Below are 72,089 nucleotides of genomic sequence, written 5' to 3'. Positions count from 1 at the left end.
GGAGAATCCCACTGTCCAAGCACTTCTGGGAATTTCTAAAATATAGCATGTATGCTTACCACAAAGTTACATTGTTAAGTTTAATTTAAAAAGAAATTATTTCAGGACCACCCCCATGGGATAGTGCTTAAGTGCTGCATATAAGGAGACAGAGTCCGCATGGCTTATTGAAGTTTGAATCTCAGCCCAAGTAACTTGAAACATGCCAGGCACATGTGCATGCACATCCAAAGTCTTTTTTTTTTTTTTCCTTTTTTTTTTTATATTACATTGGATTACATATAACTTTACAGTGTATTACATTGTTTTTTCAAAAGGGAATGCCATGCATGTCAGTCAGTACAGAGACATTAATCTCCCCACTTCAACGATCCATATCTTTTCTGTTTTCCCCAATCATTATTTTTATTATTCTAATTATTTTTATAAAACAGTCAATTGCTATTTCTCGTTTTGCTTGTAAAAGTACTTTGCCCATCATGAAATACTTCTCAGACCAACCCAGTTGAGAATACTATACATGTCATCATCAACAGTTAATAACCCCTATCTGTTTCTCACTAACATCCTGTCTCTCTATTGTTCACTTGCTATCTTTCTCTATCCTCTTCTCTTCACTCACCCCATTCCACACTGTCCTATTCTCATTAAGTACCTTCACTGTGTTTATGTCCTCCGAATTTTTGCTCTCTATTATAGAGTGCGGATAGTCGGTATATATTGAGTGGATACATACAATATCTTTCTTTCATAGCCTGGCTTACTTCACTCAGCAATAGATCCTCCATATCTGACCATTTTCTATCAAATTCCAGGGTCTTGTTATTTTTTATGGCTGAGTAGTATTCCATAGAGTATATATACCACACTTTTCCAATCCATTCATCAGTTTGTGGACATTTAGGTTGGTTCCATGTCTTGGCAATTGTGAATAATGCTGCAATAAACATGGATGTGCAAGCACTTTTCTGACTGAGCGTTCTCCTGTCTTTTGGGTAAATACCCAGAAGTGGGATTGCTGGATCAAATGGTAGTTCTATTTGTAGATCTTTGAGGAACCTCCATATTGTTCTCCACAGTGGTTGAACTAGTTTACATTCCCACCAACAGTGTAGGAGGGTTCCCTTTTCACCACATCCCCGCCAACACTTATCACTTTTTATATTCTTAATCTTTGCCATTCTGACAGGGGTTAGGTGGTATCTCATTGTGGTTTTTATCTGCATTTCCCTTATGATGAGGGATGTCGAGCATTTCCTCATATGCTTTTTGGCTGTTCGTATGTCTTCCTTAGAGAGACTTTTGTTCAGCTCACTTTCCCATCTTTTAATCGGGTTAATCATTTTTTTTCGCATAAGGCACTTGAGTTCCCTATGTATTCTCGTTATCAGTCCCTTGTCTGAGGCATATTTAACAAAAATATTTTCCCATTCTGAGGGTTGTCGGTTCACACTTGTTACTGTGTCCTTTGCTGTGCAGAAACTTCTTAGTCTAATATAGTCCCACTTGTCTATTTTAGGGATTATTGCCTGTGCTTTGGGAGTCTTATTTAAGAAGTCTTTGCCTACTCCAATGTCTCCCAGAGTTTCCCCAGCATTTTCCACAAGTAGTTTTATTGTCTGAGGTCTTAGGTTCAGATCTTTGATCCATTTTGAGTTGACTGTTGTTAATGGTGAAAGATGGGGGTTCAGTTTCATCTTTCTGCAGGTGGATACCCAGTTTTTCCAGCACCATTTACTAAAGAGGTTTTCCTTTTCCCAATGGATTGACTGATATCCTTTGTCAAAGATCAGTTGGCTATAAGCTTTGGGAGTTATTTCTGGGGTCTCTATTCTCTTCCATTGGTCCACATGTCTGTTTTTATGCCAATACCATGCTGTTTTGATGACCACAGCTTTATAGTATATCTTGGGATCAGGGAGTGATATGCCTCCTACTCCATTCTTCTTACGCAGGATTGCTTTTGCAATACGAGGTCTTTTATGGTTCCAGACAAATTCTATAATTGTCTTTTCTAGATCTCTGAAGAATATCTCTGGTATTTTGATTGGAATTGCATTAAACATGTAGATTAATTTGGGTAGAATTGCCATTTTGATTATGTTAATTCTACCAATCCAGGAGCATGGGATGTCCTTCCACTTTTTTATGTCACTTTCAATGTCTTTTTTAAGATTCTCGTAGTTTTCTTTATAAAGGTCTTTGACTTTCTTAGTTAGGTTTATCCCTAGATATCTTATACATCTTGTGGCTACGGTGAAAGGGATTCCTTTCTTCAGCTCTGCTTCATTCAACTTGTTGTTCATAAATAGAAATGCTATAGATTTTTGGATATTGATTTTGTATCCTGCCACCTTACTGTATTCACTTATTACTTCAAGCAGTTTTTTCATGGATACCTTTGGGTCTTCTAAGTATACCATCATGTCATCTGCAAATAAAGATATTTTCAACTCTTCTTTGCCTATTCGAATGCCTTTAATACTGTTCTCTTCTCTGATTGCAATAGCTAAGACTTCCAGTACTATATTAAAGAGCAGTGGAGAAAGTGGGCAGCCTTGCCTAGTACCTGTTTTCAGAGGAAAAGCTTTCAGCTTTTCCCCATTCAGTATAATATTAGCTGTAGGTTTTTCATAGATTGCTTTTATTGTGTTCAGAAATGACCCTTCTATACCAATCTTACTGAGAGTCTTAATCATAAAAGGATGTTGTATTTTATCAAACGCTTTCTCCGCATCAATTGAGATGATCATATGGTTTTTATCTTTCTTTCTGTTAATGTGGTGTATTACATTTATGGTCTTGCGTATATTGAACCACCCTTGCATCCCTGGTATAAAGCCTACCTGGTCGTGATGAATGATCTTTGTTATATGTTGTTGGATACGATTTGCGAGTATCTTGTTGAGAATTTTCGCATCTATATTCATCAATGATATTGGTCTGTAGTTTTCCTTTTTTGTCATATCCTTATCTGTTTTGGGGATGAGGATGATGGAGGCTTCATAAAATGAATTTGGAAGGTTTCCTTCCTTTTGAATCTTTAGAAATAATTTTAGTAAGATAGGGGTTAATTCTTCCTTGAAAGTTTTGTAGAATTCACAAGTGAAGCCATCTGGGCCTGGGCTTTTCTTTGTTGGGAGATTATTAATTACTGATTCAATCTCCTGGCTTGTTATAGGTCTATTCAGATTCTCTATGTCTTCCTGATCCAATCTTGGTAGTTTATATGCATCCAGGAATTTGTCCATCTCCTCCAGGTTATCTTGTTTGTTGGCGTAAAGTCGCTCATAGTATCCTCTAATGATATTATGTATTTCTGCTATGTCCGTGGTAATATTGCCTGTTTCATCACATATTTGATTAATCTGGTTTCTTTCTTTCTTCTTCTTGATCAGTCTAGCCAATGGAGTATCAATCTTGTTGATCTTTTCAAAGAACCAGCTTTTGCTTTCATTTATTTTCTGTATGGTTCGTTTATTTTCTATTTCATTTATTTCTGCTCGAACCTTTATTATTTCTTTTCGCCTGGCATTTTGGGGGTTCGTTTGTTGTTGTTTTTCCAGTTCTCTGAGGCATGATGATAAGTTATCTACTTGCCATCTTTCCATCCTTTTCTTATGTGCACTAATTGCTATGAATTTCCCTCTTATGACTGCTTTTGCTGTGTCCCATAGGTTCTGGACACTTGTGTCCTCATTATCATTTGTTTCCATAAATTTGTTTATTTCAGCCTTAATTTCTTCAGTAGTGAAGAAGTCATTCAGAAGTAGGTTGTTCAGTTTCCATGTGTTCGTGTGTTTTCGGGGTTGTTTCTTGAAATTAATCTTGAGTTTAATTCCATCATGGTCAGAGAAGATGCTGGGTACAGTTTCTATGCCTTTGAATCTGTAAAGGCTTGATTTGTGTCCTAATATATGATCTATCTTTGAAAAGGTTCCATGTCGGGGTGAGAAAAATGTATATGTTGTGGATGTAGGGTGGAAAGTTCTATAGATATCTGTCAAGCCCATTCCATTTATAGTATCATTTAAGTCCTGTATCTCTCTATTTATTTTCTGTCTAGAAGATCTGTCTATAGGAGATAACGGGGTGTTGAGATCTCCAACAATTATAGTATTTTTCCCTATGTCTCCTTTTAGCTCCAGCAGTCTTTCCTTCACATATTTAGGCGCACCTGAGTTGGGTGCGTAGATATTTATAAGGGTTATATCTTCTTGCTGGATTACCCCATCTACTATTATATAATGCCCTTCTTTGTCTCTTCTTACAGTCTTTGTTTTAAAATCTATTTTGTCTGAGATCAATATCGCTACTCCAGCCTTTTTCTGATTTCCATTTGCATGGAATATCTTTTTCCAGCCCTTGACTTTTAGTCTATGTATATCTTTATCCATAAAGTGAGTTTCTTGTAGGCAACAGATAGAGGGTTTCTGTTTTCTTATCCATTCAGCTAGTCTATGTCTCTTAACTGGGGAATTTAATCCATTGACATTCAATGTAATTATCGATATTTCCATACCTGATCCTATCATTAAGTGAGCCATTTTCTTAGTTGTTTTTTGTTCTCGTATAACTGTCTCTGATTTTTTAGTTTTCCTGGTATAGTACTCCCTTCAAAACCTCTTGAAGAGCTGGTCTGGTGTTGGTAAATTCCTTCAAATTTTGTTTATTTGAGAATGTTTTTATCTTTTTTTCCCATATAAAAGATAATTTTGCCGGGTATAGTATTCTTGGTTGAAATTGTTTTTCACTCAACACTTTGACTATGCTTCCCCATTCTTTCCTTTCCTGCATTGTTTCTGCTGAGAGATCCGATGTTAGCCTGATGGGGTGACCTTTGTAAGTAACCTGGCGTTTCCCTCTTGCCAACTTTAGTATCTTGTCTTTATCTGTTGTTTTTGCCAGTCTGGCTATGATGTGCCTTGGAGATGATCTTCTTGGGTTGATTCTACTTGGGGTCCTCTGTATTTCTTGGGTCTGGATATTTGAATGCCTTTCTAGATTTGGAAAGTTTTCTTCCAGGATCTCATGGAATAAATTTTCCAGGCCCTTATTATTTTCTTCCTCCTCCGGAATACCAATTATCCGAATGTTGGGGCGCTTGATGGTGTCCAGTATTCCTCGTATATTATCCTCATTTTTCATGGTTGTTTTCTCAATCTTCTTGATACTTTTATCTAGGTCAGATGTTTTGTCTTCTACGTTAGAGATTCGGTCTTCTGCCTGGTCTAACCTACATTTAATGCTTTCAAGGGAGGTTTTGATTTCCTCTATCACATTCTTCAAACCTAGAAGTTCCATCTGGTTCTTGTTTAGGGTATCCATTTCTTCTTTCAAGTCATTAAAGGACTTCCTCATCTCCTGGAGCTCCTTGTCTCTTTTCTCTTCCATCTCAGTTAGTTTGGTCACTACAAATATTCTGAATTCCTTATCAGACATGTCCACGACGTCCGCCGCGCACTACTCAACTCACCAAAATTCAAACAGTCCAAAGGCTAGTGGAAAGGGATCAGACAATGAATGACAGTACCAGGTTGGTCCAAGGAGGAAGGACGGTGGGGATGCGTGGAGTTGCGGTAGGGTCGGGCCTGCAGCCTCAGTCCGCCTGGTGTCCGGAACTGTTGGCCGGCTCGATCCGGGATTCGGGTGGGGAGGGGTGTGGGTTCGCCTTAAAGTCCCAGGCAACCAACCTGGGGTCCAAGGAGGAAGAACGGTGGGGATGCGTGGAGTTGCGGTAGGGTCGGGCCTGCAGCCTCAGTCCGCCTGGTGTCCGGAACTGCTGGCCGGCTCGATCCGGGTTTCGGGTGGGGAGGGGTGTGGGTTCGCCTTAAAGTCCCAGGCAACCAACCTGGAGTCCAAGGAGGAAGGATGGTGGGGATACGTGGAGTTGCGGTAGGGTCGGGCCTGCAGCCTCAGTCCGCCTGGGGTCCGGAACTGCTGGCCGGCTCGATCCGGGTTTCGGGTGGGGAGGGGTGTGGGTTCGCCTTAAAGTCCCAGGCAACCAACCTGGAGTCCAAGGAGGAAGGATGGTGGGGCCGCCTGGTGTCCCCACATCCAAAGTCTTGACAGGAAGGAGAAATGGAGGAAGAATGATTGTGGCATGACCACAACCCACTGAGAGATATGTTTTTGTTTTGTTTTATTTGTTTTTTTTCCTCTCTCTCTCAGGACAGTGTATGTGTCCTCCATCAATTTAAAAAAAATCACATGTCATATGTCAAGACTGTGCCTAAATTATAGCTATTGTTACATCTTACAGCTTTAGGCTGAATGTGGGTCTCTCCTCTAGGCGGGCCTGCAAGTTCTGTGTACATTAAGTAGTCCATATTCCCTACATGTACTGGTTGCTGGAAATGGCTAGAGCTGCCTTGGTCAAATTGCCATGTGCAACCAGAGCAGATGTCTTATCAAGGCACATATATGACCAGGCCCTCACTATGAGACCGAAAGAAACTGAATTTTGTTGATAGTTGCTGTACATCTTCTCTCCTTGTTTCCTCTCTTTCTCTCTCTACCTTTTTTTTTTTTTTTTTGGGAGAGAGAGATATTTTTACTATAGGGCGCATGTACTTGTTGGAGAGCCAGAGAGACAGAAAGTGAGAAATAATCACCCCCAGGGGGATGGACATGCTGTAATCCCTTCTCCTACATTCTCCTCCTAGGATCTTGAGCACACTGGCACACGTGCCTAGCGTGAGTTTAAGCCACCGGGTCCGGGACTTGAACTGTGGTCGACTACATACGAGTCTAACAACATAGCCATTACGCCAACTGCTGGTCCCCTAGGGTGAGTTTTAAGCCACTGGGTTCAGGATTTGAACCATCAATTACGTGGGAGTCCAGCAATGTAACCATTACGCCACCTACTGGTCCCTCTTTTTTCTATTTTTGAAAGTAACTTTCTTGGGAGCCCCTATAGCTAGTAAACCACTCCGCACAGTAAATCCCTTTAGTACTGTCTGACAATGTAACATTGGCTTACTTAATTCTACTATTAGATGAGCCCATTGTGTTGGATCAAACTTAACTCCTTATTCATTTACTTATCTTAGAATATACTTGTTATGTTTAAAAAGAAAGATAAAAATAGGTTATCTAACTTCTAATTTGGAACAGAACAACAATTCTTCTGGATTGCTGTGTGAAATAAAACAAAACACCACCACAGAAACCTCTCTCTGTATGTTGTGGTTGATTCCAAAAAGACAAGGCAACCAATGCAATTTCTAGTCAATTAAAATTTAGTGCTTGAATGCGCCACAATTTGTTCTCTAAACTTGATGGATTAACTTGAGAAATGTCAAAAGTAGCTGCCAAGTTTAGGGAGGAAAAGGAGATAAGTTATCCATACCAATAGATCTCTCCACATGTCTGGTTTTTATCATATGCATTGCCAAACAATTGTATATTCTAGAATGATCTCAGAAAATAATGGACTGAAAAAGATACTCTCTGTCTCTTTTTGCCCGCACTGTTATATATTAGATTTTCTCAGTTTTTAAGATTTTTGACAGTACATGAATGACGACAGGCATAACTATAACATCAGAAACTGGGACTATACAGCCTGGGTGGGTTATCATAGACTATGAAATTTTAAAGAATTCAGATAATTTAGAGACAGTGTTAATTGTTCATTTTTCAACATTTTCCCCAACTTAATTTTAGTCCATGTAATCCACTGAAATGCATTTCCTGTGTAGACTTAATTAAAAGGAATGAAGAAGTAATTGTGGCATGGCCATGGCCCCTCGGAGGTGATTTCTCATTTTCTTTCTGTCTCTCTGGTGAGTGCACACACCCTAGGACAAGAAACTTAGAAATAAATAAATAACAAACTCCTCCAAATTGACTCTGCTCCCAGAACATTCTATATTTATATTATATTACACGACTTTTAGGAAACAAAGACCTTTTGTCACATAACATCAATTTCAAATTTGATAATAGTGCTAAATTTTCTAATTATGGCACATTTAAAAATATTTCTCAGCTTAGGTTTAAATGTGAGGTTTAAATATCAAATGCTTATTAACAAAATAAGCTGGACCTCAGCACAGCCTTCTACTCCTGACTGACAACAGAGTAAAAGATTATTCAGTTGCTTCTCTGGATTTTCTTTGACTCAGTAGATTTCTAATCCATGAATTCTATCATATTTTTATTTCTCTGTTCTCTTCTATAAAATCAATAAGTGTACATGTTGAAAGGGACTCTGTTAGGTGCTGAATAGACATTGAGCATAAGTAATTTGTGAGCACCAATTAATCATTTAGCCACTGCCCTTTCCACATAATTTGAATGAAAATTATTTTGTGGGTTGTCCCTAATCAACTTCAAATGCAACGTTTATCAAATCACACACTCTGCTTTACCAAAACGTTTTGCCTAATTAGATTAACAGTGATGAGGACACATCAGTGAAAGGTGTTATATGTATACCTATGTCTGCAAAAACTAGACCTTAACAAATTTCAACCTCAGCAGAACGAAACACATACCTTTTCAGTCACTGACACTTTTACTTTGAATAAGTAATAGAAATTTAATTCAAAGTGTTTACCAAATATGAAAAATATTTTATCTTTATAAAGCATTACCTTGATGCTGGGATGAGCAGATAGTATAATGGTTATATTGTTGGATTCCCACATAGTTGACTGCAGTTCAAATCCCAAATCCAGTGGCTTAAAACTCATGCTGGGTGCATGTGCATGCATGCTCAAAATACTGAGAAGAGAATAGAAGAGAAGGGACTGTGCATGGCATCTCCTCTGGGGGGGTGATTTCTTGTTTTCTGTCTCTCAGTTTGCCTTTCTAGTGAGTGCATGTGCCCTATATCAAAAATATCTCAAAAAAATAAAAAGAATATATTACATTGATGCTGTACACTTAAGAAATGGTTAAATATAAATCTCTATTATCTTCATAATCCTTTTTTCAAAGAATTATTTAATTCCATTTGTTATTATTATTTTTTAATTTGACCAGACAGAGACAGAGAGAGAAAGATAAGGAAAGTGAGAAAGCAGGCTGCCAGGTACAGGATTTGAACCTTTGTCAGCCATCTGAGAATCCAGTGCCCTTAACCACCACACCACCTCCTGGCCCCATCTTCATAATCAATTTTAGCAAGATATATTTTAGTTTTAAAATTGATAAATGACTGCCCACTTAAAAATTTAATGAATGAATAATCTTGCTGTTTTAGGAAATACTGTTTTATGAGACATAACATTTGAACATAAGCAGAACATATTATGCATCATTATAATTATTGACATTTGTGAATGATGACAATTGTAGTTCCATTGCCAGAAATCCTTGATTCTGTAACTCTTAAGGAGTCGAATTTGAGAAATCTCAAACTAAAGCAAAACAATAAATTTATAATCAACTTTTCTCAATAATTCTGTTTAAATTTAAAACTTAGTGATTTCTGGGGGTCAGCAGATGGCATAATGGCTATGTCACTGGACTCCCATGTAGTCGACCGTGGTTCGAGTCCCGGACCCTGTGGCTTAAACTCACGCCAGGCACATGTGTGCCCAAGATCCCGAGAGGAGAATGAAGGAGAAGGGATTACAGTATGGCCATCCCCCCTGGGGGGTGATTTCTAGCTTTCTGTCTTTCTGGCAAGCACACACGCCCTATAGCAAAAACTTCTCAAAAAAAAAAAAACAAACAATAATTTCTTCTTAAATGTAATAATATGAAATAGAGTTCTCTTTGTTCTGGAAAAATTTATTTTGAATAAGTACATTGTGAGCACATACTATGAGCATCATCTTTAGCCATTTCTACACTCTTTACCTCTTCCCTGAAAGGGCAGAAGAAAGGTTTTTTTTTATTTTTTTTGTAATTACAGTAATAAATAAATAAAGTGAGTCAAATGTGGCTTTTTTTTTACCTTAGGGCACATGCACTCACCAGAGAAAGACAGATAGTGAGAAAGAAAGCGAGAAATGGCCAGACCACAATCCCCTCTCTTTCATTCTTAAGATTTGAGGCACGTACACACATGCCTGGTGTGTTTTTCAGGCCTTAAGGTCCAGGACTTGAACCGTAGAGAATGTGTTTCCTTTTTAATTGATATGCATATTCTGAGTCAGAGTAGCTGAGTTTATTTTTATTTTATTATTCGATTATCTATAATGCTGTTACTAAACTCCCCCCATTACAACTTTCAGACCAGTCTAATAAGACTGACTCCCAGCTCTACTCACTTTTATTTCTCTCCTTATGTTTAAATCTGTATCTCCAGGGGATCAGCAGGTGGCACGATGGTTAAGGGCACTGGAATCCCACATGGCTGACTGCAGTTTGAGACCGAGATTTGGAGGCTTGCTTTCTCTCTTTCTCACTCACCCTATTTCTCTCTGGTCACCTCAAAAATAAATAAATATATTTAAAATAAAATAATTCTTAAAAAAAAAAAAGGAAAGAAAAAAAGGAAGAGATAAATCATGCTTATCTCTTCCCAGCCACGTTCCCTTCTTTGATGTTCACCTTCTCCTGGACTTCAAAAATGTCTCACTATACAGTAACCTATATAGTGACAGTGATTAAAGTCATCTTTTCTCGCAAGTATCTTGCTCTACATAAACCAATGGTTCAAGTAGTTATTTGGAAAAGGAGTTGTTACCAGGTTCCACATCAACCTAAACACAGATATTATAGTTTGTGTTAGCTAGATCCTTGCATACTCCATAAAAGTTCAAAACACCTTTAGGACCAGCAGGTGGCCTGGTGGGTAAGGCACTGAATACCCACTTGGCCAAGGATGGTTGAAGTCCTGGACCTGGTGACTTGAAAATCATGCTTGGTGCGTGTGTGTGCATGCCCAAAATCCCAAAAGGAGATTTACTGCTGTGTGGCCATCTCACCAGTGATCTTATTTTTGTAACATTCCTTCTCTGTTGCTCATGACTAAATTTTCTAGGCGAAAATCACTACCTAAATACATCAAACATTCACTATTATTTTCAGAGTTAGTGTTTGTATCATTTCTTCCATCTCCTCCATGAAATAATTTTTAGGTAAAAAATGTACTTGGCATGTGATTAGTATTTTTTCTCATATGCTCTTGGGGGAAAAGTCAAGGAAAATAAGTTCACACTGTTTTTGTTTTGTTGCAAATAGAGGTTTTAAGAGGTTCAAGTATGGTAGTCTTCTGCACATCGAACAAAAATTACAAAACGAAATAAAACTTTTCTGGATATAAAACCCTTCTTTGTCTTTGTCTCCTACTATATTTGTTTATGGGAAAAACAAAACTTTTGACAATCTGGACATATTTAAGTTTTTGCTTTTCTTTTAAGTTGAAAAACACATGATAAACATTTGTCATAAATTGTAAGCTTACCTTTGCTCCTTGGTATTGATCCAGCAAATGTTCTTCATCACAAACTCTTCATCTGGCATATTTAACTGATGACTCCCTGCAGATAAAGCTGAAAGGTAATGATTTAAGCTGAAAGACAATGATTTAATAATTCCCTTCATGTTCTAGTTACAGGCTAAGTTGTCCCTATCTTACATGATCACAAACCTTTCATTTTCTCCATAAGAGCCTTAAGTTCTCCTTCCTTTTCATGTGGAAGAAGTTCTTTTTACAAAGATTATTTCCATTTTATTTTTATTTTCCAGTGGATTCTCCCATTACTTTAAAACTTCTGATATCTTTGTTTTATTTTTTTAAAGGGGTCAAATTATGCCTATTTAAGAAATAAATTTTATTAAATCCTGAGTATGTGTTAAGCACTAGGCATGAAAAGATGACTAGGCCTGATCCTCCTATGATGGACTTATAACCTGGCAATAATTACATTGTACTGGAGAAAATCTTTAAGACAACCAACCAAACAAGAACAAGTTGGGACTCTCATAGGCTTGGTTTCAAATACAGGTCCTGTTGCTATCAAGGTGTGTGATGATTGGTCAAGTTCCTTATTCTCTGAATCCTTATCGCGTAATCCTGCAAACAGCTCCCGACAGGAAAACCAGAGTAAGAATCCTCAGCCACAGGTTTTGCCCTTTATTTATGATCTTGAGTACCTATTTATCGTCCTTTATCTATCATTCTTAAGTACCTATTAGAAGACACTTACACAGGAAAGAAAAAAGTTTAGCTATGTGCATATCTAAAAAATGTTATAAGAATATACACAATATTATGGACATAACAAAAAAGAATGATATGTATACTTCCAATTTCAGCCAATTCTTCCAAGGTTATCCCCACTTCAACTAAAAATCCCTGGACAGGGATCTGCAGATGACATAATGATCACCTCCTAGAACCAATGTAGTTGACCACAGTTCAAGTCCCAGACCCAGCAGTTTTAACTTGATGGATGTGTGTGCGTGAGTACCAAAAATATTAAGAAGAGAATGGAGGAGAAGGAGGAGAATGGAGGAGAAGGAATTGTGCCATGGTCATCCCCCCGAGGGGCTGATTGCTCACTTTTTTTCTCTTGGTTTCTCTCTGTCTCTCCAGCAAGTGCATGCAACCTATGGCAAAAATCTCTCACAAAATAAAATAATAAATCCCTGGACATAACACAACTAACAAGCACAAATAAACTGTAAGTACAACAGAAACAAGGATGCAGCTGCTTAGGTATCACGGGACTTGAGAAATGCAGAGAGTGCCTTGGGTTTCTTTAGTGCTGCTTTATATCCTGTACAAGCTGCTGAAGATCCCAAGATTCTTACTCAGAGTCTCCAACAGTCTCTCTCTCTCTCTCTCTCTCTCTCTCACACACACACACACACACATACACACCAACACACACACACACACACACACACAGAAACAGGGTGAGAGAACAGAGAGAGATACACCTGCTACAGCCAAATACCAATGGAAATGCTCTCAATCTCTTGGTTTTGGTGAGTACAAATGGGTAACTGATCTCCCATCTCACCCTTTCTCCACCAAAGTAGGTGGTAGTATTCAGATTTCCCAGGCCAGCAGTGTTTATTGGTTGGTACAAGCAAAGGACTAATCTAATCCTGCTTTGTTGAGGCAGGTCGGGTTCCAATTTTCCTGCCAGCTGGTATTGCAATTCCAGTAGAGATCTGGTCTTTTTTTTTTTTTTTCCCTCATCATTTAGTTTTAGTCCCTGTAAAACTAAAATAATAGGCCAGAGAATTACCACTTTTTTATACTGTCACCAATTGACGTAACCTTTTTTTTAAGTTGTTTCCATAGGGTGTGTATGCTCACCAGAGAGACAGTGAGAAAGAAAGTGAAAAACACCCCCCAGAGGAAAGACCACACCACAATCCCTTCTCTTCCATTCGCCTCCTAGGATTTTGGACACACACAAGCACCTGGCTTAATTTTCAAGCTGCTATGTCTGAGACTCTAAATGTGATCAGCTATGTAGGAGTCTAGGATTTTAACCACCATGCCACCTAATGGCCCCTAACCTTTTAAAAAGTCCATTTCTTGGTTTTATCACTCGAGACTAGAGTTTTTATGCTCTTTCCTGGCATTAGACACAATAGTATTATATAGTCTAAAGTGTTTATTTCCTTCTGCCTAACACTTTCTTGATTCTTTCTGGTCAAAAACAACCAATTGATCAACAAAACCTGTAATCAAAATAAAATATTGTAATAATGACTACTTTAATACTCCTCCAAAATACTAAAAATTTCTAATTATTTATACATTTACAATTTCACCTCATTTATCATGTAATAGGAATGAGTATGTATTGCTTTTATGTCTGCAAATGTCACTAATTCCATAATTAAGTTTAGAGGCATAAAAATATACTGGAGCCACATTGGGGAATTTACAAATAAGTGTTTGGTGCAATCAAGAACAAATAAATAGAATATAATTTTTAAAAATAACCTTAAATTATAATTTTAGAGCTATGGCTGTGCTATTTTACCTTAAATTCAGAAAAACTCACGAGAACTGTTGCTAATAGTGTTTATCTTTGTCTACTTTTTACCTCACTATTTCAGTTTTGAATGAGTAGATAGTCATAACTTAATTTTCTTTATAAAGATTTATTCATTGAAAAATATTATTATAGCATTTGAGTTTAATTTTTTAAATCACATGGTTCATGTATAAAGTGTTATATATGTATGTTCTGAAATTTTCATTTCATTTCATTCTTTGAAGATTGAAAAAGATTCTGCTCAGCTTATAACAATTTTTCCTATCAATATATTATGGTAGAAATCTAAACATGTAAATAATTAATAATATTATGCAAGCAGATGAGTTTTGCATGCATTCAGAAGTGAATTTTCTTGGCTTCCCTCCATTGACTTTTCTGAATCTTATAACAACGCATGGAGCTTTTTATCTCACCCCTATTTCACAGGGTCAGGAATTGATATTAACCCTTTTCCAAATGAACAACTACAACTAAAAAGTCACATAGCAAAAATATGTCCACAGGATATAAAGTTAGAAGGGTAATAAGGAAGAAAGGTAGCTTTTTGAGAAATAATCGAGAGAAAAAAATATTTTAAGACTACTTCGTATCTTTAAAGAGAAAAAAAAGGAAAAGTGAAAGAACAAGTGATAGACCCTTGCCTAGAACTTGTACCAAAAAGAAAATGCAAAGAAGAAAATGAAAAGCTGCTCAATGACCTTTCCTTTAATGCACTGAAGTTAAGGTTTGCTTGTTCTGTCTGATAATATGTCTGGTAAAATAAAAAAGAATTCTTATATTTTACACTCTTCAGTTTCCCCTTTTATACAGAGAATTTCATATTGCCCTTCAGAGTTTCAAAGGGGGAATATATTAAATTACTGTGGCACTCAGGGATTGATCTACTTAAATTCCATTCACTTATATATCTTATGACCTACAAATCATTTTCATAGGAAAGTCCTTTTACATACACAAATACACACCTAGGCCTACACATTTCACTTGGCAAAGTATAAACACAAACAACTATAACTCAAACAGATTTAAAGAGAACTTTGCTTAAAGTCAAAATTTTGAACAACTGTGCATTAGAAGTAGGAGGTCTTTCTGTAGTGAGCAGATAATGCCCTTCTGGGAAAAATACATGAATCAGTGTGGGAGGCTTCGGAGCATCAAAAACAGTACAGAATGTGTTGAAGGTTTGGGGGAAAATCTACAGAATCTTTAAGTACTTCTGTGAGAGATTTTACTAACAGTCCAGAGAAAAGAGAATGAATATAATGTAAGAATAACAATAAAAGTAATAACTGTCTTAGAGTTATTGCTACCGAACATTGAATAGTCATTTCCTGTAGGTACTGTGTCCTAAACATTTACTTATAGCATTTCATTTCATTCTTTAAATAGCCCTATTGTTAGGGTTTCAGATGTTGAAACTGGGGCATAGAAAAGTTGAGAAACAACCAGGACAGGCAATGCATTGGTGGAGTCAAAAGACTTCAATCTAAAACAATCTAGTCCTTTTTTCCTTTTTTTCTCAACAAAGATTTTCTTATGTAGGGCAACTGCCCTCATTAGAGAGTTAGAAAGCAAGAAATCATGCCTCCCATGGTGGGTGGGGAGGGGATGACCACGCTACGATCCCTTCTCCTCAATTCTCATGGGGTCTCGGGTAGACACGTACATGCACACATTGTGAGTTTTTAAGCTGCTGAGTCCAGAGACGTAACCATTACTCCATCTACTCATTCCAAGAGCCAGTCTTTTTATTTGTGTATTTTACAGCTATATACTACTATACCTTTTTATATTTAAATATCAAAATGTCTAATATGTTTCTACTCAGGAAATGTTACTTTACTTGTATTTGTTTAAAATATTTATATATGAATTACAAGTAAAATAATCTTTCAATTTATGCAGCAGAGATGTATCTAGAGCAGGATTCTAAAAGTCAAAGCAGTCAAAATAGTCTCGTCTCCACGTAGCTTACATGGTCCTCACAGAATTCCTGAATAAGAATTCCACTTGGATGCTGCTGCTGCATGTGATCACAGCACATAGCCTGTTATTGGCCATTTTAAGTCATCAGTGTAGTCCTGGTTTTACCCAGGACTCCATAGTTTTGCTCTCTGTGAATTTTGTAATTCGCTCAATGAAAACTGCTGAATTGTATAGTAAAGTTTTATGGAATGTATAATTTCTATAGAATCGATCCCCAACTCTTTGCAACGTAATTATTAGTAATAAGTTATGTAAACTTGTTAATATCTATCACTGTTTTCAGAGGAATGCATTTCTCAATGTTAATTGTTTAAAACATGAAATAAAAAATATATTGCTGGGAATATATGATATATATTCTCTGTAGCATAAAATATATGTAGACATTCCCTACATTTTAGAATATAGAGAGAGTGATAGTTATTTACTAAACATTTCATCAATGTTTCTCTCATTAATCATATGTGAAAGAGAAGTGACTATGTATTATGCAAAGTTCTTTGCCGTAGCCTATCATAATTCATGAAAGCTTACCCACGCTGTACAATTGAATTAAAAATACTCTTTATCAGAAATCCATTAAAACCACTGCTAATTATTTTTCTACAGAAAAAAAATGTAGATTTTATTTTCTTTATATTTATTTTTCCTCTCTTGAAATTTTCTTCTTTTAGAACTGTTTATTTAATTTAGTTTATTATTATTATTTTTTAATTTGCTACAGGGCAGACATGTTCACTAGAGAGACAGAAAGAGAAAGGGAAAGTGGGAAAGCAAGCTTTCAAGTCTAGGACTCAAACCATGCTTGGCCATGTGAGAGTCCAGTGCCCAACCTACCATGTCATCTGGCAGTCCCTGAAAAGAAATCTTTTTAAAAATAATTAAAGACTTACTCTCCAGGACCAGAATTATGTAGGCTCTCACATTTCATCTATATTATCATATTGATCTTTTCCAACATGCATTCATGTGACCTGCTTTTCACTAATACCCATTCATCCCAAATGAGTTAAAATTATCAATACTCCTACATTCTACATATTTTCTAGATTTAGAAAGCCTGATAACAGTGGTGTAATTTTTTTTATGACATTTTACATTCTCCACAGCATTTTTATAACCTATTCACAACACTTTTAGATAGATCAGGTATGTTTTTTCAGGCCTCCAAACAGCTTCCTCATTCACGTTTGCAATCTGGCTTTCACCTACATTTCTCTAGCTAAATTGGCTCACAGAGCATTCTTTTTATAGGACTACAAACTTGTCTTTGCATATGCCATTCTCTATAACTGCTTTCGTTACCTTCACATAATCAAATGCCTCCTGTTACTTAAGACCAAGTTCAAGTATTTCATCCCCTATAAGAATCTTTATATATCCTTCATCTGATCATGTAATATTTTCCTTTCAGGATCTCTAGAGCACATTTTCTCTTATGATGTTTTTCTTTCTCTTTCATAATTAATGAGATACATGTATTTTGTCTCAAATTGTATAGCAAATTCATTGAGTGTAACATTCTCTAATTTTTTTTCCTATTGTCATCTAACATAACACCATATGCATTATAAATATTTCCTATCTTTGGTATAAAAATAATGAATAAAATTTCTAAAGAGAACATGTGGACAACTAAAGTAACCTGTGTCAGAACTCAACCCACAAATTGCAACTCTTAAACAATTGCATTATCAAAGGAAGATAATATTAGATGACCCCTAAAAGTCACTTGATGATTACTATATTAAAGTTAGCATAATGGCTGTGTCGCGGGACTCCCATGTAGTCGACCTTGGTTCGAGTCTCAGACTCGGCAGTTTAAACTCACGCCAGGCGCATGTACGTGCGTGCCCAAGATCTTGAGAGGAGAATAGAGGAGGAGGTATTGTGGTGTGGCCATCCCACCCTGGGGGGTGATTTCTCACTTTTTGTCTCTCTGTCTCTCTCTGTCTGGCTAGCACACGCCCCCTATAGCAAAAAACCCCTCCAAAAAAAAAAAAAAAAAGGCCAAGCAACTGCAGACTCAAACAAAGGGCATTCATTTTACTTAAAATTTGTATATCCAAATTTATAATTGTGATTTTTCTTATATTATTTCTTGCTCATGTTTCTATCATTTGTCATATATTTTCTTATATTTCTGTGGGTAGAGATATTTTTCAATGTTTTTTTCATCTTAAATTCCACACGCTAATACAAAAGTCTCTTTGAGAGACTGAATTAAAAACAAGCAAACAAACCTGTAAAAAATGATATCTGCAAACTTAATTACTAGATACATTTTAATAGAAAATAGAGAAATTAATAGACATTTCACCCTTAATAATGGCTTTCGACTTATTACATGTGAATGTAACATATAGTCCTTTTAAAATTGTACAGAAGGTTGAAATAAAATCTTTAGACTGCAGCAAAACTATAAAGAAATAATGGTATTCTAATGACTACAATAACTATTTTGCACTGAGGCCTTTCTGCCTGAGTTGGCCGTCTGTATTTCCTATTTTATGTAATTATTAAAGGCATGCTTTTACTGTGCTATTTTCCTTGCCTGCCTTCTTTCTAGGTAGCACTGGCACTTTTAAATCACTCTTTTCAAAGATCTCTTCATGCTGTTGCCACACTTAGTAAGCAACAACTGTAATTTCAAAATGTGTCAAAATCTGTCACAGATCTGCTTCATTATTTAGTTAAGCTCAGAAAAGAAAAGATTTTTTTTTTTCTCTCTTTCTCCAAAGGCATTTTTGTAGAAGAAATTATATACAAACGCACAACACAAAAGAAACTCAATGAGAAAAGAAAATTGACATTTTGATTTGTGGACTCTCCAGTAGGTCTATCATTCATCCAGAAAAATATCACTATTGTCACTTCTCTCAGGCAGGGAGACTAATTGGTGCAGCTGTGGCAGAACAGTCTTTCTGTGGGGAAAGCCGCCTTGCAAAGAAATGGAACCCGCAAAAGGACTTGCAGGTGTTAGGAATTGAGTCTGAAAGATGAGGCTCATGTGTGATTAGAGAGGGCTAAAGATGTATAGATGTGTCTTTCTAAACACTGAGTTACTAATATGCTTTTTTGTGTGGATGACAGTTCATTCATTGAGCAAATATTTTTTGAATTGATACTCTGTACAAAGCAGCATGCTAGGCACTGCCCTTAGGTCCTTTAGCAAACAAAATTCGATTCAATGGAAAAGATGGCGAAGAATCAACATAGAAATGAACTCACTCTCTGAGGGAATCCTTGCCTTATTTTGGTTTTCTTTTTCAGTATGTGAGTCCCATCCAAGTCCTTCTAGAGACCATAAGGGTATTAATGATAGCTAACATTACCAAGGTGCAGAGAGGTGAAATCAATTGCCCAAGGTCATATCCAGGTTTTGTAATTCCCAGTTTGGTAAAATATTGACTTCATTATAATCTTCTGTGAAACAGTCAGCTCAGAGTTCATGACCATCACCTACTTACACTACCCTGGTGCTTTAATAAGAATTATTATGTCTGATCTAGGGATAATGAGATATTTCTCACTCACCTAGAGACCATGTAAAAGGAGTAAGATTAGTCCTTTGCCACAATGCTAGATGTTGGGAATTTTCTTTATCATTTTTTTTTTTTTTTTGGAGAGGTTTTCACTATAGGGCGCATACGCTCGCCAGACAGAGAGAGAGACATAGAGACAGAAAGCGAGAAATCACCCCCCAGGGGGGATGGCCACGCCGCAATCCCTTCTCCTCCATTCTCCTCTCAGGATCTTGGGCACACACGCACACGCGCCCGGCGTGAGTTTTAAGCCACTGGGTCCGGGACGCAAACCGCGGTCGACTATGTGGGAGTCCAGCGACATAGCCATTATGCTAACTGCTGGCTCCTGTTGGAAATTTTTTTAGAAGGAAGAGGAAGCCCGACTCTATGCCTCCCACCGTATAAGATGATTTTTTTTTTTCCCATTTCTCCTACTGTTTTGGAGGAAAACACTGGATGCAGAATGAAAAGGCTTATTTGGGTAATCTTGGATAGATTTTTTTCTAACCACTCTGAGTTTCAATTTTCTAGGCACATCCAAACATCCATTTTATTTCATTTTCTTTCACTTATCCTAGTGTGCTTGAGAAGAAAAATTGTTTTCTTTATTTCTATAAGCCTACACCTTAGACTAAAACATATGAGACATTAAATGATAAATAACTCCAAGAATAACTTAGGGATAAAATATTCTCCTACCTTGTAGACTTGTTATTAATATTAAATGAGAACATTATGAAAACAGTGTAAAACTTTAAAATGCGATGTCATGTACATGACTATAATTACGTGTACTTACCATTACTCCAAGTATTATTTATTTGTAGTAGTGCATTTTGTTCTTATAAAAAAACTTGATAAGTTATGTATTTTAATTATCCCCCTTTTTACAGATATGAAAACTGAGCCACAGAAAGGCGAACAAAAATGTCAACATGATTTAATCAGTACTCATTGGAGCCGGGATGAGTACTCATGCAACCTAATACCAGACTGTGCTCTTACCTAGTTCAATCATGGCAACCAGAGGGATTAACATATTGCCTATCAATTTCTTGACTGAAATAGCAAATGATCAAAAAAGAGAGTTCTTCTGGAGTTTAGTTAATAAATAAATGTTGACATTTACAAAGACCATTGACACATGATGTGATGTGACACAGATGTGGTTTAAATTCTCACTCTGTTATTCTCGTTCTGTGTGATCATACGCGTCTCGTTGAATGTGCCCGAGATTTAGTTTTCTCAGCTGTGGAATGGTGATATCTACAGACACTTACTAAGTGTTTTATTGAAATACCTAATGGGGCTTCAGGAGTATATAGCTAAAACTGCTACTATTATTATTGTCATTTTTCCTATTTCTTCTTTTTTTTCTTTCATTCCCGGTATGTTAATTCATTCAGCACTAACAGATCGAGCAACTCCTGCGCGTCATGTACTGCTCTAAGTGCTGAGCATCCCTAAGGGAGTCAAACAGCCAGATACAGCTGCACACATAAAGCTTACCTCCTAGCAGAAAGAAAAGTAATATGCAGATTAAATATAGTAAGTAGAATATATATTAAAAAATGTTAAAAATTGAGTAGGCAAGTTACATAGGGTGTCCCAGGGGAGAAGTAGAGTTTACAATTTCAATGATTTGGACAGAGAAGATTGCACTGAAAACTTAGTGATATTTAAAAGAATACTTCAAAGAAGTAAAAGAGGGAAGTCGTGTGAATATATTTTATTTATTTTTAATGAGTGGGGGACAGATTTTGACTGGCTCCTGCCATGTTATGATACACCTGCTCTTGGTTAGCTAGACCTACAGGCACACACCTCTACACCCCGCCTATTTAGGTTTGGCCAGAAATTGAATCAGTGCCTTTCAGGCAGCCTTAGTCTCTATATCGCAGGGTCTTAGCAGCACACCCTGTGGTGACTGAGTTCTGTGTGAAAAGTTTGAGAAACAGCATTTTAGGCAGAGGATATAGCTATTATAAGTCTTCAAATGGGATCATGCTAGACTTTTTTTGAGGAGCAGCAAGAAAGACACTATGGATAGATTGGCTTGAGAGCAGGAGACCAGCAGTTGGCATAATGGCTATGTCACTGGACTCCCATGTAGTCGACCACGTAGTCCTGGACCTGGCGACTCAAACTTACGCCGGACATGTATGCATGCATGCCCAAGATCCTGAGAGGAGAATGGAGGAGAAGAGATTGCAGTGTGGCCATCCCCTCTGGGGGGTGATTTCTTGTTTTCTGTATCTCTGTCTCTTTCTGTTTTTCTGGCAAGTGCACGCACCCTGCAGCAAAAACGCGCACACCCCCGCAACAAAAAACTCTAAAAAAAAAAAAAAAAAAAAAGGAGAGAGAGAGAGAGATCAGGAATTGAAATAAGACAAATTAGAGGGGAATGGAGTTGTCAGAGCAAGGGCAATTTCTAGAGCCCACTGTATGTATTTTGAGTTATTCTGAGTAAGGTAGAATACTACTGGAGTATTTAAAAGAGCAGAGCTCACAGCTCTGGCTGCTGTGTTTTTTAAGCAAAGATGGTGAAAGATGATGATAAGAAGTCAATCAGAAGTCATCTGCAATAATCCTGCTGCTAGATCATAAGGTTTTGGGCCAGAGTGGCCCATGGTTGGATCTGAGGACAACTATTTGTGATAGTTGACTCTATTGGCTAAAAGCACTGAGAAGAGGTGGAGGCAGATTTTGAGAAGGGCGAGATAATCTTGTGATGGGCCCTTGTATAGTCAACTGGCAAGAAGAGGTTGTTATCCTCTAGCTTACAGGAGTGGGTCTCTTGCTCTTCAGAGCAATTTGGAAACTCGAGATTCATCAAGTACACCAGATGTCTCCAAGCTGATCTTGTTGCCACAGTCCTTTCAGGGACCAGAATTTAACATAGGGTTCTTGCCAAAATTACACATTTGACCTTCTTTGAATTCTGGTATTCTCAAAACTCAGTCCTGGGTTTCATTTCAGCATTCTGCTCTGGGGCATCAGGAGATAAGAGTTCTCTAGTTACTACCCTCAAAGCCTCTGGTGCTCTCCATGTCCTGAGTTGGTGGTTGACTGATTTGTTCTATTACTCTTTTCTTGAGGCCATTTACACACAACTCATCCCTATAATTAGCGCCACTCCTATAAAATCATTTTATTTAAGGGCAATGGTAATCACAAGGATAGAGGAAAAAAAGGAGACTCCAGTCGGAAAGTGAGGAACTGAAGCAGAGACAGAGACATTACCAAACAAGCTATCACTGTGGGTAGCTAGAACCTAATCTCAAGGAAGAAATCTGGAAGCTAATGTAGAACTCATGCCTCACAGTTAATTTAGCAAGGAGTAACAAGCTAGGGAATTGATGTACACACTTACCACAGTCGTCGTTTCAGGGACACTCACTGAGAGCGTCAGTTCTCTGTCACTCAACTCCTGCTTTGTCTGTGGTAAAGTGAAATTCAGACACCAGAGAAAGGCCTCAAGCAATGAGATACAGTTGCTAGCAGCCAGAAACCAGTCTAGTGTGCACTACAATGAAAAGGCCCAAGGTACATGGTCAGGGTACTGACAGTCTGTAGCATATCATTCTGCTGTTGAGAGGTCGTTGTGTAGTTCCTAGGTTTGGACTTCTATAATAAGCAGTGCAAAGCACATTCCTTTTTTGTTTTTTTGCATAGAACGTTCTTACACATCTCTTGAAGTTTTGAAGAACCCATGTTGTAGGTATTTACGTTGTATATATACTTAAAACAGGTATTAACTGGATCATAGGGTATGCATGTGTCACCTTCTTAGGTACTAGTAAACACGTCTGTAAAATCTACACTAATTCACGCTCTCAGGAACAATTTAAAAGAATCACAGTTGATCCATGTCTGTGCTAATCATTGATACTGCCTATCTTTTCTCATTCCGTCTATTCTGTCGAGTATGTTATATATGTGGTAGCGGGATGGCAGCATGACTGCACCTGATTCGGGAGTGCTTTCTCTCTCTCCTGCCGTCTTTCTCTGTTTCTCTCTGGCATGGGCACACGCCCTCTGGCAAAATTTTAAAAAAAAAGATGTAATGTTATTGTGGCCTTGATATGAATAGTCATTTGGTAATCTAAGAGATCAAAACTTTCAAATGTGCCTTATAAAGTAAGAACATAAGCCAGTGTGAAACTTTTATCTAGAAATCTATTGCTAATCATTGACATGCCTTGATTGGGACTTGAGAAAAGCTGATAATGCAAAATATTCAAAAGAAAGGACATTTGAAATTTAGGTTTCCGAGGGTGATTTGTGATGCTTCTGTCATTTTAAGTAACCCAAACTTTCTTTTGAAGTTTGGTCTTTAGACATGAAGAACCAACACAGAACACTGGGAAATCTGTGCAAGTTGAATGATTATTTAAAGTATAATCAGAGTTGCTTGAATGGCCTATGATGGCTTTTGTTCGTTTTTATGAGAGAGAGAGAGAAATTTTTGACTCGGTCTGGCAGTGTTGAGATGCTCCTGTTCCATCCACCCAGGTAGCTAGAATTACAAGCACCCATGCCTGACTTGCTTAGGCTGATCTGAAAACCAAACCCAGGCTTTGCTTGTGGTCCCAGCCTCTCACAGCAGCACCTGATTGCTCCAGTATTGTGGCTGGGTCCACTGATGAGTTTCCACATAATGAAAAGTAATTCAAATGATGTCAGTGCTGAAGAACACAGTCTTGAACATCAACACAATCATATCATTGCATGATTACTCAGATGATAGTTTGCTTCATTCTGACAGTAGCTTTTCTCCAACACTTACTACATGCCAAGTGCCAGACAAGGAACAGTAGAGTAAACAATTATGGATAAAACATGTTCCATGAGTTCAACGGGGTCTAGGGTACGAGGCAGGTAAAGAAGCCAATGGCTATGACAAAGTATTTGTTTATTTATATGAATTTGATAAGAATCTATGAGACTACAGAGACAGAAACAACCACTTTGATCAAGATAAAGTGTAAGTGAATATATACTCTTTTAGAGAAGACAATGCTAGGATTGAATCTTGAGAGATAAGTAAAAGCAAAACAAATTGGAGAAGATTTGATTTAATTCATTTTGTTTTTAAAATTGCTTTTACCTCTTAAAGAAAAATAACATGCTTATAGTAGAAAACCTAAAAACTTTTAGGGGAAATATAAATAATAAATATGATGTCAACATTTGGCTATGTTTACTTCCACTCATACAGTTAAATATTTACTGTGCAGAGATGCAATTTGATATAACAACATCGATCAGGCTTTTCACTATTTACCAAATGTTGCTCTGCACAAGAAATATCAAGTGATCAGAATGTAATCTAGAGAATTTGAAAAATATTTTTGCCTCTACCTGATTGTAGAAAATCTTGCAGCCATAGGAAGAACAAAAAGGCCTTTCATGTGTTTTGTTTTAGATAAAGGTTTTCTCTCACTTCTGTGTCCCATTCAAAAATTGTACACTATTGATTATAGAGCGCTTATGTGATCCTTAGGATTGCTTTATTCCATTGAAAAACCATCTTTTAGTTTGTATAGTTATTATTGCACTGCAGGAGTCTTCATGGATGCAATTATCCATGCATTGTTACAGAGCAAATGCCGCAAGGGAGAAAATAACTAGGTAAAACAGCTGAACCAGATGGATATTTGAAAATAAAACACTTAAGATATATGTAGTTTTTTGTGGTTAACAACTGTTCACCAGAAAATAAAAAAAATATATAAATAAACCTTTGCAATTCTTATAGCCTAAGGTGGTTTTGTTGGTGGTGGTGTTGTTTTTAATTCTCATTTGCATTTCTTTAGTTACTTTCAAAGGAGGGAGCCAACAAATATTTTCCTGTTGCCTTAGTGGTTGGGGGAAAATAGTTTATCATTTCCTAGGGCAATGCCAGATGACAGGATAGAGTCAATCCCCAGGAGACTATGGGAAAATTACCAGTTATAGGAAAATAGTAAATGCCACATTTGAGACACTGTTACCTCCAAGATCTAAAATTAGAATTTAAATTAGGCATGACCTTACAGGATATCTACTTTCTGGAACAAATGAGAAGGGAAAGTAAAACTGACTCCAGGTGAAGAGGATAAGAACGAGGCTTCATTCCTGAAAGCCAGGAGACACAACCAAAGTGTTATTTGAGTAATGTCAACATTGCAACACCAAAGACGCTTTCCACTCCTACATCTTCCAGACCCAGTGCTCAGTCTCATCACATATGACCTCATTCACCCCAAATCTTAGATAGGTTGATATTAATTTCGTTAATGTTGACTTTATGAAGCCATTTCTAATAGTAGCATCATAATGCTTTTCTAATATTGTTTTACTAATATTTGAAAAGACCAATTTAAAGACTAGTCTAAGTAGAAATGTTGAGGCAAATGCTTGTACTCTGGAGTCCGTTTGCCATCATTCTGTTTTCAGTGACTTAGTAACAACACCTAATTTATCTGAATATCGCTTTCCTTCTGTGAAAAATGAAGATAGGGACCAGCAGTTGGCATAATGGCTATGTTGCTAGACTCCCATGTAGTCCACCACGGTTTGAGTTCCGGACCCGGTGGCTTAAACACACTCCAGGCGCACATGCATGCATGCTCAGGATCCTGAGAGGAGAATGGAGAAGGGATTGCGGCGTGACCATCCCTCCTGGGGGATGATTTCTCCTTTTCTATCTCTCGGTCTCTCTCTGTCTTTCTGGTGAGTGCACATACCGTATAGCAAAAAAGCCTATCCCCCCCCCCCAAAAAATGGAGGTAGAAATATCACCGTGCTCAGAATGAAATGAAAATGCGCATAAAGTGAAATGAAAATGCACATAAATGAAGATGCACATAAAATGAAGATGCCCGTAAAGCATGTAATAATAGCAATGCTTACAGTACTATTTGATCAACAAGTCAAAGAGCTCTGCCCAATTCTACATAGGTAAGAATATCAGAAAAAGGGACCAGCAGTTAGGGTAATGGCTATGTCGCTGGACTCCCACATAGTCGACCATGGTTCAAGTCTTGGACCCGGTGGCTTAAACTCACGCCGGGGCGCGTGTGCGTGCGTGCCCAAGATCCCGAGAGGAGAATGGAGGAGAAGGAATTGCAGCATGGCCATCCCCTCTAGGGGGTGATGTCTTGCTTTCTATCTCTCTGCCTCTCTCTGTCTGCCTGGCAAGCGCACGCATCCTATAGCTAAAACCTCTCCCAAAAAAAAGAATATCAGAAAAAAAAAATTCTAGCAAAACAAATTATCATTTGGGCTTCAAATATAATTCTTCACCTCTTTTTTGGTCGTCAAAGACAAGAAACTTGATATTTTACGTTATGCGATGTGCTTAATAGCTGCTTTGAAAAGTAAGCTTTCAGAATTTATTAGTTTTAACGGAGTCCATTTTAGTCTCTTTGGGTATGCTTAGAGTTTCTGACTGATTTTTGGCAACTAGTTCTTACACTGAGAGAGACCAATACAGCAAGAGCAACTCTAAGTCAAATATTAACTCCAAGACTTCCTAACACAGTGCCTGGTACAGATCACTTGATGAAAAGCTGCTTCTTTTGAATGGATGAATGGAAACTCATGAATTATGGCACATACAGTATAAGAAGCAGGATACTTTTCCATTCCTATATTTTAAGTTTTATACATTCGTAATTTTATCCACTTATTTTTTGAGCCGCTTATTTTTTCTGTATAGAGGAAACATCTTACTATGTTGTAATCTAACTAAATATTCAAACTTGAACAAATGTCACGATGCTGCCGATGTTCTTAACCACATGACTCAGTGAAATTTACCTAATTCACCAAACAGGATATTTCTTTCAGAATGTAGTGTTTTAAAAAAAGAACTGTCTACCCAGAATTCATTTATTTTCTTTCAGTGGGAAGCTCAGTAAAAAATTTTATACTGAATCATAATAGCTCTTGATTAATTACACTTTTATTGCTTCCCTCAATCCTTCATTTTCTTCTAATCTTTTTCCAGTGCTTTCAAACTGGTTTTATAACATTGGGTTGTCAGAAAGGGAAAGAAGTTTTTTTTTTCTATGTTTTTTACCAAAAAATGCATCACGACTTTTCCAGCAACCCAAGAGATCATTGCCTATTAGGTAGATAATTTATAATTACATAGATGTAGGTACATAGATCAACACATAGATAACTAGAGAGATAGTTCATTTAGGAGACACTGATTAGACTAAGTTCAAAATATTGTTTGGCTACCGAGCATTTCCCAGACTGTGATATGTGAACATATATTTTGAATATCTAAAAGAAAGAATTTAGATTAATTTTGAAACTTATTTATTAATTGAAGAACTCCTTTCCAAGAATTTGTAGAACAAGTTTTAGGACTTGATATTTGAGGATATCTACAGAAGAAAATAGATAATATATTCTTTAAATTAACTTACACAAAAATATACATGGATTTATATATACCAGATAAATGAGACATACTAGAAATTTGTAGTTAAAGCTTTGTGTTTTTTTTATTTTACATTTTATACATATCAACTGACTTCAAATTGATGAGTATTCATTCATACTGCTATGAATTTTGTCTTACATTAGTTTTTTAGCCCAACTTACTGTTGGGCTAGCTCTGTAATAAAGCAATCAAGTATTAAGAACAGAAGGCCAGATCCCCCATGGGTGATGGCAGTTTTTTTTTCTTTTTTTTTTTCTTTTCACACTATGAGAGTTAATTTTATTTGTTCAAGGGCTCATATTGCAAGCATTAAACCAAGCATGGGCTTTGATTCTGTGGACCCACATTCACATATTAAGGTAAAAGCAAACTGTGATCCACATACCTGGATGGAAACTGAAGGCTCATGGTTAATCACATTGTAGTTTTAGAATTTCTACAGCCTAGACCTCAGTAGTCACAGGTCTTTCAGGTCCTTCTGGATGTCTCACAGCGTGTCTGCACTCTTCTTGAGCTGAGCAACCTCATAGTCCTTCAGCTTCTGGTTGATGATACTGGTCAATCCCCGAGCGTTGAGGATACATGGAAGGCTCAGGAAGACTTCATTCTCTATGTCATACATTCCTTAGTCATGGTTGACACTGGATGGATCCTGGACAGATTTTTCAACATGGATTCAATGAGATCAGCCACACTTAATCCAATCGCCCCGTTGGTATATCCTTTTAGCTTGATGACTTCGTAGGCACTTTCAACAACCATCTTACATACTTCCTTCCAATTTTCACTATCATTGTCCGTCCCCATTTCTGGATTCAGTTCCTGGAGAGAAACACCTGCCACATTCACGCCACTCCACATGGCCACACTTGAGTTGCCATGTTCTCCCAAAATCCATCCATGGCAGCTGGTGGGATGAATGCCAAGTTTTTAAGCCATGAGATAGTAAAATCTAGCAGAATCCAGATTACACCCACTTCCAATCACACGGTGCTTGGGCAAGCCACTTAGTTTCCAGGTAACATAAGTGAGAATATCCACTGGATTGGAAACCACAATTATGATGCAGTCGGGGCTGTACTTGACAATCTGGAAAATAATGAATTTGAAGACATAAACGTTTCTTTGCACCAGGTTGAGATGACTCTCCCCCTCCTGTTGACAGACTCCAGCAGTTATTACCATAATCTTAGAACTGGCAGTCACAGAGTAATCTTTATCTGCCACAGTTTTAGGTGTCTGAAGAAATAAGCTTCCCTGCTACAGATCCATCATTTCTCTTTTGAGCTTATCTTCCAAAACTTCCACCAGGGCAAATTCATCAGCCAGAGACATTCCCAGAATGCTGATCGCACACACCATACCTACTTGTCCAACACCCACTACAGTGATCTTATTGTTGGGGACCGTTGCCTCTTCTTCTGCAACTGGTGCAATGAGTTTTTCCTTAAGAATTGCCATTGTGCACAGGGCAGAGAAAGCTCTCAAGATGGCTGGAACAGTCTAGTCAAGAGGACAATGTCAGCTGTACGCTTCTCCACACACACAGGATCTGCAAGGAGCGAGGAGGAGGCCGATGATGGCAGTTTTAATCCAGTTAGTTTTAATCCAGGGCCCCATATTTAAAAAGCACAATAGGTGTGTGTATGTGCATGTCTCAAATCCTCATGGGATGTGAAAATGAAGGAAAAGGTATTGCAGAGTGACCATGTCCCATTGAGGCCTGCTCTCTCTCAATCTCTGTCTTTCTCTCTCTAGCTGGCACATGCACCGTATCACAATTAAAAAAGAAAAAAAAAACCATAATCAATATTGTACTGTATGCACATGTTGATGATTGGTTTCTTCTTCCACTAACAATATGTTAATTATCTATCCATATCACCACTTGTGGATTAACTTTATTTTTTTATTGTTACCTAGTATTATATACTGTATATGTGTTTCAGTTTATTTAATGGCATACCAGTTTATGAATATTTGCTATTTCTCTCCTTTGAAAACAAACTGTAATAAATCCACATCCAATGCCTGTGTTAAGAATACGAACCTAGACCTTTTGAATGGTCCATTGCTCAGGTTTTGCTGTGTCTAAAAAAGTTCTCCAAAATATATATTTTAAATATTTCAAGATAATGAAAGCTCACACTTCAAAAGTCAGCATTATTATACATTGAAATCACTGCCACATAAATAGTAATAATTTCTTCATTCTCCCTTAAACCCCAGACATTATCCACATTTTTCCTTAACTTCTCCACTCTGATAAATGAATAATTATATATCATTCATTTAACATTTATTATTAATTTTTGAGGAGATCTCAGATTCAAAGAATTGAGTTACTAAAACTCCCTGGTCCATGGTACACTGTAGATCCATGCAAGACCCCTTTCTTGCATTTTATTTCGCTATTTTTCTTTTCTCCCTTATCAACACTCACATTTTACTTCCACTTCTCTCCCCACAAATAAATGTATTTTAATGTCTTTCGATTTGTGAATATCTAAAAATACTATAATTTGTTCTTTTAATATGTAAACCCTTTAGTATATATAAAAAACACGAATTATAGAACACGGCTGTTTCCTACTTTATTAGGCATCAAGTTTTACGATGGTCACTGTTGCAATACGTAGTCATGGTCATCTGCTTCTAAATGCTGCATAGCGTGCAGTTAAGCAGCCATCACATTTTATTCACCCTTTAGCCACCTAGGCTGCCCCAAAAGCTGTGCTTTCCCAAATACACTTTGATGAATAGCCTTGAAAGTATCTCCTGATAGGCCCACATATGAGCTTCTCAGGGATATATCCACAGGCGCAAAATTGCTGTGTCACGCTGAACACACATAATTAATTTTGCTAAACACTGCCAAATCTCTCTCCAGAAAGCCATTTTAATTTACACTGAAATAGCAATTCTCATTTTCCCACATCTTTGTTAAAACTACTTTTTATCTAGCACTGTAAATGGATACCTTCTGATAGATGGAAGACATAGCCCATCATTTTAGTTTGATTTTCTGACTTTTAGTGACTATGCACATTACTTCATTTCTCAGTTAGCCATATTTTTTTAAAGAGATTTTTGCTATTAGGCATGTGCATTCACTGGAGAGACAGAGAAACAGAAAATGAGATATTATCTCCCAGGGGTGATGACCATGCCACAATTCTTTCTCCTCCATTCTCCTCTAGGGAATTTGGGCATATATGCACATGTGCCTGTGTGTTTCATGCTGCCAGGTCTGGGACTTGAACCGCAGTGAACTCTATGGGAGTCCAATGATGTAACTATTATGCCATCTGCTGGTACCAACCATCTTGATTTCACTTATATTACTGACCATTTGAAGTCTTTATTTCTAGTTAGGTTTGTAACCTTTTACATTTAGCTAAGTAGCATGTTCTTATATGGCCTAGATAAAGTTCTTTGCAAGTCTTACATTTCATAAATATATTTTCAGTTTGTTGCTTGCTAGTTTTTAGTTGATATTTTTCCGTATTATGAAACCTCAAGTTTAAGGCCAGCAGGTGGCATTGTATTAAAAGTGACATGGCTGACTGTGGTTTGAGTCCTGTTCCTGGCAGGTTGCTTTCTCACTTTCCCTCTCAGTGTGTGTAAGTACCTGTGCCCTATAACAAATTAAATAATAATAATTAATAAAATTAAATAAATAATTCTAAAATATTTTATTTTAATTTTGCAAAACATTACTTTTTAAAGTTATATGTTCCATATTTAGAGTTTTATATAAGTAACAGCTTCCCCTCCTTTGAAAAAAAATCACAAAACACTCCTGCTTGCCTTCTGTTTGTACTAAACAACATAAAGCCTTTTTTTTATCTGCATTATTAATTATCTTTACTTTAGTAAGATATAAGCAGCCAGGACTGGAGCCAGCAGACGGCATAGAGGTTAAGGTGGCTGGATCCCACTTGGCTGATGGCACGGATAGAGTCCCGGACCTAACAGCTTGAAAATCATGCTGGGTGCATGTGTAGGCATGCCCAAAAATGCTGGGAGGAGAGGAGAGAAGAGATTGCAGTGTGGCTGTTCCCCTGAGGGGGATAATTTCTTGCTTTCTCTCTCTCTTGCTCTCTCTGGTGAGCACACAACATTTTTTTTTAAATAGCCAGGGTTTTTTTTTTCCATTTATATTCATAATCTGTGATGTACCTCTATCATAAACCAACTTATCATACATACATGGATTTATTGAGCTTTATTCTCTTCCATAGTTTAATTTTTGTCCCTTCACCAGTACTCCAAATTTAATTAAATTCTGGCTTTTCAGTATTTTTGCTATTATTAGGGCTCATTAGAAAAATTTTGAAAAATATATATAAATTTTTAATTGGATATTAAAACATAAGAGAAATGGTTAGTTTGATACATGACCAGTCTGACTCCTAAACATTGACTTAACAATGTTACTAATTCAGCAATCTAAGAAAAATCAACCATTTCATTACCAAGTTATCTCTCTTGCAGAAATGCAAAGTTGATTTCACATACTATATACTTACTGTAACTCACTAGGTTAATAGTTCATATGGAAATAAACAATAATCTCAATAATTGGAGACACCATGAATCTCATGTTCTTCGTCCCTTCTGACTGATAACTCTGCCTTAATGCACTCCATTATTTTAGCATGAGCTCTTCAATGGCATAATATTGAAATATCCTGGGGCTTAATCCCTGGAACACATTTCTAGCTATAGTCAAGTTTTCAGTGATGGCATTGAGTGTCATAGTATTAGGTCATCAGGAAAGTCATGACACATTTTTGCATGGAAAGACAGAAAAATATATCATGACTTTCTTGACAATGTAATATTAATGTCATTATAAGTCCAGGACTCCCAAGTATGGATCAGCATAGACCACTACCCTATACTCATATTTCTGACTGTTGACAAAACATCTTCGTTGGGATATAAACCAGATATTTCAAATGTAAACCAAATCCCTTGTACTCAATCCACCAAAACCTGTACTTCTATAGCTTTTTCAACCTCAGTAATAATCAACTTCCCAAAAGGTTTTATTTCTCTGGGATGGATTGCAACCTCTAGGTCATATTGTCATATGATCATTACACATTTAGTTTAACAACAAATTGACAAAACTATTTTTCAGAGTAGCTTTACCCTTTCTTATTCTCACCAGCAATGAAAGAGAAGTCGAGTTTTACCTTATCTTTATCAGCATGTCTCTAGTCTGTCTTTTGATTGGGGAACTTAATCTGTTTACATTCAAGGTTATTAATCACAAGGAAGAATATATTCAGGTCATTTGGGGAATTGTTTTTCTGGTTGTTTTATTATCTTTTGTTCTTTTCTTCTCCTCTTATTATGTTTAGTTTTCTGTACGGATGGGACGATTCTTTTCTTTTCCTTACTTGTGTATTGTTCTACCAGCGAGTCTTCTGCCTTCACATGTTTTCATGAAGGTTTATATTATCCCTTTTGCTTCCAGATACAGGACTCCCTTAAGCATTCCTCATAGTAGAGTGGTGATGAATTCTCTTGGTTTTTGTTTGTCTGGACAAAACTTTATTTCTCTTTTAATTCTGAAGGATAGCTTTGATGGATATATTTTTAGGCTCGTACTTTTTTCTTTATTTGACACTTTGAATATATCATCTCATTCTCCACTGGCCTGCAGATGTTCTGCTGAGAAATTCTTTGTTAAACTAATGAGAATTCCCTTAAATGTAGTTTGCTCCTTTTCTCTTGCTTCTTTTAAAATTTCCTCTTTGTCTTGGACTTGGAACAGTTTACTTATAATGTGAACCAGTGAGGGCCTCTTTGAGTTGGGTCTTTTTGGAGAGCTTGGAACTTTTTATGTCTGGATATTTGTTGCTTTCAGGCCTTGAGAATTGTTCAGCAATTAAGTTATTCAATACGATATTCTATTAAAATTTTAATTGTTAAAAATAAATAAATAACATTCTTTTTGTTCAGGTGCATGTGAGTATATAAACACATTCTTGCTTCTTTCTTTCCAAATTTTTTTTTACCTTTTATTTTTTTTTCCTTTTAACTGATCTTCTTTCTATAATAGTGATGCCCATGAAGACATATATTTGGTAAAATTTGTGAGACAACATGACAGAATTTTACTTACTTTACCTTCACATTTAAATGAAGAATATAAATACTGAAGTGTGAAGGTTTTGTTCTGTCTTACACTGTTTAAAATATTACTCCATTATCTTCTTGAATGAAGTTTTAACATTGAGAAGTGTAATGGCTCTGCTTATGCTGTTAATTTTCCTAAATATATTATACTGTCATCAGAGAATGTAACCTGTAAAATTAGGGGGATTTTCTAATGTATTGATCTTTCTTTTGGGCAAAAGATGCTTTATAAGATTTCAAATATGTCATGTGTCTTTAAAAATAAGTGTTTTCTAGGTTTCGATGTAAAGTTCGCACTTATCATTCATAACATTGAAATATGTAGTGTTTTGTCTGTTTTTAATTATAGATTTCTTTTTTAAAAGATTCTCAGCTTTGTCTTTATGATTATAAAATATGCCATTATTTTTTGACATTCTATCAGTTTTTTTCTGTATATGATTTAAATTTGCTATAATTACTTATATTCATGAATAAATATTCTTATGAACTTTCTTGTTTTTTACTAAAACAAAGAAACTTTTTGCCCTATTACAGCCTTTTGAGTTACAAACTAATACCTGACAATAAAATTGCTATATCTATGTACTTTTTGTGAGAATGATCCTTTTTAAATGATCCATTTTAACTCTTTATTTTTAACATTATTTTGTCGTTTTGTTTTAGATAATTATAATATATAGCTAGTTGTTGTGTTTGCTCATTTATTCTCCCATCAGAACGTGTATTTTTAAAAGAATAATTTATTTATTTAATTTATTATTATTATTATTATTTAAATTTGCTGTAGGACTTGTGCACTTACCAGAGAGAAAGAAAGAGAGAGAAACTGAGAAAGCAAACAGCCAGATTAGGGACTTGTATCAAGCCAGCCATGTGAGACTCCAGAACCTTAACCAACATGCCATCTGCCTACCTAAAAATGTTTTTTGTGTTTTTTTTGGAGAGGTTTTTTCTAGAGGGTGCATGCACTCTCCAGAGAGACAGAGAGAGACAGAGAGACAGAAAGCAAGAAATCACTCCGCCCCAGGGGGGATGTCCACGCCACAATCCCTTCTCCTCCATTCTCCTCTTGGATCTTGGGCACGCACACGTGCCTGGCGTGAGTTTAAGCCACTGGGTCCAGGACTTGAACCACGGTTGACTACATGGGAGTTCAGGGACATAGCCATTACACTAACTGCTGGTCCCTAAAAATGTATTTTTTTAATTGCCAGAGGCATGTGTGCTCACCAGAGAGAGACAGAGAGTGAGAAAGGGAAAAAGCACTCCCCAAAGGGGCATGGTCATACATTTTCCTCCATTTCTTTGTCCTGTTTGGATTTGGGGCATGCATGCAAATGCACATGTTTTCAAGCCACTGGGACTAGGGTTTGAGCTGTAGTCAGCCATATGACATTGACCTCCTTAACCACCCTCCTTATGGGGCCAGCCTATAAGTGTCTTTAAATAGAGAAATGTATACCATTAGCATTAATTGTGACTTTTTGTTATGTTTATACTTCTTTTGTTTGTTTCATGAATGCATTATCCTTTTATCTCCTTGAGTGCATGTATTATATTTCTTTCTAAATCTTTTTATGTTACAATACACTAAATTTGTTTTTTAGAAAGATTTTTTGCTATTGGGGACATGCACTCACTAGAGACAGAGAGTCAGAAAATGAGAAATCACCACCTCACCTCGGGGGGCGGGGGGCTGCGGACGACCACACCACAGTAACTTCTTCTCCATTCTCCTCTCAGGATCTTGGACATGCACACACATGTCCAGCATGAGTTTTATAAGCTGCTGGGTCTGGGACTCAAACTGTGGTCTACTACGTGGGAGTCCAATGACGTAACCATTACATTGTGTGTTAGTCTTTACTAAACTTTTTTTTTTTTTTAATACGTTTTTTGTTTTTAAAGAGAGATTTTTGCTAAAGGGTACATGCCCAGAGAGACAGAAAGAGAGAAATAACTCCCTAGAGAGGATGGCCATGCCACAATGTCTTCTCCATTCTCCTCTTGGGAGCTTGGATATGCATGCACACATGCCTGGCATGAGTTTTAAGCTGCCAGATCCAGGATTCAAACCATGATCTACTATGTGAAAGTCCTTCTACTGGTCCCAATATGCTGATTCTTATGTTTTTATGCCTCTCATTCACTGTGTTGGTTTTCTTCAAACGTTAGGGATGACGTTTGTATTTATTATGTATTCCTTATAATTTAGGGAGATATAGTGACCTGAGAGAAGTTTGCCAATAGTGTGTACTACGTATTGGTTGAGTTCATTATCTTTTTAAGTAACTGCCATGAAAGTTTGAAGGGTCCTCATACCCCTTCTCCATCCAGAGTCTTTCCAATGAAAGCTTCTGTCTGAAAATGCCTAGTGCTGAGCACAAATCAATTTAAGGGAGGGATATAAGCACAAAGAACTCCCAGGCTGACTTTCTAATTTCAGTTTCTGAAACCAACACCTGTATCATTGCCTCTGACCAGTAAGCACCACACAATCTCTCCTACTTTTCATAAAAATATTCTTTATTATTATTTTAAATGTACTTTAATTCAACTGCATCTGTTTCTATTTTAAAAATATTTCTCAAAATTTGTCATATCAATTGATTTCTAATATTTGAAGATTTTTAGGCATTTAAACATTTTTTCCTCATAAAATAATTATGTTCACAATAAGGGAGAGGTAGATACCCATCTACCATCCTTTACTTGATCTAGTCTTAGATACTGATGTGTAAAAATAGATTCTTTACCTTTGGTAAAGAATGGACTCCAGTGGGAACCAGCAGTTAGCGTAATGGCTATGTCGCTGGACTCCCACGTAGTCGACCGTGGTTTGCTTCCCGGACCTGGTGGCTTAAAACTCACGCTGGGCGCGTGTGCATGCGTGCCCAAGATCCCGAGAGGAGAATGGAGGAGAAGGGATTGCTGCATGACCATCCCCCCTGGGGGGTGATTTCTCGCTTTCTGTCTCTATGTCTCTCTCTGTCTGTCTGGCGAGCACACACGTTCTATAGCAAAAACCTCTCAAAAAAAAAAAAAAAGAATGGACTCCAGTTAGAGAGCTAGAAGACTGTGAAGGCAAGAAGTCAGAGAGGTCTCACGTGTGTGTGTGTGTGTGTGTGTGCGTGTGTGTGTGTGTACCCTTCAAGAGCTGATTGAGCTTACTTTTCAGTCTTCTATCATGTGGACTGGAGGTCTATTTAATTATGCTTTGGGTCTGTAAATTTGTCACTACAAGCAATGTGAAGTGTTCTACTGCTTTTCTGAGACTGTCTCTAGAGAAATACATAATTTTTACATTTATACTCTGAGTCATTGAGAATGTTAGATCTAAAAGGAATTCTTAGTAATTATATAGTCTAGTTTTTAACGTTCTAGTGATGATGAATTTCAGCTGTATACAGTTTATTTAAGGTCAGATGAAAAAGTCAAAGCCAAAGTTTCCCATCTTTCTGGTAGTCTCTTTTTCTATTATACCAACCCTTACCTTATGGTTTACTCTTTTTCTTTTCTTTTCTTTTTTCTTTTGATGAGTCAAGAAACATGAGACTTGTAAAGTGATCATCTGACCTGTGCTTTTATAAGTGCTTCTTTTTGTATCCCAAATAATGAGTCCTGGGTTAGGCATCTTTTTAATTTCCTTTGTTTCACTTTTGGATCAGAGCAAATTCCTTTCAATTTCAATTTCAAAATCATTTGAAATGGTTTTTACTCTGTTGCTTATTATTCAATGAAAGAATATGGAAATACGTACAAATTAACTTCATAGTTGTGGACTTCAAAAACAGTAAAGATGGCTCTTCAGTACTTCAATAATTTGAAATGTGGCTAAATTTCCTTTCCTGGTAAAACGAGGCAAGCCAGATAAAAACACATAAGAGTTTTAAGAAATATGGTGAATAGCCTGAGACTGAAAACCATTCTGAACCACAACATAATTAGGTTTCTAATCCCATCAACATTTAATGTCCCATTTCCCTCCCAAATCTTCTACGAGACTTCAAAGACACTGATACTTTAAGCATTTTAGTGAAAAAAAAACTGTTTAATAAAGAAGTATGTCTAAAAATATGGCCTGAGAATTTCTCCCTTGTTTTTCACCCCAATCCCTTTCGTTTCCTTGCTTCTCGTATCCTTTCTACTCAACACTATGGGCTTTTATTTAAGGCACTGGTGATATTAGAATAATAAAGTGAAGTCTTGGGAATGATATGCATGAAAATTATTCCTAATGAAACCCTGGATTAGAATGGAACACATAGGTACTAATGAATAGAACGTACTCAGAGCTACAGTTCTGCCTATCCTTAGAGAACATAGTATTATTATACCATTATCTGAAGAGGGTTTAATTATATTCACATTATATCCATCTGCTTTAAAACCCTTATCATGCCAGAACATGCTGAGAAATCTACTTTCCAAACACTCAACCTGCAGAATCCCTTGTGTAAACCTGCAAGTTTCAATGGCTTTATGGAACCCAACAGTGCCTCTAGAGGCTCCCTTTGACTTTCCTCTGCCCCGCCTACATTGAGTAAACAGAAAAGTCATTAACTCTCAGTTATCTGGAAACCTATTTTATGCCTGATTTTTCACTGAAAGCTTTTTTTTAACCCTAGTGGCCTTGTGTTTGAATGTGGCCTATTGCTTCTCACTTAGATAAGTTACCATTGGAACTAACCAAACATTCTTTTGAAGGGCAGACCAGCTGCATTCTAAATCATAATAAGAAACCCAAAACACAAAATATCCCCAAATGAAACAGCACAGTTTTAGGTTATATACCTTTCAGAGAATGTGTGTGTGGTTAATAACAGTGAACTTTCACTAAAGGAAAATGGTACAGATCACTTTTTTTAAACAAGAATATGAACATTGATGCTATTTATATAATGTGGCTATTTTTTCAGCTTTAAGTAATGACATAAAATAAGCATTAGGAATAGAGTGAAACGTGCACACCACATTACAAAATACTTAAGACAAGGGTCCAGACACAAGAATTAGTACAGCTTTAATATCTTTGTAAAAGTTTCCCCATATAGGAGAGACTTCTTTTTTTCATACCACATGGCTTTTTATAGATAAAAAGTACATGGAGATTGAAAGAAAGAACAACATTAAGCATTTTTAAAATATCTATTAATTGGGAACCAGCAGTTAGCATAATGGCTATGTCACTGGACTCCCATGTAGTCAACCACAGTTTGCTTCCCGGACCTGGTGGCTTAAAACTCACGCCGGGCGCGTGTGCGTGCATGCCCAAGATCCCGATAGGAGAATGGAGGAGAAGGGATTGCGGCGTGACCATCCCCCCTGGGGGGTGATTTCTCACTTTCTGTCTCTATGTCTCTCTCTGTCTGTCTGGCGAGCGCATGCGCCCTATAGTGAAAACCTCTCCAAAAAAAAAAAAATCTATTAATTAAGTTATATACAAATATATGAAGTAAGTCTAAAGCAGGACTTATTTTTTTCAAGTAGAAAAAACTTCTGTAATAAATTTTCTGTTTTTGTAATAAATTTTCTTTTCAATGAGCAACTAACTGCTCAACAAATATGTTACCTATCCTATCTTCTTTATATCTTTATCATATATAATGTATATTCTATAAATAATTCAGGTTTTAAGTAGGCTATCCAGTTTTAATTGGTAAGAAATATAAAAAAAAAATCAGGCTTTGCAAATTTTGATCTAATCTTATGATACCACACAGAAAAGATAAAAGCTATAATTTGTGTTAGCATAGTTTGCTGGAGACCTTCTCTTTGTTCAAATTCATTCCCCCATCATATCCCATCCTGCTCTTTGTCCCAGAAGACTGACTTGGTCAATAGACTTTTCCTATTGATTTGGATGAATGGAAGAGACTACAGGTCATCAGAAGGTGAAAGGAGCATGAGGTCATGAAGTTTATTCCCTGAGTTCTGTCTCTGCACTGTTACCTTGTACTGGTTTGGTCTCTCAATAGATGGAACTGATGGTCACTGTTCCCTTCGGTGAAGTTCTCTCTACACTATTCTCTCATTCTAGGGTCTCAGTCTGGTTCCTGCCCACACTCAGCCTTCCTTGATTTAGCACTGACAACAGATCTGCGGATAGGAACCACGTGGGGATGGCTTACTGTTTGTGGTTTCCTTACATCCTGCCATGTGCATATCTTTGTATATAATCTTTTTACAAAACCTCCTTTAAAATCGACTGCTACATTGTGTGTGCGTGCCGTCTATTTTCTCCTGGCAGACTTACACAAATCAGTTTTTATCTTGGCTTTCTTGATTATAGATTTTCTACTTCATTCCAGCCCCGAATTTTCTTAATAAATTTGAATTACTCATGTGGATTTCCTTTTTGTTTTGAGATATGCTCCAGTGACTCCCAGTAGGCATAACATTTATCCTTTTCCACTGATTTCTTATTTTTCTATCCCCCCCAAATTGTATGCATCAGTAAAATAAATTAAACATCAAGAGTTGTTTTCAAATATATTAAGAAAAGGTCTGTGAATGAAGCCTTCACCAAGTGAGCAATTTACAGTTGAAAAGCAATTCCAATTACCGGTAACCAAGTTCCCAGGCTTCTTTGAGGTTGTATTTGTAGATGATTAAATTTCTTTTAATTATATGTATAGGCACACAACATGAAAATTAAAATGAAATATATTTCCTCTTTGGGAAATAACACTGTATTCTCGAAATAGCATTCTGAATATGGCATTCTTTTTCCAATAAGGGAAATCACAGTTAGCTTTTCATGTTTTGAATGAATGAATTCCTACTGGGTTCATACAAAAGAAAAAGTGGAAAATTAATTATAATATAGGTGGGTAATTTCACTTGGCTATTTATAAAACACCAGAGTAAATCTTCTAAATTTCTTAACATCACCCACTCTTTTACTTTTCCTCAACAGGCTAAAAAATAAAGGCCATTTTTAAAGGAATATTTTTATTATTTATGGAAAGAGTTTTAGAGTGTTAGACACTTTGAAAATATTCCTAAAAATTAAAATAAGGGGGTAATTTCTAGTTAGGAATATAATAAGTGATAACCCAGTAAATGCAAATTTAAAACTATAGATATTTCTAGGAAATTTTGCCATTAAAACTGTAGACCTTGCCCAGCTTGATCAGAATTGTAGGTGGTTTGGGACCAGCATATGGTGTGACGGTTATGTCATGAAACTCCCATATGCACAAATATGGTTTGATTCCCAGACCTGGTGGCTTAAAATTCACACTGGATGTGTGCGTGTGTGTGAACCCAAAATCCGAAGAAGAGAATGGAGGAGAAGGGATTGCAGCATGACCTTCCCCCGGGGGTGATTTCTCACTTTCTGTCTCTCTGTTTCTGTGTCTCTGACAAGCTCACACATCCTACATCAAGAAAAAAAATTCTCAAAACAAAAATTAATAAAGGGACAAGCAAATGTAGTAATGGTTACATTGCTGGACTCCCACATAGTTGACTGTGGTTCAAGTCCCAGCTGCTTAAAACGTACAGGGCATGTGTGCTCAAAATCCTGAGAGGAGAATGGAGTAGAAGAGATTGTGGCATGGCCATCTCCCTAGGGGGTGATTTCTGCTTTCTTTCTCTGCCTCTGTCTCTCTGGTGAGTGCAAGTAACCTATGCAAAAATCTCTCAAAATGAAAGAAAAGAGAGAAAGAAAGAAAAAGAAAGAAAGAAAGAAAAAAGGGATAGGCAGTAGACAGCTACATAGTTCAGACTTATTATATCCTGCCATACTACCAAGTCCAGATAATTGAGAAGAAAAGATTATAATAAATCTTAAAATTGAATCTAGTATCTGAAGGAAATATTTTATTTTTAAGAATTTGCTAAAGCATTTTAATGTTCACTTAATAATTTTAACTAGTATTTATAAGGCACTTTGTGTATTGTTTTATTGAAACTTCTCAACAACCTCTAAAAGAAATATCCTTTTTATTATTTTACTGTAACAGTCAGTGAAATGGGAGTGCTGAGTGATCAGTCCCAAAACCCACAGTGGTTCTTGTCCAATGCTCATGAAGAATTAGACATGCAGACACAAAGTGGAGAGTAAAGTGCAGGTAATTAAGATAAGGAAGGACAGAGCTCCCAAGCAGGGAAGGATCTTGAATGGATTGCCTAAGAAGAGTTGAAGGTGAGCAATTTTTATTTAGCAGTTCAAGAAATGGGCTGACTTTATGGTAAGTAAGCAGGCTTTAGAAAATAATTACACAGTAGTCTAAGTGATTTATTACCCTATTTTTTCTCGGGTCAGCAGATCATAGGGTTCTTTTCTTTCTTCTCTTTTTTTTTTTTTTTGGAGAGGTTTTTGCTATAGGGCACATGCACTCACCAGAAAGAGACAGAGAGACAGAAAGTGAGAAATATCCCCCTGGGGGGTGGCCATGCTGCAATCCCTTCTCCTCCATTCTCCTCTCAGGATCTTGGGCATGCATGCACATGCACCCAGCTTGAGTTTAAGTCACCAGGTCTAGGACTCGAACCTCAGTCGACTACATGGGAGTTCAGCAATGTAGCCATTATGCTATCTGCTGGTCCCTGTCATAGGGTTCTATACTTTCGTTAGACTACAGTTACTAAACAGAAACCATTGCCCTTGGCTACAGTTTCTTTGGGTCCCAATGCAGCCAGCTTTTGGCTGTAAAATTTAGGCACTGCGACTCCATCTTGACCTTATCTTGTCTGGGTGCTCAATATCCCTGTCTCCTGCCTTATTCGCAAGGAGTCAAACATTCTTTAGAGACATGTAAAAGGGGTGTACATTTTGCATTAACCAAACCACAGAGGAAAACAAGAGACTTCTTTAAAAAGAAAAAGACAGTGATTTCCTTTCAGGTCTTACCCTATCTACCTGTAAGTGGGTCTAACTCCTATCTTACCAGGGTCCAGTCAGAAGACAGAAAGTATATTAGTTATTTAAAGTGGGAAAATTGAATAAAAATTTCAATTGCTATTTATTCTAATTACAATTATTAATTAGGAAAACATGGTTAATTACTGCAGGAAATAACAGAAAACTAATCTAACACAGAGTAACAAAGGCAACGAGCAGTTACTACTTACTTATAGGACTTTAAAATAGAAAATGTGAAAAGAGTTTTCCTGAGGCTGAGATTCAGACCTCACTGAAGAAGGCATGGTTACAGTCCCTGGATAACAGAGTTGTTTCCTGTAGTGCCCAGCATTAGCATCACAGCTTGTTTGCAGGAGCTGGGCAGAGGCATAACTGTAAAATGCAGTGCTCTGAGAGGCTGTCGATGTGGGAAGATTCCAGGTTTGCACCCAGCTTCCCCAGGCACATGTGTGCTCATAATCCAGGGCTAGCTGAGGATGGAGGTAGGTCACAGTGTAAAGATCCTGCTGGCCAGAAGGTAGTATGGTAGTTAAGGCATTGGACTCCTACATGTCCAACATTGGTTCAAGTCCTGGATCCAGTAGCTTGAAAATCATGTTGGGTGCATGTGCGTGTGTGCCCAAAATTCCAGAAAGAAAGGGAGGAAAAGGGATTGTGGCATGGCCATCTCCCCTGAGGGGTGTTTCTCACTTTCCCTCTCACTGTCCCTCTGTATTTCTCCAGTGAACACCTGCACCCTATGGAAAAAGAAAAGAAAAGAAAAAGATCAAACTTAAAAAAAAGAAGAAATCCTATAGGTAGGGTAATGACAAATGGTTGGGATAATAAATATGTGAACTATCCTGATTTAATCATTACAGATTGTATTTTTGTACTGAAAAATCACACTGTGCTCCACAATATGTACAATGAGTAAATATCAATTTTAAAATAGTTTTTAAAAGACCCTAGTAGAGTTGTGCATGAGCAATCTCTCAGAAGAAATCAATCAGTAAACTTCACTTTTTGTTTTGTTTTATTTTGTTTTGTTTTTTGGTATAACAAACAGGCTGATCTGCAGCAGGCAGGTCCAGACTAGTAGTCAGAAAGCTGGCCACTAAATTTCTCGGGTGCAGAAAACTGCATCCTATAGTACTAGAAAACCATAGGCAGTTCAGGGTCTCTGGGTCGCCCCCATAACACAGGAGCAAGAAGAAAAGCACTCCAAACCCAGGACCAGACACTTTCCTCTGCCTATGTCTCCCAGCATCCTCCAAGTGCCTTCTTCTGGCAAAGTTGAACATTGCTCCAACTGGAAAGAAATGTTCATGCGTCCAGCTCCAGAATCAGGCAGCTGAACTAAAAAGGGTGGATTTATAGCTGACAGGCAATAAATTGATAACTGGAACATCCTTATAGATGGCAAAAGGGACATTAAGAAACCCCTGTGACTAGTACCTGCAAGACTCAAGCCAATTCTAAATTAAAAACTCTCCTCCTAATTTCTAAATGCTGCACTGTTCAGTAATAAGCTGCCCAGCACAGAATTCTTACTCCATATAAAATTGTAACTATTTCCAGTTTCCATAACTCTGTAATATCTTTTATCAATTCTAACTTGAGCATTATTTCCTAACTTTCACTCGATTTCAACTATGAAATGGTTACCAAATAGGATTCAAATGTTCAACCCAATGAGGTTGAAAGTAAACCCAGATTAAAGAGGAGGCACCCATTTGAATGAACTATGTATTTTCTCACTAAAGTAAGTGTCCCATGAATGAAATCCTGCTATTGGTGGCTAGAACTTCCTAATGTTCATAATTCCAGTTTTGTCCACTTCACTCTATTTAGACTTATGCTAAGACTATGCCACATGTCTGTTTAGATAGAAACTCTGGATTTATTATTCATTCTTGTATGGCTCATTCATTTATTTTTATATATTTTTATTTTATATTTTTAAAAATTATTCATATTATTTTAAATAATATTTGCTCAGTGAAGCAATTTTAAATGTGCAAGGATAACTTACTTAAAAATAATAGAGTCCATGCTAGCTGATGACATGGTGGCTAAGGTGGCTGGATCCCACATGGCTGAGTGAGTAGTTTGCATCCTAACTGGCAGCTTGAAAAACACTCTGGGCATATGTGTGTAAGTGCCCAAAATCCTGAGAGGAGATTGGAAGAGAAAAGATTACAACGTGGCCATTCTCCCTAGGAAATTATTTCACATACACACACACACCTCTCACACCATGTCTCTCTCTAGAAAGCACATTCACCCTATAGAAAAAAAAAAAGTAAAGAAAAGAAAGAAATAAAAAGAGAGCCCTTCCACTTCTATTTACAAGATGTAAAATTTCCATAACGTAAATACTGGAGCTGCTGTAGCTCTTAAAATGCAGTCAGTATAAATGCTTGCTTTACAGAGAAGGACAGAAATAAATTGTGTCCTTTTGGTTTTCTATATTTGGATCAAGATGCACCTGAAAGACTAAATTAATACATTTTTGGGGGGGGATTTAACCAATTTGAAATAGCTTACCTGTCAGGGCCAGCAGGTGGCATGATGGTTAAGGTGCTGGAGTCCCACATGGTCAACTACAGTTTGAGTCACAGACCTGGGGGCCTGCTTTCACTCTTTGGTTAACACATGTGCCCTAAAGGAAATTAAATTAAGAATAATTAATTAAGTAATTAAACTTTAAAGCTAAAACAGAAATAGGTTATCTGTCATTTGTCAAATACATCATAAATAAACAAAAGGGAGAGTTATAGTATATTTTTCTCACCTTCTCAACTGAGTTTTTCTTTGTTCATGAAATACATACTATTTATACATACATTTTTTATATATTTTATATATATATAACACATATATATTTTCCATCATTTTATTTTTTTGTCAGGAAAAGTAGATCAAATTCCTCATGTGATCCTACATTCTATTTTTTCTCACTTCGTGTTGTATCTTAGAAAGGCTTTTATATTTTATTAAGTGCTGTTTTATATTTCCTAGAATTTATATGCCACGGTGTAGTTAACCATATATTTTTCAGGGATATAGCTATTTTAATATTTAAAACAAAACTGCAATAAACGTCTTTTTCATGTATTTTTAAACACTCGCATTCAAACACTGTGAACTGGAATCTGAGGATGTGGCTTTGCACAGGAAAGTAAGAAATAGAGGTATTTCTTTTCTTAGAAAATTTTCATTCAAGGAACCAGCACTTGGCCTAGTGGTTAAGAAACTGTGCCCTTATATGGCTGAGTGCAGTTCAAGCCCTGGAACTGGTGGCTTGAAACACCAGGCGCATGTGCAAGTGTGCTCAAGATCCCAAGAGCAGAATGATGGGGAAGGGATTGCAGCATGGCCATCCCCCTGGGGGGTGATTTCTCGCTTTCTGTCTCATGCACTCTATATCAAAAAAGAAAAAAAGAAAAGAAAAATTGTCATTAAAACTTATTAAAAAGTTTATTTACATGTTTCCTTTATGAGAGAGAGGCACTTTTTTTTTTTTTGGAGAGGTTTTTCGCTATAGGGCGCATGCGCTCACCAGACAGAGAGAGACAGAGAGACAGAAAGTGAGAAATCACCCCCAAGGGGGGATGGCCATGCCGCAATCCCTTCTCCTCCATTCTCCTCTCGGGATCTTGGGCACGCACACACACATGCCCGGCGTGAGTTTTAAGTCACCGGGTCCAGGACTTGAACTGCGGTCGACTACATGGGAGTCCAGGGATATAGCCATTATGCTAACTGCTGGTCCCAAGAGAGAGGCACCTTGATAAGGTCTTCCCTTTGCTATCTGTTCCTCAGCTCTGCAGTCAATCACAGGGATTCTCGCAGGTTCACGCCTGGTGCTGAGGTAGCCGGCATGCAACCACAGCCTTCCCACACGGTGTCTAGTATCACAGCAGCACCTCCTCTGCCTGCACCACCACAGCTGGGGCTCATCCAGCCTGTTGGTAACCACACATCAGTTTCTTTCTGCTGAGCTACTTGTTGCAGAACTCATGTGATTCTAATGGGAATCATTCCACTCAGATTAAGTTTCTATATATTTAGAATTTTCTAACAAGATGTTGTGAGTAATTAAAACATGGATAAAGGAACCCATCAGAGTTATGAGATCTTGTGATACTTTTTAACTGAGATTTCTAAGGCCAAATTCTAAACCTCTTCCTTACACATAATGAAGGTTCCAGAATCTAAATTCCAGAGATGCTACACCATTCTAGGAATTGAATTAACCTAGCAGAAGAATATAAATTGATCTCTATTCATATTGCTTTGGGCACTGGAGGAAGTGGAACCTGAAACCCTTCACTGTATATCTCATGAGCCAAGAAAACTCCTTTAAGAGTTCACCCAACTAAACTGCTTTTCACTTGCTACCAAAGCAATTTTACATAATGGAAAGATTGTAAATATTTAAAAAGGTAATAGATTAACCTCCCCAACATTTATAGATCTATAAATTAATGAGAGTATTTATTTCTCTACATATGTGCCAGTCCAAGATGTTATCAATTATGTCAGTTTTTATGAATATTCTGGACAGAAAATAGTACTTTATGGGAGTTTTAACTTCCTTTCTGTTCATGAAATTGAGTGTTTCTTTCCTTTCCTTTATATCAATCATTATAGTTTTATATTTTTGAATTATTTGTTTCTATTTTTCATTTTTAAGGTTTTTGCCATAGGATGTGTGCTCTCACTGGAGAGAGAGAGACAGAGATGTCAAATGAGAACTCACTCCCCGGTGGGATGACCACACTGCAATCCCTTCACCTTCACTCTCCTCCTAGGATTTTGGGTACACATACAAGCCAGGTGTGCTTTTCAAGCTGCCAAGGCTGGGACTCAAACCTCAGCTGTCCACGTGAGAGTCCAGGGCCTTAACTACCCTACCAAGTCCGGCCCCTGGCCATGCCTTTTGATAGCCTTCTTATATTGGTTTTAACTCACCTGGTGGAATACTCAAGATCTTAAATGTAATTAAATTAAACCAGTCATACAGACCTTTTTGACAATTTTTCTCAGAAATGTCCTCTTTAACCCTACTGACCTTTTCTCTCATCTTTCTACTTTCTACTTTCTACATCTTTCATCTTTCTACATCTTTCTCCTATGGAATAATTCATAAAATGTTTGCTGCACATTGTCTAACTAGATTTCTCCTGGTTTCTTATAAACTCTTTTAACATATAAATGAGAGAAATATGCAATTTATTTACACATTTGAATAGTTAAGAACTTTTAAACACTATTCCGATAAATGAGAATAAACCATTATTTAAAAGTATGGCTTTTAGAAATAGGGAGGTAGAAGAGCTGGCTCATAAAATATTATTACATCATTTCCAAAAAGCCATTGAGAAATCTTCAAAGATTTGAGAGTGCATCGGGGAATCATATTCTCATGAAATCTTATTCAATGTCTTAACTTAACGACAATAAACACAATCATTTTGGGCAATTTTTTTCTGTGTAATAGGCCAGTCTGAACTGGTGGGCTTCAGTAGCAGTTCCTGCAGAGAGAACATTCCCCAGAATCGGTACCCTGTCACCCAGCTGAGCATCACTATTTGCCATTTAATTTCAAAATTTTATGCTTTCAGTACTTTTAGGTTAAATTCAGTCATGCTATAATTTCAGTGTTTCCAAACTAGGAGTCACTTCCATACTGCCTGCATGATTTTTGCCTGAAGCTGCTAAAGGATCAAGAATGAACATGTGGAGGCTGAGATAAAGGTCACTAGTGGATGGGTGGCCACACTGAAACTGTATCCAGGAGAACTGAGGACACTACTGTGAGATGAGGAAGAGGTCCCAAGTCTCACACATCTTCTAAATATACCTATTATTATTTTTTTTTAGAAAAAAGAACCATTATTTAATTTTATTTCTATTATTATCTCTTTTTAAAATTTGACCAGAGAGAGAAAAAGAGAAAGTGAGAAAGCAAGCCACCAGATCTGGGACAGGTCTTGGACTCTTGTCGGTCATGGAGGAGTATGGACCCAAAATCCCACTTTTTAAAGTGACCCATGGGATGGTTAGTATGGTTAGTACTTGACTGGACTGAGGAATGTCTGAAAATCTAGTAAATCATGATTTTGAGTAAGTGTGTGGGGTGTTCCCAGAGAAGATTAGTATGTAAGTCTGAACAGACAAGGTGAGAAAGATCTGGCCTCATTGTTGGTGGGTACCATTCAATCAGCAAGGGCCAGAGAAAACAAACGCGGATGGAGGATTGGTCTCTTTTTAGGAACAGGGTAAGCTTCTTGCTGCCTTGTACATCAGAACTCAAGGCTCACCTGCTTTGGACTCCAGTTCTCACAATAGGGCGCCCCAGCTTTTGGTCTCAGACCAAGTTTTATTATTGGCCTCCCTATCTCTGAAGCCTTGGGACTTGGACTGAGCCACACAATAAGCAACCAAAGGTGTGCATCTTGTAGAAATCCTGTCATGGGACATCTCCATTGTTGTAATTGCATGAGCCAATTTCCTCCAAAAAATCTCTCCTATATCCATTCACGTATCCTCTTGTTTCTGTTTTTCTAAGAAATCTTGGCTAGTATAGTCCATAAGATAAGAATAATGTTATATTTGCAAGTTATTATACTATAAAAGATTACATAAATACAAACACTATATCATCTACTTTACCTCTTGGCCCATAAAACTATTGGTTTGGGCCCTTTATGAAAGTCTCCCAAACATGGAAGAGAGCATAGATACCCAAAAACATTTCTGTAATTTTACTCAATCTCCAATTAAAATGTCCTCTACTCATGCTATCATGTGGTAATCAGATTTTTAAGACAATCAAGGCAGACCTGTGTACTATAAAAATGCCATTTATTTGGCTAAAATATTTGTAATTTTCAAATACTGGGAAGCAATTAATGGACATGAGCAGTAGCACTGAAAATATTTATACAGATGAGTCCCTTGTGACCTATATTCTCTGCTATGTCAGTGCTCTCAGCAGTTCTGAAGTTTTCTATTCAACACTAAAAACATTTTTTATTGATTTCTTTACTTGGACTGAGGGGTGGGGAAGGGCATTTTATTGGAATAACAATATGAAGCTGTAAAAGAGAAGGTCAAGGGTAAGGAATATAACAAATGCCTATGAAAGCAGGTTACAAGTCAGTTAATAAATTAGAGGTGGCAGATGACATCTATAGGTGCCTGTCTTCGGGATACTCCTGGAAGAATAAGTTCCTACCATGGTTGTCAAAGATTATGCATCACTCCAAAGAAGTTCATGCTAATCAGTCCATGACTGACATTCTCCTTGGATCTCTACAAGTCCTTCACGTGAGGCTAAGTCATCACTGGAGAAACAGAAATGGAAATAAATTAAATTGATTCTTTCAGCAAATTGCTTCGCAAAGAGTACATCAACAAAGTGTCCTTTAGAAAAGTGAATAAAATAGAAAATATTTTTAGAATATTTGAGTTAATTCATAAAACAGAATCAACATTAGAAAGTAAACAAAAAGACAGTGAAATTTCTCCCAAACTATATTTCATTGTTAGTATTCAATGAACCAGAACTTCATTGATTGTTGCCTCAACAAAATACATATGCTTTGAATTTTATTATAAAATAATTCAGAAAATGGAAAGAATGTAAGGAGACTATAACAATAGTTATTCAATTAACCAAAAGTATTATAAAAATGATATAAACCTTCATTAATGGTTACTCTACTCCCTCTCAGATGAAAACTTCACTCCTGAAAATTAATTTTTGGTCCACTATCAAACTTTTTTACATTAAATTTATCTTTGCTCCAAATGATATATAGCATTGTTTGTCCTACTTTAAATTTTAAATGAGTGATATCACATTAGACAGTTCTTTCTGTGTCTTATTTCTTTCACTCAATATAATATTTTGATGATAAAACACAAGTAGCTCCAGTTCATTTTCTTTAATTGCTTTACAGTACATATATTAGTGAAAATGTACATGTTCGAGAGTTTCTTTTGGGCTTAATACAGGAATTTAAATTTTTGAGTCAATGGTTAGATGAAGCTCTTCTAAGATATATTTTGTTACATTCTTTCCAACTTGTCCCCACCATCCCTTGGCAGAATATGACTTCACTTTTTCATATCATTGATAACGTGTGATGTTATTGGACTTTCAATGCTTGTCAGTCTGTGTGATTTGAAATCTCTTATTAACTGTATGTCTGTGTGCATGCCCCCATTGACATAATAATTGTGGTTTTTGGTTAATTATATTTTTTCTTTTAACTATATTTAGTTCCATATGTCTTTTAGATAATACATTTAAGTCGTACAGTGAGCCAAAATCTCTTTCTAGATTTAGTCATTTTCTGACTTAAAGGTATCATTCAAGAAATAGAAGGTTGTCATTTTAATCTACTTTAATTTTTTCCCTTTGCCTTGTGTTTTTTTTTATTTAATAAATCTTTTTCTGCCCTAAGACTAAAAACATCCTTCAATGTGTCTTGTCAAAGTTTTAAAGGGTTTTTCATGTTTTCAGTTTAGTCTACTTAGATTGATTTATGTGTGTCGTGTTAAAATAAATTTGATTTTTCTATTTGATATTTATATTGCTCATGCATGCATGCATATGAGATAATTATTCAAAATATTTTATACAGCTTTTTAGTTGGTTTCAGTGGTAAAATTAGTCTCAGTACTTAGTATACCCTACTGCTATAAAGTATAGCTGCAAAAAAAATTACATGCTAAATCCTATAACAGCTGTTCTGTTTCACTCTTAACTACCTATTCCATGCAAACTTCTTTTTCCTTTTCACTTCATAAAAAATATTTTTAAAGTTGATATTTTACTATTTTCAATCACTGCTAGATATCAAAATATCTATGAAGGGTTATACCCTAATCTCAATAAGGATTATAATCATGGATGCAGAACTTAATTAAACCTTATAAAATTAAAGAAGTCTTGGGCCAGCGTGGTGGTGTGGTGGTTAAGGAAGCTGGTGGATCTCACATGGACAAGTGTACAGTCCAAGTCCTGGATCTGGCGGCTTAGAAATTATGTTGGGTGCGTGTGTGTGCATGTCAGAAATCCTGGGAGGAGGATGAAGAAGGGATTGTGATATGGTCATTCCCCACTCGAAGTTCATTTCTCACTTTCTCTCTCTCTAGTCTCTTTCTGATGAGCATGCTCTCTATAAAAAAAAGACAAAAACAAAACAAAACTAAGTAAGTTTTACTTGCACCAAAGAAATACCTGAGCTGGGTTCTGAAGCAAGTAGAAATAAGAGGACTCAGAGTGAAGTGCCATCCCAAGAAATCAGAGGAAGCACAAAGGCAGAGGATCAAGGGTGCTCTAAGAGAAGGAAGTCAGGCTGGGTCAGATCTTCAAAATGGTCTGACGTGTCTTGTGGAGAAGCCTGCAAGCTGTGTTCCTGGCAATGCAGGGAACCACAGGCTAATTTACACTTGAAGAATCGCAATTTACAAAGAAAACTCTGATAATAGTGTGTGTGTCCACGTGCACACACATATGCATGCATCTACACATGGCAAAGCTGGAGTGATTGGAACCTAGAGTCGGGAAAAGTACTTTGAATGATGTGGCAATTCCAGGTAAGAGTTATCAAGGTCTGTACTAAAATAATGTCAAAAAATAGGAGGAGCTATGAACATGTGCAAGAATTATTTAGAGAAGATAAGTACTGTACGTGATGAAAATTGAATGAGGTATATGAGAAAGAGGAATATTTAAAGAAATCACCTAGGCTTTTTTAGGAGATGGTAGATAGTTGATAGTTATTAAAGAGTGGCAAACACTAGGTCTTGTGGGATGAGTAAAAGCTAAGATCTGGCAAATTCAGTTTAGTAAATAATTACTGAGGTCCTGTTCTTTGTCAGTCTCAAAAATTGATATTATTCACCTTAGAGGATACAGAGCTAAAATACACATAAACAATGTTGTTCATGTGTATGGAATCTTATTTCCCCAAGGCTGCTTTTGGCTTTTTTTTGCTACTGAAGTCAGAAAAGTGAAAAAGAACTCTCATTACAACTGTAATGTAACACTAAATTCTAGATGAAATATTAAATTCTATAGAGTGCTATGAATACCTTATTTTTGTGGGAAGTATAATGAAATTATATAAATCCAGTATAAATTTATTGATATGAAATTTTTTAACCCAAAGGGAAATCACAAAGGGTTGTTACTTATGAATGGTTTGATTTGGGTAATATTTAATTTTTTTGTCATCTATTTCCCATTTTTCCAAGTGTTTCATTGTTAATATCGATAATGTCTTTCTTTCTTTTTTTCCCTTTTTTGTCGGAAGGTGCACACACTCACCAGAGACAGCGAGAGTGGAAGAGAAGAAAGCACTCTCCGTGAGGAGAAGTTGTATTGCCATCCCTTCTCCTCCGCCTCACCCTCCTTTTGATCTTTTGGGAATGCTTGCACACATGCTCCATGTGTTTCTTCAAGCCACGTGGTCCAGGTCTTCAACTGCACAATTGGCCATGTGGGGTCTGGCTGACTTAACCACCAGGCCATGAAACCAGCCTGAAAGACAAATTTTATATTCAGGAAAAAAAAAAAAAAAAAGCCAATGTGATTTATTTAAAATTCTTTATTTGCTGAATTACATAGTCTTTCCTAAATATTCATTCTGGACTTCTGTGTCTGAGTTAAAGATAACCCTAACTGTAGAATATATGCCTGACTTTTTTTCATTTACCATAGAGTTATAGTTAGTTTTCTTCAGGTTAAATTCAGGGTTTAATACTTCTCTTTAGTTTGTTTATGTATAGCTTGGCATGGAGGTTATTTTTTTTCTTTTAAGAATTATTTATTTGATGTTATGCATTATTATTATTTTAATTTGCTATAGGTACATGTGCTCACCAGAGGCAGAGAAATAGAGAGAGAAAGTGAGAGAGAAAGCCACCAGTTCTAACTGCGGTCAGCTACATGATAGTCCAGAACCTTACTCACCACCCCACCTGCTGGCCTCTGCATGGAGCTTTTTATAATTAACTTTCTGTTATTACTTTTCAGCCATTGTTGTTTTTAAATAGCTGCATAATAGATATTCTTTCAGTCAACCATTAGATTTCTTTATAGGATGTGTTCATCCTCACTTTATGAAGGTATTTTGAATAATTGTCTTCAGATTTCCCCCAAATTCTCTGTCACTAAATTCTGTAAAACTGAATATCTTTTAAAAACCTCTTAATGTCTACTTGTGAAAAATACCTTGCACTATCCTGAGAGACCACCATCTGTCAACACCTATCTCCAATTACTCCTACTGAGAAATAGATGATGCCACTCGTTCTCCAGTAATACAAAGGCCTTCCCCGTTTACTAACCCCGAAACTGACAAAGATGACTGGACTTCGCTCATGCAAACATCCCATTAACCATCCACTGCTTTTCCTAATTTGATCTGCTTGGTGGAGAAGTAGCCACTTAAAAGCCACTCAGTGCAAGCTTTACGGTCACAGGCACAGAGCCAAAAATAACTCTTGTTTCTCACCTACTGTGCAAGTAATATTAAAGGTGTACTGTCTTCTGACTTTGTTGAAGGCAGTCCTGCTGACACTGGGAGCTGCACAGTCTCCTTATGGGAGCTGCACAGTCTCCTTAATCAACAGCCCACTGTGAAATGGGCTATAAAGTCCTTGGGTATTCCCTGCCAGCAATTAACACATGACATGCTGACCATTCTTGGCAAACCTGAAGTAGGAGCCTGGTGCCAGAAAGGCAAGATCAGTCTTGAAGAGAGCGTGGCCATCTGTTGGCACTGCCCATTCTTCCTGCAGGGCTTAAGATGGCACTAACACCCATGGAGCTTCCGTGAATGGACAGTGCTGCATTTCCATGTTTAATTCTGAAGAGAATTTTTCACTATCCTGAGGTCTTACTTATCTTCCCTTGTTCTACAAGATGAAAAGTCTTGATTTAATGAATTAACCACACAAAATGCAAGCCTTTTTTCTACCTAACATTAGCAAGAAAACAATTATTTAGCTCATGAGAAACCAACCTATCAAAATTTGTCTGACAAAAATAGTAAAAGTCAAAGTGATCCATATATATATATATATATATGGATACAGTATATAATTTGACTCCAGGCTTTATCATAAGCCAAGTTCACTAGATTTAGCAAATAAAAATACAGGGCACTCAGTGAAATCCGAATTTTAGATTAAAAAAAAAGAACACAAGTATTTTGGGGCAGGAAGCATATTTATAATAAAATGTACTTATTTATTTTTATCATAAGTTCAGAATCAATTAAGAGTCTTGTATTTTATCTGCTACCTTATTCTACACTAACCTCTTGAGGTCTGTTTAATGTTGCAAGATATTCTACCATCTTTCTGTTGATTGCATTTAAGAACTACTCATAAAGTCTTCAAAATCTTCCACAAGTACACATGCACATGCATACACACACACCCCATATAATAAAATGCATAAATGACATTAGTCTTACATGTATAACTTGAAAATTTTATATATACACACACAAACCTATGTGACCATCATGTAAATCCACATGTAGAACAACTCCATCATCCCATTAGGTTTTCTGGTGCACCTTCCCCATCTACCCCAAACTTTCTCCTCTCCTTAGATATCTATATTCCTCTAACCCTAAAGATTAGTGTACCTTTCTACCATGAACTTTATCTACATGCAATCAAATATTATCAGTATATGCAGACTTTTTTTAAATCTTAAGGTAAACTGTTTATTCTGGGTCCTATTTTCAAAAATAAAACATAAAAAGATTGTGACTAACATCCACAACAAAGACAAATTCTCCTGGTATAACTCAGACATCAGAGCTGAAATTCATTTCTTTCAATCACCATAAGTAATTAGAATGAGTTAATTCATCTTAAGTTCTATACCTCATTCTTAAGATATTAACTAAGATGGCAATTATAATAATATATATGGAAACATGAATATCTTTTCTTATTAAATTTGACAGAAATGACCAAGTATTTCTCACTAATCAGCCTAATAGGAACTGCACTGACGACGTTTTTCCCGTCCTCGACTCTTCATGTACACTTTAATATAATTTTTTTCAAAAAAGGTATAATAGATTTTCCAAGAAAGCCTATGATTCATGCATTTTTATAGAGGGCAAAGTCAAGTCCTAGAACAATGCACTATGGTGCACAAATAAACACATTTCCACAGAGCTTTCCAGTGCTGGAAAATTATTCAGAATAGTAGCCACTGAAAGTTCCACACACACACCAATTCAAGAGAAGATTAGGGGAATGTTTCTCCACTCATTTTTACTCTTTATTTGAAGGTCTACAATGAAAAAAAAAAAAAAAACCACTTACTATTCTTCCTCCAATTTATTTATACTTCCTACCTCTTCCCAGCCATCTGAGTCCCATAATGCTAGCAGAGAGGCACACACCTGCTCCATTATCTGGATCGAAAGACTCCAGCAGAATGCATGCTGTTACTTAGGAATGATAAGAAATGTTCTGAGAATACCAAAAATATTTTAAATGTTTTCCACAATAAGAGTTTTTGACATTTACATTATGCAGATATAAGTCTTATGATATAATAACACAATGCCCATCAAACATCCTCCATTAGGTTCTCGCTCACGTGGTGTATTCAGATCAGGGTTGGACATCAATGGTCTGAGGAAGGTAATCACTAGCCAAAATCTAGGGGAAATCTCATGATCGGTCTCCAACAGTACTGTCAGGTCCATCTCCCTTTACCAATGATGACTTTTGGTTTAATGAACACCATTCTGCACATTGAGGCAGAAGGACAAGTCTGCTGGCAACTTCTAGAGAGGAGTTCCTTCCCTGATAAAAGGCAAACTGTATCCCAGGAGAAATACATCCTGAAACCCCTATAGGTAGTTATTTGACAATATGCGTCATTAGATATTTGGCAACCAGGAAAGATAGCTAAGAAATTTACAATAAGGCCAACCAGAACTTTCATACTGCCCTACTGACAAATTAAATTATCCTCTATTACTTATAGTACAAGATACTGTGCTCGGGAACCAGCAGTTAGCGAAATGGCTATGTTGCTGGACTCCCACATAGTCGGTGGCTTAAAACTCACGCCAGGAGCATTTGCATGCCTGCCCAAGATCCCGAGTGGAGAATGGAGGAGAAGGGATTGCGGCGTGACCATCCCCCCTGGGGGGTGATTTCTCCCTTTCTGTCTCTGTCTCTGTCTGTCTGGTGAGCGCACGTGCCCTATAGTGAAAAACCTCTCCAAAAAAAAAAAAAGATACTATGCTCTAATTTTAGTCAGTAATTTTACCTACAGCTAGGATGATCCCATTTTTTGTTTTTATGTTTTGTTTTGTTTTAGAGAGAGATTTTTATTATAGGGTAGGTGTGCTCACCAGAGAGACAGAGAGACACAGAGAGATGAAAGCAAGAAATCACCCTCCCCCCAATTGGCCACGCCTCAATCCCTGCCCCTCTATTCCCCACCTCACCCCACCCCAGGATTTAGGGCATGTATGCACATGTGCCCAGTGTGAGTTTAAGCTGTTGAGTCTGGGACTTGAGCCACTGTCAACTACTTGGGAGTCATGCGATATAACCATAATGCTATCTGCTGGTCTTAGAAGGATCCATACTAATAAAGCATTACTTGATATAGATGTTTTCTTATTACAAACATGATTTTTCTAAATTATGAGAGATTAATATCTGAAGTTTCAGTGATTCCAAGGTAATGTCCCCTTATTTTTAGTTAGTCACTAAGAGTTAGAGAACTAGGAGAAAAAAACACAATAGATAGTTTTTCTTTCTTCCTAGCAATCAGATAGGTGCTGAAAGTGTTTCTTAAGGGAAAGTATTGAGGCAACTGGGAACCAGTTTACCTGCAAAGCCATGCTATCATCTGAATCTTGGATTCTAAATACTTTTCTCCATTAAACTGTTAGGGATCTTTGGAGAAATGGTTAACAACAGGGTGGGGGAAGAGAAAATAGAACATGACCTTGCAACATCTGATAACACTGAAAATCAAAGAGATACTCAAAAATCAAAAGGATGAGGCTTTGTCAAAGACATGTAGTTACAGAGATGTAAACAATTAAATGTGAAAAAGAAATCATAAAGTGTATCGTGTACAACAGTTAAATGCCAATGAAAAATCATAAAAATCATAAATCATACATTCAAATAATGGGAAAAAAGATAGATAGGAGTTTACCCAAAAGAGTCTCCAGTGGTCAAAAGTAAAATAATTTGAAAAAAAAAAAAAAAAAAAAAACAGACAAACTTACATTTGACTGCAACATGCATAAAGCCACGATGATATAAATAAATAACTAAATGATGAGTTAATGAGGGAGAAAGAAATTCTAAATAATGTAAGTAGATGCTTCCCTCTTCTAGAGATGGAATTCAAACTCCACTCACTGGAGTGTAGGCTGGGCTATAGATTATGGAAAAGGCAAAATAGTAAATTTACAAGAGGGGAAGGTGGCAAACACTATCTTAACTAAGTGAACAAGGTTAACAACAACTAGTACTAAGTCATGCTGCTCCCTTGAGGACCCGTGCCATGATGTGGTGGAAGGACCCTTACCTTCAGTGAAATTCTCCCCAAATCCCTAATTGCAGTCTAATCCAGAGAGCTTCAAACCAATCCCCAAATGAGGGGCATTCTATACTATACTCCTTTAAACTGAAAAATCAAGGAAAGACTGATAAATTGTCACAGAACTGAAGAGATAAAAGAGATGTGACAAATTTCCTGGATTAGATTCTAGAAGATTGAAAGGGCATTAGTGTAATAACTGGTGAAAATTCAAATACAGTTCAGAGCTCAGTCAGTAGTAATGTAACAGTGATGTGTTCTTAGTGTTGATGAATGTGTCATAGAGATGTAAGGTAAAATCAGTAGTGAAAATTGACACTGGGTAAGGGTTAGAAAACCTGTTTCATTCTTATAATTTTTCTGTAAAACTAAAATTATTCCAGAAATTTCTTTATTTAAGAAAAAGCAGATGATGGTCAATAGGAAAGAAAACAAAGGAAGGGGATCTAACAGATTTTGGTTGAGGTTAATCTTGGAGCATGATATTCTTGACCCTTAGACACTCAGAATACTTTAACAGGTGCTCTTCCTAAGAACACTACTCAAAGCACACAGGTTTTCAAGAGTAATAACTGTGCCCACAAAACTGGATCATCTTCAACTTTATGTGTGAGACTAACTGATATTATCTCTATTGTTTTCGAATGATTCAAGATAGAGCTACATTAGGCAAGTTTAATAGTAATTTTATGTAATTATTAAAGCAAAATGATTGCAAGAGCATTGTCAAAAACATGATATTGGTAAAACTAAGAAATCCTCTTTTTTGTCCATGTACTTTAATTGCATTTCCAGTACTTGCACAGTCTAGATATGAAAAGAACATAGTAATAACTCTTTCTGTTACTGAAGTTGGTTGCTATGGTTACTCCACAGTTGTGATGTAACAAAGAAAATTATTAAGACTTTTTTATGAAGAGGCAAATATAGCTTAGCTTTGCAAAAGTGTCATCAATAATTTCAGAAAGAGATTAATGTATTTATATTGGAAATTTAAAAATATATATAGAGGAGCAAAACTTTGTGCCCTCGAGATATAGAATTTCCTTTCTGAAATAAGAACACTTTAAAAATCATTATGGTAATCATCCCTTTTCCTTCGATGGGTGAATATATTTGCATAGGATGGCACTTAATAACATATATACACAAAGAAGCTAGGGCAGAAGCACACATGCATGGTATGTGATGGAAAAGAAGATTTACCTAAATATTGCCACCAAGGTTGTTGACTGATCAAATTCTTCCCTATGATTGCCAGTGTATATTCACACACTCCAGGACTGTAGACATGTGGTATTTTGAGTCACTGGTCTTGCTCCCGGGGGCTCTTAGATAAATTGCCTTAGGAAGAGCAGGTAACCAACAACATCTGAAAAGTTGGAATATTAATAAATCTTTTCATTTTGCCCTCCTCGACCTTCAATAAAAAGCCCTTCGACATGCGATATGCTGGCATGTTAATTGCAATAAGCTACTGAACACTAGATGCCAAATGTCAGGACCTTAATATGCAAAATATATTCTTCCTGCTTAAATGGGAACTTGATTCTCTTTGTCTTTAGTTCACTGAGAGGGCTGATGTCATAATGTGGCTATGAAGAAAAATATTGTAAATACAGCTATTTATTTAATTAGTAACAAGAATAAAATCCTTCCAATAAAACTTGATCAGAGGTCAGTTTGGGGTCTCTATTATAGAGCAAGCCAATTTCAGGGACTGAGTTAATACTGATCTCTAGACTTCAATTTCCCACTAATAAAGGGTAATATAATGTAGTATAAGACTTTGTGTTTGTCCAATTCTTCTCACAACTGAGGAACTAATATGCAACAACTGAATAAATACACTCTCTTTTCATCAGCACAGATGACCTACAATGTAAAAAAAGAATCAACCGTATTCAAATCAAAGGTGAAAATAGACTATTTCTATTCAGAGAAGCAAAGTAGAAAGATTCTTTCCTGGTTATTTACTAATTTATGTATGACTGTAAAATGTATAGACATCGCATATACTAATTTTTAATCTTGATCTTATAAGAAAACATTATAATCTGTCAAAAACAAATTAACAAACCAAATATAATGAATAGGACATGAAAGAAAGCCAAATATTTGGACTTTTCATCTTTAAAAAGAAAGAACTTTGCATTGCCAAGATACTTTTTTAAAACAAGTGCAAGCATCGCATTTTATATTATTGTCTAGAAGTTTCTTTTGGAGTTAACACATATCGCCTTTTATTTTCCGTTCTCCTATGGTTCCCAGGCAGCAGAATCAGCCTTCATAACAGTCTTGCTTCTTCAGCACGGACAGGATGTTTAGAGAACACTTGAGCTTATAGAATGAAAGAGTTAAGCTAAAGTCATATAAATTGCTTCAGCAGTTTGGAAAGTTAACTCTTTTCAAATCAGCGTTGTTTTTTTTCTTGATTCAGAAACTTTCTGAGGAGGTGTTGATACACCTGATTTTACGTGCTGGCCTTTCGAACAGTTTTCACCTCCTTCTCAAATGCTGTTATTTGAAGACCTGCACTCATATCCTGGAAAGTTTGGCCTCTGACTTCTGATTTCCCTGAGTAAACATCATAATGGCAACATCCTTTTTCAAATTTAAGCTCTCACTTTCACAATTTTAATCCAGTTAGTCTTTTCCCTGCAGTGTGTAATCAATACTCATGGCGTACTCTGTCTTTCTCAAAGAGTCTTCTTTACAAATTGTAGTAGCTTTGTCCTCTCCTCTCACAAACTCTACTTCCAGGACAATAAACTAGAAAGAGTTCTACGGTCATTATCCAATTAATTAAGCTTTGATTAATTTCAGTTAATAGTTCATATTAAACCACTTGACTTTAAGTAATACAAAATTTAACCAAAGCTAGAAATTTGATAAGTCTACATTTCCATTTTTGTAAGAAGAATTGAATTGTCCACATATACAATTAAAGAAAAGATATCAACACAGTGTTAGGAGAAGTGTTTAAAATAATATTTATCACAGAATTTACACCAAGATAGCACTGTACATATATTACTTCCATATGCAAGACATTTCCTTTCCAACTAATCAGTCTCTCTTTTTTTTTTTTAGACTTACAAATTCTATAATATCACTTGTGAAAATCTTATTTTCAGTAGTTGATATTTGAAGATTCTTTAATAAAGCTGACTTGGTGGACTTCAAATGCATGGCATTATTGATTGGCAGCTTGACTCCTTGAAGGCTCCATCTCCAAAGCCTGTTTTCCATTGCTGTCAAAAATAGATGCACTCATTATTGATTGCATAGGGCACAGTGAAAGAATAGACTCTTCCTTTGCAGAGTCCCCATTTCCAGACAATGAGCTCTTTTTGGTCATATGTGTGCTTCAGTTAAACAAGAAAACTTATTTATTAACCTCTTATCACTGAAATAGCCATTGACTTGTTTAATTATGACTTAGATCTTTCTCTCTGCAAACAGGTTAACAGGTACTGATGAAAAAATGATGCACATAGTTCATTATTGACCTGAGTAGAGACTGAGGTAGAAAGCATCAGTTAGCCAAGTGAACTAATATAAAAAGTTCGATATAAGAAAAATAATAAACAAAACTGGGTTTCCTTTGAAATTAGGGAATTTTGTTGTACAACAAACAATTTCATCAAGTATAGTTAACAAAATTTGTTCAATTTTAGAAAAAATAAGTCAGAAAGGGAAGGAAAGGATATGTAAGCCTTGTCTCTTTAACTCGTTGAGCAAAAAAACCTCTTTGAACATAAAAGTATACTGAATCATCTACAAAAATATTTAATATGAAAATGTTCTTAAATTTACAACAGGGAATAAAATTGCCTGAAGAAGTCAAAGAGTTCCAGATAGTGTCCCTTCACAGTAACAGAAGCAGCATCAGCAATCCAATACTTAAAAATTAAAATCTCCACTAGAGCCAGAGGCTTTGCTTACCAAAGAGCCAATAAAAGGCTACTGTTAACTGCTGAGAAAATTAATGGAGGGAAGTTCGAGACAAAAGCAATGAAAAACTTTTCTTTTCTTAAACATAAAATGTTCTTCCCCAGAAAAATATAGAACCGATTTTTTCGATTCATAGTGAATGAAGTAGGAAAAAAAAAAAAAAAAGTGCTAGTAAATGACTTTTTTACTCACTGACATCAGCCCAGAAAATCTTTCTTCCTAGGGACATATTTACCTGGCTGGTTGTGTTTTAATGCTTGACTCAAATGTAGCTGCTAACAAAGTGTATCTTTGCTTCTTGAAGCTCTCATGGACTCTCTCCTCTTCTAATTGCCCTGTGAAAGTACAGCATCAAGATCCTTGGATCAAGATCCTTGGGAAAGAGCTAATCGCTCATAAGTGCTGGAAGCAGGAGCCCCTTACAGAAGGAACAGCAATCAAATATGGTAAGCAGATGGCTGTTTCACATTGTGAGGTCTGCAACCAAAGACACCCTTCCTATAGGATGGGCTCCAAAGCCACGGATGGCTCTATTAACACTATTTGTTTTGTTGTTGTTGTTGTGGTGGTGTTTTTTTTTTTGGTATTAGTTAAATGGCTTTTGATATTTAAGTGAAATTTTAAAGTGCTTACACAGGCATATTTTGTCCTGTTAGCAGTCTTCCCCATAGAAGATCTTTAATACTGACTGCATTTCAAATTCCTTTGGCATTTTCAGTGTTTCACTGTATAACTGTTTTAGTGAATTAATAGGGGTAAAGGAGTGCTAACCATGGGAAGGGAAGCTTTACTTCATAAAGCTATTGTTGTTTTGAAAGTACTTTGCATGTTTAAGATTTGAACATTCCTATGAAATCAACAAGACTGAAAGGTATACTGTACAAGAGGGGAAGGTATTTTTTTTTCTTATTGTATATTTAATAAAGTAAACTTTCTAAGCTGCAGTATTACTTACTCAAATTGTAGAGCTTTAAAATGTCTTTATGACTTTCTATGGCAATTTGTATTTCAGAATTGAAAGTGATCTGTTGGCTTACCCTGACAATCTACACCAAAGTGCACCACTGCATATTTGTGGATTGCGGGGTGGAGGAAGTAGATCCTTTGACAAAGCTTAAAGTAGGAAGAACTCTATTGCAGTCTGATGAATTATTAGCAAAGAGTAGAGGCAGGAACATGGATAGGATTAGCCTTGGATAAAACATGTTTTTCTCACAGATTTATCTTTATAAAAATATATATTTGATATTTTTGATAAAAGCATTTTTGTGTTATTAGATCCTCTGTACCATTTGTTTTGTTTGTATCATAATTCACAAGAAGAAACATCTGGCTGTGTGGCTGGCTCAATGCAGAACTCAAAAAAATAGAGAGGTCACAAACAAAATATATTCCTTTGTTGCTGGAATTTAGAGAGTTCTCACTGTATACCGGTTAAGAATTTAGATAGTTCAAAAAATTAATGCCGGCAGATAATGTTTTTATCTTCTCTGTTGAAAAGAAATTCATAATTTAGAACATAAAAAGAAATATTGCATCTTGGGGAGATGCATCTTTTTTCAGCCTTCCTATTGTGAATCCTAGAGTTCAACCATAAATCTTTAAAAATACAGAGCTACCCTTTTCAAGTAGTCATTGGCATAGCACCTTTCTTTTAACCTCTCATTTCTCCTCCTCAAATAGGTCATCAACTGGCTAATTGTTCACCACAACCTAGGTTTTAATCACCTGATCCATCAACAGGCCTTCTCACACTTTCTTTATTCATCTTGTCAGTGACACTCTTGCTAATGAAAACAACAAATCTAGTGATAGCATCCCTCAAAGGAGTGGAAGGCCTCCTGCATTAGCTCCGTCTTGGAAACCAGTCTATTCTATTACAATTGACCTTCTCTTCCTGATTACCACACAAATCATAGTCCTTTACCCCCTCCCCATCTATTAGAGTATTTCTCCTGCAGCCTTTCAATTGCCTGACTGCAGTTGGTAATTGGATTCATGTTTGAAGCACAGCACTGTAAGGAAAAGCCTGGAATAATTCAAATGGAACACCCTGGCCTAAGGCTGAGACCATATGTTACACTCAGGTTTGTGTCAGCCAAGCTTATTGCTTTAGCAACAAGAAAACCCATTCAAATGTCATAAAATTTTGTTTTACATTAGAAGCTAATTCATTTAGAGCTGTCAATATGAGCTAATGTCCACAAAACGGTAACAGTAAAGAGATGGGGAAATTACTTGACTTTGCAAAATATTTAAAGAAAAAAAAAAAGCTCTTGGTAAATTGTCCTGTCCCTCTTCCTGTACTGTATACTCTTCCATAGTGGCTTTGAATTATGTAATGTAAAAATTAGAGACCACCAGAGAGCCGTTTGGCAGCTACATTTTCTTCAGCACTTACTATTCATTACGTGTCTAGAAGCACTAGGCTTTTCTGTTATTTATGCAAATGGAGAGTTTCTTCTATTTGTTTTAAAGATAGACAAATACTTTCTTTAAAATTACACAGTTAGTGGCAGAATAGTACATATATATTTAGAAACACTTATGAAAGTGGCTAGTATCCAGTTAGTCATGAGTGCCTTTGCTGGGTTTGCAGAGTTCTGTCAATCCAAACAGCTTGGCCCTGTCTCATGTTTCTTAAGGTGGATTTTAAGAAAAAGTTTATAAATTCTGGAATGCTAGAAAGAGAACTTTTCTCTGAAGAAAATAAAAACAGTTTCTTCAAAGCACTAAATTATTATTTCATGTAATTGGTTTATGACTCTTACTATTAACATAAACCCTGCTAACATACATGACCTCACATGTATTACTCCAGTAATAATTGACTCATTCTTGGATTATGCATACGTACACCTCATAACATCTTGGGGTGTAAGAGCCACGAATCATCTTATTTGCCCCATTTTGCAGATAGACAAGTTAAATGATACGAGCAAGGGCTTCAAATAATTCAACATATTATTAAAAATATTGAAACATGGAATTCCATCTCACAAGGCATAATCACAAAGCAGTGGTGTCTCATCCTAAGGTCAGCCCATAGCAATAATTACCAGTTACTTTGTCGAGAAAGAGAAGTAAATGGGCCACTTCAATTTATATGTGACTTTGAAATTATTTATATATATTTGAATGTGCATATCACTGACTTTCAGGATGTCAAAACATTTCAAACAAATAGCGATGCTACTGTGTACAACTTCACAAAATTTCCACCACATATGTTTAGGTGCTAGAAATATGTGTAATTGTATAAATGTGTTCAAAAATTCAGCTACTACCTGCTATCCACTTCCTTGTGAGAAGTAAATGGCATCCATTTTCAAAATGACAAAACGTTCACTTTTTTCTAAGCAGTGTTTTTTTCTGGCTCATAAAATAACTTTTCACTTGGAAGTTTTTCAGTGTCAGAACTTAAAAGGTTTCTGTTTCTAGGTTTAGCATCCAAGAGTAAAATGAGCAGAAACTAATAAAAGAAGCCTTATTGAAAGACTAAATGAACTAAGGTTGATCATCTCCGGAAGGACTTTTGAAGTAAGAATTGTCAGATTGTTAAAATACAAATAATTGCCCAAAGAAAACAGAGAGGCTGCTATACATATTTCTTTCTCCTTTTCCCCCCTTGCATTTACGTTAGAGTGAATGCATAAATGTAAGAGAGAGTGAGAAAGAGAGATAGATAGGAGCACCTCCAGAGGACTTGGTCACACCATGAGCCCCTTCCTCCACCCTCCAGCTTGCAAGAATCCTGGGCCCACTTGGAAACACCCCAGTTGCTCAGCCCAACTGAGCAAGGGATTCAAACCAAGGTCAACATGTGGCTTCCAGCTCTACAGCCACAGAGGCTGGCGTACAATAAATACTTTTAATGCGACTGTCTGTCAAAGACAAGAAGCTACATATACTTACCTATTCTAAAATTAATAGAATTTGTTTAGGTTAATTATTTTTATGGGACAAAAATATTGAGACAAATGATTTGTGTTAATGATGCTTTGTTACTAAGACTTTTTCATATATGTGTGTGTGGATGTCATTTTACCCAAAATAACTAATGTAACACAATCAACATACAAAAACGTCTGTATTGCCCTCAGTGAGAGGTATATACTTTTCAGTTTCATGCATAAATTATGATGATACAATCAGATCACAAAATGATTACTTTTCAAGTCCATTCCACAAGAAACATCTCCACTTACTCTTCTATCATGATGTTATGTGTTCCAAATTTGCATTAAATATAAGGAATTCAATTTCTTATGCATATATTCAGTCAAATGGCACCTGAATGTATTTTTAATGAGCACACTTATCCCCTATTTTGTACCCTTAGGTATTTTAAACTTCTAAGATCCTTAATGCTTTTTAGAATCTTATGGGAAAATAAAGTAGTTTTCATTTTTGTTTTAAAATTAGTTGGCATTCACTCAACATATGTAAAGCAGTATAAAAGTTTCGAATATGCACTGGTCAGGACTTGAAACCCATAAGTAAAGTTAGAATAAATCTTTAAGTTTAAAACAAAACAATCTATTGCCTGTGGCTGAATTTTTAACAAGTTAAAAATAAGTTAGGAAAAAAAAAAGCTTGCAACTAGAATTTGCATATTTCTCAATACCATATCCCTATGAGGAGCACTTAAAGCTTTTGTTTCAAATGTCCAATCGTTCTATCCAAAATGGTATTGCAAAAGTGTTGGGTAATTAGTGTCAACACTTTTTTAAAAATGTATGCAGTTTAAGATCTATCTCTTGTTCTTCTATTCTGTGCATGAGACTTTACAAATAGAGTAAATTCCTTTTCTGAGAACCTTCTCTTTCTTTAAAAAAATCTGTATATTGTTCTATTTTTCTCTTTATCTAAAATTATTTTATTTAGAAACTTAAAAAATGGAGTTTTTCTTGAAAGCTGAAATGCACCACAATTTTCAGGGCCAGCAGGTGGTGGTGTGGTGGGTGACTGAGGTGCTGGACCTCCCATATGGTCAACCATGGTTCAAGTTCTGGACTTGGTATTTTGCTTTCTCATTTTCCTTCTCTCTCTCTCTGTCTCTCTGGTGAGCACACATGCCCTAGAGCAAAGTAAAAAATAATAATAATAACTAAAAATCAAAACTCTGTTTTTTTTAAAAACAGGAAATCCACCATAATTTTCAATAATTTAAAGATAGTGAGAGAAAATTGATGAGATATAACCTGATTAAGAAGCGAAAAGATTAAACTGAAATAGATCCTGGCTTGAGAATTTACAGTTTTGATTTCATGTGCCCTCTAATCTGTTTTCTCCTGTTACTTGTATCTTTGTTCTTCAATATTCTCATTTGTAAAGCAGGCAAAAGAGGGAGAGGTAATATTTCACTAGAACACTGTAAAAACTACATAATAAATGTGAAACACTAGGATTTTTTTCTGTTGTCTTAAATAGTGTATAAGTGTGCTTATTATAAGCAGGAAAAGAAACTATAGAAGCACTTGACGGGGTCAGCAAGTTACCATCTGGTTAAGGCACTGAACTCCTCCCACGTGCCAAGTATGGTTCGAGTCCCAGACCAGGCAGCTTGAAAATCACACTGACTGCATGTTTCTGTGTGCCCAAAATCTCTGAAGGAGAATGAAGATTGGATTGCAGTATGGTCATCCTCACTGAGGGAGTGATTTCTCATTTTCCCTCTGTCTCTGTCTCAGGTGAGTATATGTGCTTAATGCACCCTAAGGCAAAAAACATTAAAAAAATAACAAATTGAGACTAGTAGATGGTGTAATATTTACATCACTGGACTCTCACAGAGTAGACAATGGCTGGTGTTCTGAACCCAATGACTTAAAACACACACCAGGAGGGACCCGCAGTTAGTGTAATGGCTATGTCGCTTGACTCCCTTGTAGTCGACCGTAGTTCGAGTCCTGGACCGGGTGGCTTAAACTCAAGCCGTGCACATGTGCGTGAGTGCCCAAGATCCTGAGAAGAGAATAGAAGAGAAGGGATTGCGGCGTGGCCATCCCCCCTGGGGGGTGATTTCTCGCTTTCTATCTCTCTGTCTCTCTCTGTCTTTTTGACTAGCACACATAGCTTATAGCAAAACCTCTCCCCCCCAAACAAACAAACAAACAAACAAAAAAAACATGTGCCTCACACCAGGCACATGTGCATGCATGCCCAACCTTTAGGAGATGATTTCTCACTTATTTCTCAGTCTCTCTGTGTCTCTTGCGAGCACATGCACCCGATAGCAAAACTCTTTCTAAAATAATCGATTAATTCATTAAATGTAGGCAATTTTTAAGTAAATTTTTGTTATCTGTTGTGAAATAACTTCAGAGTGAAAATATTAAATGACATTCACAAATAAGACAAATGCATGGGTTCAAACTTTATTTGGAGACAAGACTGGTTAGATCATGCTTTGATTAAGTGAAGTAAGCAGCTAATAGAGAAAATACAGAAAAAAAGGTATTCTTTACTTAAAGGAAGCAGAGAATACAAAGGGAAGCTATCATTCGTTTTGCACAATAGCTACATCAAGGAAAATAAGGGCAAAATCATAAAGGTAACCAAATATTTTTTTTCAAATATATATTTGATTTGAATTCTCCACTATAGTTTAATATATACATATAAATAAGATGATTATTATAGTTAAAAGTCTTTTTATTTTAAAATTTTTTATAAAGATTTTTGCTGTAGGGAGAATGTGCCTGCCAGAAACACAGAGACAGAAAGTAAGAAATCACCACCCCCACCGGGGAATGGCAATCCATTCTCATCTATTCTCCTCTTGGGATTTGGGGCACACACGCACAAGTTCTCAGCATGAGTTTCAAGCCACCAGGTCTGGGACTTGAACTGTGGTTGGTTACTCAGGTGTCTAGCATCTTAACCACTGTCTGCTGGCCCTTTAAAATTCTAAGCTTATTCCCACCATTTATTTAAAAATGGAAGTAGAATACTCAGGAATGAATGATCCACATCTGGAGAGATATTCTTAAAATTTAAAATCTACAAAACAATGGTAGCCTTCACATAGTTGTGCTACTTGGCCATAGATTGAATCCTCAAACTGTCTGTTATACCTACCTCGAATATGGAAAACATAATATTGATTTATTCTCGAAAACAATTTACATCTTATATGTTTACTCTTGAGCAATAAAACTGTCTAACACAAACTACTTAAGGCCGATGTTAGAGCAACAACCATTAATAATTTTTCAACCTATATTTACTGATGCCATTAGTATTACAACACTTAAAGAAATTCCTTCTTTTTCTGAGTAATAGAACAATTCTTGAACTGCCAATAAAAATATTTTGTAATGAATTAAGATTTTAATTAAACAAAAAGACACCCCCTTCTTCTTCCAAACTTCTTGCAATATTTTGGAATGCACTTTTTAAGATTACAAAACATGAAACACTATTTGTATCAATGTTAAATTGAATATTTGAAATTAAGAATATAAATGACTAACTAGACACAAATTCAAGAATGTAATACTTTCCAGAGAAACAGAGGCCAGTTAGAAATGCAAGACAGTGGGGGCCGGCAGGTGGTGTGGTGGTTAAGGGCGCTGGACTCCCACATGGCCAACTGCGGTTAGAGCCCCAGACCTGGCGGCTTGTTTGCTCGCTTTTCTTCTCTCTCTCTCTCTCTCTTTCACACTCTGTCCCTCTCTCGTCAAATTAAAATAAATAAATTAAGTTAAATAAAATAATTCTTAAAAAACCATGCAGGACAGAGTCACCAAAAGAATTCTAGAGATATAAGAAATTACTTTTGTTCATAATTATTTTTTTCAGATTTTAATGTAGATATATTATTTTCATGGAAGCTCAATTAGGAAATGCATATAGCTTTAGAATAAAATCACAAAATCATGGTGCTTTACAAATCCTCAACATGGTATCTGGTTTAGACCACTGTCTGCTTCAGAGAATAATGTATACACATGCACACGTATACGCATTCTTAAAATGATTCCATAACCTTGTTTAATAGGACATTCCAATGTATACATTCCTCTCCAATAAGTAAATAAATAAATCAATATGACAAAGAGGTCAACCAGTATTATTAAATTATCTGTCAGTTCAGCTGTGCCTCTCCAAAGACCAAGTGGAATAACTCATGCTCTTTATCTACTGGCAGAAATCCAAAATAAAGGAAAAAGAAGAGTGCTCTTTGAAGAGTTAGGACAGGAGACTTACTAAAGCAATTTATAGGTTGTCTAAAGGCAATGTTTCTTTGTAAAATTTGTAATAAGACCGATGTTCATTAAAATATCTTTTTGCCTCTTACAGCTTATACAAGAGTGACTAGCCCCTAGTTTTATGCCCATGGAATCTAAAAGATGATAAAAGTAAAAATACTTTTTACTTGGGAAGAAATAATAATTTCTCCTTATTAAGTTTATATACCCACATATGGCTATCATGTATCCTGAATGGACGCAAGAATTTAAGTTAAAGTTGAAATTGACAAAATTTAGGAATGATACTACTCTTAATCTTTAACTGTTGAAGAGAGTTGGAATTTTAGAAGAGAGACCATAGCATCCAAAAATCAAGTAGCGTGTTAAAATTGTAAATAGTTTATGCTTACATGTTTAAAATAAATAGAGCTATGAGAATAGAAATATATGTGTGTGTGTGTGTGTGTGTGTGTGTGTGTGTGTATAGTAGTTTACTAGAGAAAGTTTAAAAAATAATATATAAGTCAGCCATCTGACCACATTGTCTTCCTCATGCTTTTAAGCACAAATCTGGACTATATTTCTCAATTTTCCACGTAGTTAGTTGTGGCCAAAGAAATATCATTTGAAGTGATGTCACTTTCTCATTGACCGCAATGGAAATGACTCCCTAGGTATGTGGAGCCAGGTGTAAAGGTGGGGAAGAAACAAACATGGGAGACCACCTCCTAGAAGGACAATCCGTCAAGGGTGGCAAAGCCTTGGGTTCTTACCTAAACAGAAATGAACCCTCACTGTCTTGAGCTACTGAAACTGGGGATGTCTTCTGTAGCACCTAGCATTAGTTCAAGTGGTTCTCAAACTTCAACACGCATCAAGTACCTGGAGGGCTGGTAAAAACACTGCAGGATCCCAACCCTGGGTTTTCTATTCAATTCAATACGTCTGGGGAGGAAACCAAATATCTACATCTCTAGCGAGTTTCCGGACATTGCTGCTCTTGGTATCACATTTTAAGAACGGCTTCTTGGGACTAGCAGTTAGCGTAATGACTATGTCGCTGGACTCCCATGTAGTCAACTACAGTTCGAGTCCCAGACCCAGTGGCTTAAACCCAGGCTGGGCACATGTGTGTGTACCCAAGATCTTGAGAGGAGAATGGAAGAGAAGGGGATTGCACCATGGCCATCCCCCCCAAGTGGTGAATTCTCGCTTTCTGTCTCTCTCTGTCTTTCCAGCAAGCGCACATGTCCTACAGCAAAACAACTCTCAAAAGAAAGAATAAAAAAGTGCTTCTTTAATGCAAGATATTTACAGTAAAAAGAAATTATTTTTATTGACTATTAGAGCTTTGAGATATGAAAGAGGTTTATTCCCCCTACTCTAGTTACTTTGGGAACACT

General features: G+C 36.5%; 1 pseudogene; it reads right to left on the bottom strand.

Moving 5' to 3' along the window:
- Window positions 1–28,344: 28,344 nt before the first annotated feature.
- On the bottom strand, window positions 28,345–29,348 carry LOC102483278 (L-lactate dehydrogenase B chain pseudogene; annotated as a pseudogene).
- Between the last annotated feature and the right edge of the window lie 42,741 nt (window positions 29,349–72,089).

This window comes from Tupaia chinensis, unplaced genomic scaffold, assembly GCF_000334495.1.
Source record: "Tupaia chinensis unplaced genomic scaffold, TupChi_1.0 Scaffold000009_1, whole genome shotgun sequence".
NCBI classification, from domain to species: domain Eukaryota; kingdom Metazoa; phylum Chordata; class Mammalia; order Scandentia; family Tupaiidae; genus Tupaia; species Tupaia belangeri.
This window is presented reverse-complemented; position numbering and strand designations above follow the sequence as displayed.